This window comes from Camelus dromedarius, chromosome 22 (genome assembly GCF_036321535.1).
Source record: "Camelus dromedarius isolate mCamDro1 chromosome 22, mCamDro1.pat, whole genome shotgun sequence".
NCBI classification, from domain to species: domain Eukaryota; kingdom Metazoa; phylum Chordata; class Mammalia; order Artiodactyla; family Camelidae; genus Camelus; species Camelus dromedarius.
In genome coordinates this window covers 7,366,569-7,438,657 of record NC_087457.1, presented here as the reverse complement: position 1 = coordinate 7,438,657, position 72,089 = coordinate 7,366,569, and positions in this window count along the sequence as shown.

Below are 72,089 nucleotides of genomic sequence, written 5' to 3'. Positions count from 1 at the left end.
ACACCAGAGTAAAATTTCCCCTGCAACCCGTTCCCTTTGTGCTAGATGTACGAATGTCTCTCCACGTGCTCAGTTCTGAGAGTTAATGGTGTGAAAGCCGTGCTTCACCTAACTTGTTGTGAACACAAAGATTCTTGTCAGTTGCAAACTCCACTCCATACATATATATGGGGAGGTAAAAGCTCCAACTCTCTTTTACAGTGAAAACTGCAGGAACTTCAAAGAGGCACTAGGAAACAGACTGAGGAACCAGAGTAAAAGTTTCGCCTGCAACCCGTTGCCTTTCTGCTAGATGAACGAACGTCTCTCCACATGCTCAGTTCTGAGAGATAAGTGTGTGTGAAAGACGTCCTTCACCTAGCTTGTTGGGAACACAAAGTTTCTTTTCAGTTGCAAACTCCATTCCATACATATATATGGGGAGGTACTAGCTCCAACTCAGTTTTACAGTGAAAACTGCAGGAACTTCAAACCAGAACTAGGAAACAGCCTGAGAAACCAGAGTAAAAGTTTCTCCTGCAACCAGTTCTTTTTGTGCTAGATGTACGAATGTCTCTCCACATGCTCAGTTCTGAGAAATAATTGTGTTTGAATGCCATCCTTCACCTAGCTGGTTGGGAACACAAAGATTCTTTTCAGTTGGAAACTCCATACATATATATTGGGAGGTAGTATCTCCAACTCGGTTTTACAGTGAAAACTGCAAGAAATTCAAAACAGCACAAGGAAACTGACTGAGAAACCAGAGAAAAATTTCTCCTACAACCTTTTACCTATTTGCTAGATGAAAGCACGTCTCTGCATATGCTCAGTTCTGAGAGATAAGTGTGTGTGAAAGCCGTCCTTCACCTAGCTAGTTGGGAACACAAAGTTTCTTTTCAGTTGCAATCTCCACTCCATACATATATATGGAGAGGTACAAGCTCCAACACGGTTTTACAGTGAAAACTGCAGGAACATCAAACCGGCACTAGGAAACTTACTGAGAAACCAGAGTGAAATTTCCCCTGCAACCCGTTCCCTTTGTGCTTGATGAACGAACGTCTCTCCACATGCTCAGTTCTGAGAGATAAGTGTGTGTGAAAGCCGTCCTTCACCAAGCTTTTTGGGAACACAAAGTTTCTTTTCAGTTGCAATCTCCACTCCATATATATATATGGGGAGGTACTAGCTCCATCTCTGCTTTACAGTGAAAACTGCAGGAACTTCAAACCGGCACTAGGAAACAGACTGAGAAACCAGAGTAAAAGTTTCTCCTGCAATCCGTTCCCTTTGTGATAGATGAACGAACGTCTCTCCAAATGCCCATTTCTGAGAGATAAGTGTGTGTGAAAGCCGTCCTTCACCTACCTTGTTGGGAACACAAAGTTTCTTTTCACTTGCAAAGACCAATCCATACATATATATGGGGAGGTACGTGCTCCTACTCGGTTTTACAGTGAACACTGCAGGAACTTCAAAACGGCACTAGGAAATATACTGAGAAACCAGTGTAAAAGTTTCTCATGCAAACCATTACCTTTGTGCTTGATGAACGAACGGCTCTCCACATGCTCAGTTCTGAGAGATAAGTGCGTGTGAAAGCCGTCCTTCACCTAACTTGTTGGGAACACAAAGTTTCTTTTCAGTTGCCAACTCCACTCCATACATATATATGGGGAGGTACTAGTTCCTACTCGGTTTTACAGTGAAATCTTCAGGAACTTCAAAGCGGCACCAGGAAACAGACTGAGAAACCAGAGTAAAAGTTTCTCCTGCAAACAGTTCCCCTTGTGCTAGATGAACGAATGTCTCTCCACATGCTCAGTTCTGAGAAATAATTCTGTGTGAATGCCATCCTTCACCTAGCTTGTTGAGAACACAAAGATTCTTGTCAGATGCAAACTCCATACATATATATTGGGAGGTAGTATCTCCAACTCGGTTTTACAGTGAAAACTGCAAGAACATCAAAACAACACAAGGAATCTGACTGAGAAACCAGAGAAAAATTTCTCCAACAACCTGTTCCCTATTTGCTAGATGAAAGCACGTCCCTGCATATGCTCAGTTCTGAGAGATAAGTGTGTGTGAAAACCGTCCTTCACCTAGCTTGTTTGGAAAACAAAGTTTCTTTTCAGTTGCAAACTCCACTCCATAAATATATATGGATAGCTACAAGCTCCAACTCCGTTTTATAGTCAAAAATGCAGGAACTTCAAACGGGCACTAGGAAACAGACTGAGAAACCAGAGTAAAATTTCTCCTACAACCCGTTCCCTTTGTGCTAGATGAACGAACGTATCTCCACATGCTCAGTTCTGAGAGATAATTGTGTGTGAAATCCATCCTTCACCTAGCTTATTGGGAACACAAAGATTCGTTTCAGTTGCAAACTCCATACGTTTATATGGGGAGGTTTTATCTCCAACTCGGTTTTACAGTGAAAACTGCAGGAACTTCAAACCGGCACTAGGAAACTTACTGAGAAACCAGAGAAAATGTTTCTCAAAGCACCCGTTCCCTTTGTGCTAAATGAACGAACGTCTCTCCACATGCTCAGTTCTGAGAGATAAGTTTGTGTGAAAGCCGCCCTTCACCTAGCTTCTTCGGAACCCATAGATTCTTTTCAGATGCAAACTCCACTCCATATATATATATGGAGAGGTACAAGTTCCAACTCGGTTTTACAGTGAAAACTGCTAGAACTTCAAAACAGCACAAGGAATCTGACTGAGAATCCAGAGAAAAATTTCTCCAACAACCTGTTCCCTATTTGCTAGATGAAAGCACGTCTCTTCATATGCTCAGTTCTGAGAGATAAGTGTGTGTGAAAACCGCCTTTCACCTAGCTTGTTTGGAAAACAAGGTTTCTTCTCAGTTGCAAACTCCACTCCATAAATATATATGGATAGCTACAAGCTCCAACTCGTTTTACAGTCAAAACTGCAGGAACTTCAAACGGGCACTAGGAAACTGACTGAGAAACCAGAGTAAAACTTTAAATTGCAACATGTTCCCTTTGTGCTAGATGAACGAAAGTCTCTCCACATGCTCAGTTCAGAGAGATAAGTGTGTGTGAAAGCCGTCCTTCAACTAGCTTGTAGGGAACACAAATTTCCTTTTCAGTTGCTATCTCCAGTCCATACATATATATGGGTAGGTACTAGCTCCAACTCGGTTAAACAGTGAAAAATGCAGGAACTTCAAACCGGGTCTAGGAAACAGAATGAGAAACCAGAGTAAAAGTTTCTCGTGCAACCAGTTCCATTTGTGCTAGATGAACGAACGTCTGTCCACATGCTCAGTTCTGAGAGATAAGTTTGTGTGAAAGCCGCCCTTCACCTAGCTTGTTGGGAACACAAAGTTTCTTTTCAGTTGCAAACTCCACTCTATACATATATAAGTGGAGGTACTAGCTCCAACTCGGTTTTACAGTGAAAACTGCTGGAACATCAAACCGACTCGAGGAAATAGACTGAGAAACCAGAGTAAAATTTCTCCTACAAACCGTTCCCTTTGTGCTACATGAACGAACGTATCTCCACATGCTCAGTTCTGAGAGATAATTGTGTGTGAAAGCCATCCTTCACCTAGCTTATTGGGAACACAAAGATTCGTTTCAGTTGCAAACTCCATACGTTTATATGGGGAGGTACTATTTCCAACTCGGTTTTACAGTGAAAACTGCAGGAACTTCAAACCGGCACTAGGAAACTTACTGAGAAACCAGAGAAAATGTTTCACAAAGCACCCGTTCCATTTGTGCTAAATGAACGAACGTCTCTCCACATGCTCAGTTCTGAGAGATAAGTTTGTGTGAAAGCCGCCCTTCACCTAGCTTCTTCGGAACTCATAGATCCTTTTCAGATGCAAACTCCACTCCATATATATATATGGAAAGGTACTAGTTCCAACTCGGTTTTACAGTGAAAACTGCAAGAACATCAAAAGAGCACAAGGAATCTGACTGAGAAACCAGAGAAAAATTTCTCCAACAACCTGTTCCCTATTTGCTAGATGAAAGCCCGTCTCTGCATATGCTCAGTTCTGAGAGATAAGTGTGTGTGAAAACCGTCCTTCACCTAGCTTGTTTGGAAAACAAAGTTTCTTTTCAGTTGCAAACTCCACTCCATAAATATATATGGATAGCTACAAGCTCCAACTCCGTTTTACAGTCAATACTGCAGGAACTTCAAACGGGCACTAGGAAACAGACTGAGAAACCAGAGTAAAACTTTAAATTGCAACCCGTTCCCTTTGTGCTAGATGAACGAACGTCTCTCCACATGCTCAGTTCAGAGAGATAAGTGTGTGTGAAAGCCTTCCTTCACCTAGCTTGTTGGGAACACAAAGTCTCTTTTCAGTCGCAAACTCCACTCCATAAATATATATGGATAGCAACAAGCTCCAACTCCGTTTTACACTCAAAACTGCAGGAACTTCAAACGGGCACTAGGAAACAGACTGAGAAACCAGAGAAAAATTTCTCCAACAACCTGTTCCCTATTTGCTAGATGAAAGCACGTCTCTGCATATGCTCAGTTCTGAGAGATAAGTGTGTGTGAAAACCGTCCTTCACCTAGCTTGTTGGGAACACAAATTTTCTTTTCAGTCGCAAACTCCACTCCATGTATATATATGGGGAGGTACAAGCTCCAAATTGGTTTTACAGTGAAAACTGCAGGAACTTCAAACCGGCACTAGGAAACAGACTGAGAAACCAGAGTAAAAGTTTAGCTGCTATCAGTTCCCTTTGTGCTAGATGAACGAACGTCTCTCCACATGCTCAGTTCAGAGAGATAAGTGTGTGTGAAAGCCGTCCTTCACCTAGCTTGTTGGGAACACAAAGTTTCTTTTCAGTCGCAAACTCCACTCCATATATATATATTGGGAGGTACTATCTCCAACTCGGTTTTACAGTGAAAACTGCAGGAACTTCTAACCGGCACTAGGAAACAGACTGTGGAACCAGAGTAAAAGTTTCTAATGTAATCTGTTCCCTTTGTGCCTGATGAAAGAACGTCTCTCCACATACTTAGTTCTGAGAGATAAGTGTGAGTGAAAGCCGTACTTCAACTAGCTTGTAGGGAACACAAAGTTTCTTTTCAGTTGCAAACTCCACTGCATACATATATATGGAGAGGTACTAGTTCCAACTCGGTTTTACAGAGAAAACTGCTGAACTTCAAACAGGCACTAGGAAACAGAGTGAGAAACCAGAGTAAAAGTTTCTCCTGCAACCCGTTCCCTTTGTGCTAGATGAACGAACGTCTCTCCACATGGTCAGTTCTGAGAGTTAAGTGTGTGTGAAAGCCGTCCTTCACCTAGCTTTTTGGGAAATCAAAGTTTACTTTCAGTTGCAAACTGCACTCCTTACATATATAACTGTAGGTACTAGCTCCAGCACGGTTTTACACTGATAACTGCAGGAACTTCAAACGGGCACTAGGAAACAGACTGAGAAACCAGAGTAAAAGTTTCTCCTGCAACCCGTTACCTTTTTGCTAGATGAACGACGTCTCTCCACATTCTCAGTTCTGAGAGATATGTGTGTGTGAAAGCCGTCCTTCACCAAGCTTGTTGTGAACACAAAGTTTCTTTTCAGTTGCTAACTCCACTCTATATATATATATGGGGAGCTACAAGCTCCAACTCTGTTTTACAGTGAAAACTGCAGGAACTTCAAACCGGCACTAGGAAACAGACTGAGACACCAGTGTAAAAGTATCCCTGCAAACCGTTCCCTTTTTCCTAGATGAACGAACGAATCTCCACATGCTCATTTCTGAGAGATAAGTGTGTGTGAAAGACTTTCTTCACCTAGCTTGTTGGGAACTCCAAGTTTCCTTTCAGTTGCAAACTCCATCCATACATATATATGGGGATGTACTAGCTCAAAACCGGTTTTACACAGAAAACTGCAGGACCTTCAAACCGGCACTAGGAAACAGACTGAGAAACCAGAGTAAAGTTTCTCCTGCAACCCGTTCCATTTGTGCTAGATGAACGATCGTCACTCCACATGCTCAGTTCTGAGAGATAAGTGTGTGTGAAAGCCGTCCTTCACCTAGCTTGTAGGGAACACAAATTTTCTTTACATTTGCAAACTCCACTCCATACATATATATGGGGATTTACTAGCTCCAACTCGGTTTTACAGTGAAAACTGTAGGATTTTCATCCGTCACTAGGAAACAGACTGAGAAACCACAGTAAAAGTTTCTCCTGCAACACGTTCCCTTTGTGCTAGATGAACGAACGTATCTCCACATGCTGAGTTCTGAGAGATAAGTGTGTGTGAAAGTCGTCCTTCAACTAGCTTGTAGGGAACACAAATTTCCTTTTCAGTTGCAATCTCCAGTCCATACATATATATGGGTAGGTACTAGCTCCAACTCGGTTTAACAGTGAAAAATGCAGGAACTTCAAACCGGGTCTAGGAAACAGAATGAGAAACCAGAGTAAAAGTTTCTCGTGCAACCAGTTCCATTTGTGCTAGATGAACGAACGTCTGTCCACATGCTCAGTTCTGAGAGTTAAGTGTGTGTGAAAGCCGTCCTTCACATAGCTTGTTGGGAACACAAAGTTTCTTTTCAGTTGCAAACTCCACTCTATACATATATAAGTGGAGGTACTAGCTCCAACTCGGTTTTACAGTGAAAACTGCTGGAACATCAAACCGACTGTAGGAAATAGACTGAGAAACCAGAGTAAAATTTCTCCTACAAACCGTTCCCTTTGTGCTACATGAACGAACGTATCTCCACATGCTCAGTTCTGAGAGATAATTGTGTGTGAAAGCCATCCTTCACCTAGCTTATTGGGAACACAAAGATTCGTTTCAGTTGCAAACTCCATACGTTTATATGGGGAGGTACTATTTCCAACTCGGTTTTACAGTGAAAACTGCAGGAACTTCAAACCGGCACTAGGAAACTTACTGAGAAACCAGAGAAAATGTTTCACAAAGCACCCGTTCCCTTTGTGCTAAATGAACGAACGTCTCTCCACATGCTCAGTTCTGAGAGATAAGTTTGTGTGAAAGCCGCCCTTCACCTAGCTTCTTCGGAACACATAGATCCTTTTCAGATGCAAACTCCACTCCATATATATATATGGAAAGGTACTAGTTCCAACTCGGTTTTACAGTGAAAACTGCAAGAACATCAAAAGAGCACAAGGAATCTGACTGAGAAACCAGAGAAAAATTTCTCCAACAACCTGTTCCCTATTTGCTAGATGAAAGCCCGTCTCTGCATATGCTCAGTTCTGAGAGATAAGTGTGTGTGAAAACCGTCCTTCACCTAGCTTGTTTGGAAAACAAAGTTTCTTTTCATTTGCAAACTCCACTCCATAAATATATATGGATAGCTACAAGCTCCAACTCCGATTTACAGTCAATACTGCAGGAACTTCAAACGGGCACTAGGAAACAGACTGAGAAACCAGAGTAAAACTTTAAATTGCAACCAGTTCCCTTTGTGCTACATGAACGAACGTCTCTCCACATGCTCAGTTCAGAGAGATAAGTGTGTGTGAAAGCCTTCCTTCACCTAGCTTGTTGGGAACACAAAGTCTCTTTTCAGTCGCAAACTCCACTCCATAAATATATATGGATAGCTACAAGCTCCAACTCCGTTTTACACTCAAAACTGCAGGAACATCAAACGGGCACTAGGAAACAGACTGAGAAACCAGAGAAAAATTTCTCCAACAACCTGTTCCCTATTTGCTAGATGAAAGCACGTCTCTCCATATGCTCAGTTCTGAGAGATAAGTGTGTGTGAAAACCGTCCTTCACCTAGCTTGTTGGGAACACAAATTTTCTTTTCAGTCGCAAACTCCACTCCATGTATATATATGGGGAGGTACAAGCTCCAAATTGGTTTTACAGTGAAAACTGCAGGAACATCAAACCGGCACTAGGAAACAGACTGAGAAACCAGAGTAAAAGTTTAGCTGCTATCAGTTCCCTTTGTGCTAGATGAACGAACGTCTCTCCACATGCTCAGTTCTGAGAGATAAGTGTGTGTGAAAGCCGTACTTCACCTAGCTTGTTGGGAACACAAAGTTTCTTTTCAGTTGCAAACCCCACTCCATACATATATATGGTGAGGTACTAGCTCCAACTCGGTTTTACAGTGAAAATTTTAGGACCTTGAAAACCGGCACTAAGAAGCAGACTGAGAAACCAGAGTAAAAGTTTCTCCTGCAACCAGTTAAATTTGTGCTAGATGAACGAATGTCTCTCCACATGCTCATTTCTGAGAAATAATTGTGTGTGAATGCCATCCTTCACCTAGATTGTTGGGAACACAAAGATTATTTTCAGTTGCAAACTCCATACATATATATTGGGAGGAAGTATCTCCAACTCGGCTTTGCAGTGAAAACTGCAAGAACTTCAAAAAAACACAAGGAAACAGACTGAGAAACCAGAGAAAAATTTCTCCTACGACCTGTTCCCTATTTGCTAGATGAAAGCACGTCTCTGAATATACTCAGTTCTGAGAAATAAGTGTGTGTCAAATCAGTCTTTCACCTAGCTTGTTGGGAACACAAAGTTTCTATTCACTTGCAAACTCCACTCCATACATATATACGGTGAGGTACTAGCACCAACTCGGTTTTACAGTGAAAATTTCAGGACCTTCAAACCGGCACTAGGAAACAGACTGAGAAACCAGAGTAAAAGTTTATCCTGCAAACAGTTCCCTTTGTGCTAGATGAACGAACGTCTCTCCACATGCTCAGTTCTGAGAGATAAGTGTGTTTGAATGCCTTCCTTCACCTAGCTTGTAGGGAACACAAAGTTTCTTTTCAGTTGCAAACTCCACTCCATACATATTTATGGGGTGGTAATAGCTCCAACTCGTTATTACAGTGAAAACTGCAGGAACTTCATCTGGCACTAGGAAACAGACAGAGAAACCATAGTAAACGTTTCTCGTGAAACCCGTTCCCTTTGTGCTAGATGAACGAACGTCTCTCCACATGCTCAGTTCTGAGAGTTAAGTGTGTGTGAAAGCCGTCCTTCACCTAGCTTGTTGGGAACACAAAGATTCATTTCAGTTGCAAACTCCATACATATATATGGGGAGGTACTATCTCCAACTCGGTTTTACAGTGAAAACTGCAGGAACTTCAAACCATCACTAGGAAACCTACTGAGAAACCCGAGAAAAAGTTTCTCAAAGCAATCGTTCTCTTTGTGCTAGATGAACGAACGTCTTTCCACATGGTCAGTTCTGAGAGTTAAGTGTGTGTGAAAGCCGTCCTTCACCTAGCTTTTTAGGAACTCAAAGTTTCCTTTCAGTTGCAAACTCCATCCATACATATATATCTGGAGGTACTAGCTCCAACTCGGTTTTACAGTGAAAACTGCAGGAACTTCTAACCAGAACTAGGAAACAGACTGAGGAACCAGAGTAACAGTTTCTACTGGAATCCGTTCCCTTTGTGCTAGATGAACGAACGTCTCTCCACATGCTCAGTTCTGAGAGATAAGTGTGAGTGAAAGCCGTCCTTCACCTAGCTTGTTGAAAACAAAAACTTTCTTTTCAGTTGCAAACTCCACTCCATACATATATATGGGGAGATACCAGCTCCAACTCGGTTTTACACAGAATACTGCTGAACTTCAAACAGGCACTAGGAAACAGACTGAGAAACCAGAGTAAATGTTTCACCTGCAACCCGTTCCCTTTGTGCTAGATGAACGAACGTCTTTCCACATGGTCAGTTCTGAGAGTTAAGTGTGTGTGAAAGCCGTCCTTCACCTAGCTTTTTAGGAACTCAAAGTTTCCTTTAAGTTGCAAACTCCATCCATACATATATATCTGGAGGTACTAGCTCCAACTCGGTTTTACAGTGAAAACTGCAGGAAATACAAACGGGCACTAGGAAACAGACTGAGAATTAAGAGTAAAAGTTTCTCCTGCAACCCGTTCCCTTTGTGTTACATGAACTAACGTCTCTCCACATGCTCAGTTCTGAGAGATATGTGTGTGTGAAAGCCGTCCTTCACGTAGCTTGTAGGGAACACAAAGTTTTTATTCAGTTGCAAACTCCACTCTATACATATATATGGGTTGGTACTAGCTCCAAATCGGTACTAAAGTGAAAAAGCAGGAAATTCATCCGGCAGTAGGAAACAGACTGAGAAACCAGAGTAAAAGTTTCCCCTGCAACCCGTTCCCTTTGTGCTAGATGAACGAACGTCTCTCCACATGCTCAGTTCTGAGAGATATGTGTGTGTGAAAGCCGTCCTTCACCTAGCTTGTTGGGAACACAAAGATTCATTTCAGTTGCAAACTCCATACATATATATGGGGAGGTACTAGCTCCAACTCGGTTTTACAGTGAAAACTGCTGGAACTTCAAGCCGACTCTAGGAAATAGACTGAGAACCAGAGTAAAAGTTTCTCCTAAAACCCGTTCCATTTATGCTAGATGAACGAATGTCTCTCCACATGCTCATTTCTGAGAGATAATGTGTGTGAAAGCCATCCTTCACCTAGCTTATTGGGAACAAAAAGATTCATTTCAGTTGCAAACTCCATACATATATATGGGGAGGTACTAGCTCCAACTCGGTTTTACAGTGAAAACTGCAGGAACTTCAAACCGGCACTAGGAAACAGACTGAGAAATCAGAGTAATAGTGCCTCGTGAAACCGGTTCCCTTTGTGCTAGATGACCGAATGTCTCTCCACTTGCTCAGTTCTGAGAGATAAGTTTGCGTGAAAGCCTTCCTTCACCTAGCTTGTTGGGAACACAAAGATTCTTTTCAGTTGGAAACTCCACTCCATACATATATAAGGGGAGATACTAGCTCAAACTCGGTTTTACAGTGAAGGCTGCAGGAACTTCAAACCGGCATTAGGAAACAGTCTGAGGAACCAGAGTAAAAGTTTCTCCTGCAAACCGTTCCCTTTGTGCTAGATGAATGAAAGATCTCCACATGCTCAGTTCTGAGAGACAAGTGTGTGTGAAAGCCGTCCTTCACCTAGCTTGTTGGGAACACAAAGTTTCTTTTCAGTTGCAAAGTCCAATCCATACATATATATGGGGAAGTACAAGCTCCAACTCGGTTTAACAGTGAAAACTGCAGGAATTGCAAACCGGCACTAGGAAATTGAATGAGAAACCAGAGTAAAAGTGTCCCGTGCAAGCCGTTACCTTTGTGCTAGATGAATGAACGTCTCTCCACATGCTCAGTTCTGAGAGATAAGTGTGTTTGAAAGCCGTCCTTCATCTAGCTTGTTGGGAACACAGTTTCTTTTCAGTTGCAAACCCCACTCCATACATATATAAGGGGAGGTACTAGGTCCAACTCGGTTTTACAGTGAAAACTGCTGAATTTCAAACAGGAACTAGGAAACAGACTGAGAAATCAGAGTAAAAGTTTCTCCTGCAACACGTTCCCCTTGCGCTAGATGAACGAACGTCTCTCCACATACTCAGTTCTGAGAGATAAGTGTGTGTGAAAGCCGTCCTTCACCTAGCTTGTTGTGAACACAAAGTTTCTTTTCAGTTGCTAACTCCAATCTATATATATATACGGGGAGGTACTAGCTCCAACTCTGTTTTACAGTGAAAAGTGCAGGAACTTCAAACCATCACTAGGAAGCATACTGAGAAACCAGAGTAAAAGTTTCTCAAAGCAACCGTTCCCTTTGTGCTAGATTAAAGAATGTCTCACCACATGCTCAGTTCTGAGAGATAAGTTTGTGGGAAAGCCGTCCTACACCTAGCTTGTTGGGAACACAAAGATTCTTTTCAGTTGGAAACTCCACTCAATACATTTATATGGGGAGATACTAGCTCAAACTCGGTTTTACAGTGAAGACTGCACAAACTTCAAACCAGCACTAGGAAACAGTCTGAAGAACCAGATAAAAAGTTTCTCCTGCAACCCGTTCCCTTTGTGCTAGATGAATGAAAGATCTCCACATGCTCAGTTCTGAGAGATAAGTGTGTGTGGAAGCCGTCCTTCACCTAGTTTGTTGGGAACACAAATATTCTTTTCAGTTGCAAACTCCATACATATGTATTGGGAGGTACGATCTCCAACTCGGTTTTAAAGTGAAAACTGCAGGAACTTCAAACGTGCACTAGGGAACAGACTGAAAAATCAGAGTAAAATTTCTCCTTCAACCCGTTCCCTTTGGGCTAGATGAACGAACGTCTCTCCACATACTCAGTTCTGAGAGATAAGTGTGTGTGAAAGCCGTCCTTCACCTAGCTTGTTGTGAACACAAAGTTTCTTTTCAGTTGCTAAATCCACACTATATATATATATGGGGAGGTACAAGCTCCAACTCTGTTTTACAGTGAAAACTGCAGGAACTTCAAACCGGCACTAGGAAACAGAATGAGAAACCAGAGTAATAGTTTATCGTGAAACCCGTTCCATTTGTGCTAGATGAACGAACGTCTCTCCACATGCTCAGTTCTGAGAGTTAAGTGTGTGTGAAAGCCGTCCTTCACTTAGCTGGTTGGGAACACAAAGTTTCTTTTCAGTGGCAAACTCCACTCCATACATATATATGGGGAGGTACTAGTTCCAACTCGGTTTTACAGTGAAAACTGCTGGAACATCAAGCCGACTCTAGGAAATAGACTGAGAACCAGAGTAAAAGTTTCTCCAAGCAACCGTTCCATTTGTGCTAGATGAACGAACGTCTCTCCACATGCTCAGTTCTGAGAAATAAGTGTGTGTGAAAGCCGTCCTTCACCGAGCTTGTTGGGAACACAAAGTTTCTTTTCAGTTGCTAACTCCACTCTCTATATATTTATGTGGAGGTACAAGCTCCAACTCTGTTTTACAGTGAAAACTGCAGGAACTTCAAACCGGCACTAGGAAACAGACTGAGAGACCAGAGTAAAAGTTTCCCTGCAAACCGTTCCCTTTTTGCTAGATGAACGAACGTCTCTCCACATGCTCAGTTCTGAGAGATATGTGTGTGTGAAAGCCGTCCTTCACCTAGCTTGTTGGGAACACAAAGATACTTTTCAGTTGCAAACTCCATACATATATATGGGGAGGTACTAGCTCCAACTCGGTTTTACAGTGAAAACTGCAGGAACTTCAAACCGGCACTAGGAAACAGACTGAGAAATCAGAGTAATAGTGCCTCGTGAAACCGGTTCCCTTTGTGCTAGATGACCGAATGTCTCTCCACATGCTCAGTTCTGAGAGATAAGTTTGCGTGAAAGCCTTCCTTCACCTTGCTTGTTGGGAACACAAAGATTCTTTTCAGTTGGAAACTCCACTCCATACATATATAATGGGAGATACTAGCTCAAACTCGGTTTTACAGTGAAGGCTGCAGGAACTTCAAACCGGCATTAGGAAACAGTCTGAGGAACCAGAGTAAAAGTTTCTCCTGCAAACCGTTCCCTTTGTGCTAGATGAATGAAAGATCTCCACATGCTCAGTTCTGAGAGACAAGTGTGTGTGAAAGCCGTCCTTCACCTAGCTTGTTGGGAACACAAAGTTTCTTTTGAGTTGCAAAGTCCAATCCATACATATATATGGGGAAGTACAAGCTCCAACTCGGTTTAACAGTGAAAACTGCAGGAATTGCAAACCGGCACTAGGAAATAGAATGAGAAACCAGAGTAAAAGTGTCTCGTGCAAGCCGTTACCCTTGTGCTAGATGAACGAACGTCTCTCCACATGCTCAGTTCTGAGAGATAAGTGTGTTTGAAAGCCGTCCTTCATCTAGCTTGTTGGGAACACAAAGTTTCTTTTCAGTTGCAAACCCCACTCCATACATATATAAGGGGAGGTACTAGATCCAACTCGGTTTTACAGTGGAAACTGCTGAATTTCAAACAGGAACTAGGAAACAGACTGAGAAACCAGAGTAAAAGTTTCTCCTGCAACACGTTCCCCTTGCGCTAGATGAACGAACGTCTCTCCACATACTCAGTTCTGAGAGATAAGTGTGTGTTAAACCGTCCTTCACCTAGCTTGTTGGGAACACAAAGTTTCTTTTCAGTTGCTAACTCCACTCTATATATATATATGGTGAGGTACTAGCTCCAAATCTGTTTTACAGTGAAAACTGCAGGAACTTCAAACCGGCACTAGGAAACAGAGTGAGAAACCAGAGTAAAAGTTTCTCAAAGCAACCGTTCCCTTTGTGCTAGATGAACGAACGTCTCTCCACATGCTCAGTTCTGAGAGATAAGTGTGTGTGAAAGCCGTACTTCACCTAGCTTGTTGGGAACACAAAGTTTCTTTTCAGTTGCAAACCCCACTCCATACATATATATGGTGAGGTACTAGCTCCAACTCGGTTTTACAGTGAAAATTTTAGGACCTTGAAAACCGGCACTAAGAAGCAGACTGAGAAACCAGAGTAAAAGTTTCTCCTGCAACCAGTTAAATTTGTGCTAGATGAACGAATGTCTCTCCACATGCTCATTTCTGAGAAATAATTGTGTGTGAATGCCATCCTTCACCTAGATTGTTGGGAACACAAAGATTATTTTCAGTTGCAAACTCCATACATATATATTGGGAGGAAGTATCTCCAACTCGGCTTTGCAGTGAAAACTGCAAGAACTTCAAAAAAACACAAGGAAACAGACTGAGAAACCAGAGAAAAATTTCTCCTACGACCTGTTCCCTATTTGCTAGATGAAAGCACGTCTCTGAATATACTCAGTTCTGAGAAATAAGTGTGTGTCAAATCAGTCTTTCACCTAGCTTGTTGGGAACACAAAGTTTCTATTCACTTGCAAACTCCACTCCATACATATATACGGTGAGGTACTAGCACCAACTCGGTTTTACAGTGAAAATTTCAGGACCTTCAAACCGGCACTAGGAAACAGACTGAGAAACCAGAGTAAAAGTTTATCCTGCAAACAGTTCCCTTTGTGCTAGATGAACGAACGTCTCTCCACATGCTCAGTTCTGAGAGATAAGTGTGTTTGAATGCCTTCCTTCACCTAGCTTGTAGGGAACACAAAGTTTCTTTTCAGTTGCAAACTCCACTCCATACATATTTATGGGGTGGTAATAGCTCCAACTCGTTATTACAGTGAAAACTGCAGGAACTTCATCTGGCACTAGGAAACAGACAGAGAAACCATAGTAAACGTTTCTCGTGAAACCCGTTCCCTTTGTGCTAGATGAACGAACGTCTCTCCACATGCTCAGTTCTGAGAGTTAAGTGTGTGTGAAAGCCGTCCTTCACCTAGCTTGTTGGGAACACAAAGATTCATTTCAGTTGCAAACTCCATACATATATATGGGGAGGTACTATCTCCAACTCGGTTTTACAGTGAAAACTGCAGGAACTTCAAACCATCACTAGGAAACCTACTGAGAAACCCGAGAAAAAGTTTCTCAAAGCAATCGTTCTCTTTGTGCTAGATGAACGAACGTCTTTCCACATGGTCAGTTCTGAGAGTTAAGTGTGTGTGAAAGCCGTCCTTCACCTAGCTTTTTAGGAACTCAAAGTTTCCTTTCAGTTGCAAACTCCATCCATACATATATATCTGGAGGTACTAGCTCCAACTCGGTTTTACAGTGAAAACTGCAGGAACTTCTAACCAGAACTAGGAAACAGACTGAGGAACCAGAGTAACAGTTTCTACTGGAATCCGTTCCCTTTGTGCTAGATGAACGAACGTCTCTCCACATGCTCAGTTCTGAGAGATAAGTGTGAGTGAAAGCCGTCCTTCACCTAGCTTGTTGAAAACAAAAACTTTCTTTTCAGTTGCAAACTCCACTCCATACATATATATGGGGAGATACCAGCTCCAACTCGGTTTTACACAGAATACTGCTGAACTTCAAACAGGCACTAGGAAACAGACTGAGAAACCAGAGTAAATGTTTCACCTGCAACCCGTTCCCTTTGTGCTAGATGAACGAACGTCTTTCCACATGGTCAGTTCTGAGAGTTAAGTGTGTGTGAAAGCCGTCCTTCACCTAGCTTTTTAGGAACTCAAAGTTTCCTTTAAGTTGCAAACTCCATCCATACATATATATCTGGAGGTACTAGCTCCAACTCGGTTTTACAGTGAAAACTGCAGGAAATACAAACGGGCACTAGGAAACAGACTGAGAATTAAGAGTAAAAGTTTCTCCTGCAACCCGTTCCCTTTGTGTTACATGAACTAACGTCTCTCCACATGCTCAGTTCTGAGAGATATGTGTGTGTGAAAGCCGTCCTTCACGTAGCTTGTAGGGAACACAAAGTTTTTATTCAGTTGCAAACTCCACTCTATACATATATATGGGTTGGTACTAGCTCCAAATCGGTACTAAAGTGAAAAAGCAGGAAATTCATCCGGCAGTAGGAAACAGACTGAGAAACCAGAGTAAAAGTTTCCCCTGCAACCCGTTCCCTTTGTGCTAGATGAACGAACGTCTCTCCACATGCTCAGTTCTGAGAGATATGTGTGTGTGAAAGCCGTCCTTCACCTAGCTTGTTGGGAACACAAAGATTCATTTCAGTTGCAAACTCCATACATATATATGGGGAGGTACTAGCTCCAACTCGGTTTTACAGTGAAAACTGCTGGAACTTCAAGCCGACTCTAGGAAATAGACTGAGAACCAGAGTAAAAGTTTCTCCTAAAACCCGTTCCATTTATGCTAGATGAACGAATGTCTCTCCACATGCTCATTTCTGAGAGATAATGTGTGTGAAAGCCATCCTTCACCTAGCTTATTGGGAACAAAAAGATTCATTTCAGTTGCAAACTCCATACATATATATGGGGAGGTACTAGCTCCAACTCGGTTTTACAGTGAAAACTGCAGGAACTTCAAACCGGCACTAGGAAACAGACTGAGAAATCAGAGTAATAGTGCCTCGTGAAACCGGTTCCCTTTGTGCTAGATGACCGAATGTCTCTCCACTTGCTCAGTTCTGAGAGATAAGTTTGCGTGAAAGCCTTCCTTCACCTAGCTTGTTGGGAACACAAAGATTCTTTTCAGTTGGAAACTCCACTCCATACATATATAAGGGGAGATACTAGCTCAAACTCGGTTTTACAGTGAAGGCTGCAGGAACTTCAAACCGGCATTAGGAAACAGTCTGAGGAACCAGAGTAAAAGTTTCTCCTGCAAACCGTTCCCTTTGTGCTAGATGAATGAAAGATCTCCACATGCTCAGTTCTGAGAGACAAGTGTGTGTGAAAGCCGTCCTTCACCTAGCTTGTTGGGAACACAAAGTTTCTTTTCAGTTGCAAAGTCCAATCCATACATATATATGGGGAAGTACAAGCTCCAACTCGGTTTAACAGTGAAAACTGCAGGAATTGCAAACCGGCACTAGGAAATTGAATGAGAAACCAGAGTAAAAGTGTCCCGTGCAAGCCGTTACCTTTGTGCTAGATGAATGAACGTCTCTCCACATGCTCAGTTCTGAGAGATAAGTGTGTTTGAAAGCCGTCCTTCATCTAGCTTGTTGGGAACACAGTTTCTTTTCAGTTGCAAACCCCACTCCATACATATATAAGGGGAGGTACTAGGTCCAACTCGGTTTTACAGTGAAAACTGCTGAATTTCAAACAGGAACTAGGAAACAGACTGAGAAATCAGAGTAAAAGTTTCTCCTGCAACACGTTCCCCTTGCGCTAGATGAACGAACGTCTCTCCACATACTCAGTTCTGAGAGATAAGTGTGTGTGAAAGCCGTCCTTCACCTAGCTTGTTGTGAACACAAAGTTTCTTTTCAGTTGCTAACTCCAATCTATATATATATACGGGGAGGTACTAGCTCCAACTCTGTTTTACAGTGAAAAGTGCAGGAACTTCAAACCATCACTAGGAAGCATACTGAGAAACCAGAGTAAAAGTTTCTCAAAGCAACCGTTCCCTTTGTGCTAGATTAAAGAATGTCTCACCACATGCTCAGTTCTGAGAGATAAGTTTGTGGGAAAGCCGTCCTACACCTAGCTTGTTGGGAACACAAAGATTCTTTTCAGTTGGAAACTCCACTCAATACATTTATATGGGGAGATACTAGCTCAAACTCGGTTTTACAGTGAAGACTGCACAAACTTCAAACCAGCACTAGGAAACAGTCTGAAGAACCAGATAAAAAGTTTCTCCTGCAACCCGTTCCCTTTGTGCTAGATGAATGAAAGATCTCCACATGCTCAGTTCTGAGAGATAAGTGTGTGTGGAAGCCGTCCTTCACCTAGTTTGTTGGGAACACAAATATTCTTTTCAGTTGCAAACTCCATACATATGTATTGGGAGGTACGATCTCCAACTCGGTTTTAAAGTGAAAACTGCAGGAACTTCAAACGTGCACTAGGGAACAGACTGAAAAACCAGAGTAAAATTTCTCCTTCAACCCGTTCCCTTTGGGCTAGATGAACGAACGTCTCTCCACATACTCAGTTCTGAGAGATAAGTGTGTGTGAAAGCCGTCCTTCACCTAGCTTGTTGTGAACACAAAGTTTCTTTTCAGTTGCTAAATCCACACTATATATATATATGGGGAGGTACAAGCTCCAACTCTGTTTTACAGTGAAAACTGCAGGAACTTCAAACCGGCACTAGGAAACAGAATGAGAAACCAGAGTAATAGTTTATCGTGAAACCCGTTCCATTTGTGCTAGATGAACGAACGTCTCTCCACATGCTCAGTTCTGAGAGTTAAGTGTGTGTGAAAGCCGTCCTTCACTTAGCTGGTTGGGAACACAAAGTTTCTTTTCAGTGGCAAACTCCACTCCATACATATATATGGGGAGGTACTAGTTCCAACTCGGTTTTACAGTGAAAACTGCTGGAACATCAAGCCGACTCTAGGAAATAGACTGAGAACCAGAGTAAAAGTTTCTCCAAGCAACCGTTCCATTTGTGCTAGATGAACGAACGTCTCTCCACATGCTCAGTTCTGAGAAATAAGTGTGTGTGAAAGCCGTCCTTCACCGAGCTTGTTGGGAACACAAAGTTTCTTTTCAGTTGCTAACTCCACTCTCTATATATTTATGTGGAGGTACAAGCTCCAACTCTGTTTTACAGTGAAAACTGCAGGAACTTCAAACCGGCACTAGGAAACAGACTGAGAGACCAGAGTAAAAGTTTCCCTGCAAACCGTTCCCTTTTTGCTAGATGAACGAACGTCTCTCCACATGCTCAGTTCTGAGAGATATGTGTGTGTGAAAGCCGTCCTTCACCTAGCTTGTTGGGAACACAAAGATACTTTTCAGTTGCAAACTCCATACATATATATGGGGAGGTACTAGCTCCAACTCGGTTTTACAGTGAAAACTGCAGGAACTTCAAACCGGCACTAGGAAACAGACTGAGAAATCAGAGTAATAGTGCCTCGTGAAACCGGTTCCCTTTGTGCTAGATGACCGAATGTCTCTCCACATGCTCAGTTCTGAGAGATAAGTTTGCGTGAAAGCCTTCCTTCACCTTGCTTGTTGGGAACACAAAGATTCTTTTCAGTTGGAAACTCCACTCCATACATATATAATGGGAGATACTAGCTCAAACTCGGTTTTACAGTGAAGGCTGCAGGAACTTCAAACCGGCATTAGGAAACAGTCTGAGGAACCAGAGTAAAAGTTTCTCCTGCAAACCGTTCCCTTTGTGCTAGATGAATGAAAGATCTCCACATGCTCAGTTCTGAGAGACAAGTGTGTGTGAAAGCCGTCCTTCACCTAGCTTGTTGGGAACACAAAGTTTCTTTTGAGTTGCAAAGTCCAATCCATACATATATATGGGGAAGTACAAGCTCCAACTCGGTTTAACAGTGAAAACTGCAGGAATTGCAAACCGGCACTAGGAAATAGAATGAGAAACCAGAGTAAAAGTGTCTCGTGCAAGCCGTTACCCTTGTGCTAGATGAACGAACGTCTCTCCACATGCTCAGTTCTGAGAGATAAGTGTGTTTGAAAGCCGTCCTTCATCTAGCTTGTTGGGAACACAAAGATTCTTTTCAGTTGCAAACCCCACTCCATACATATATAAGGGGAGGTACTAGATCCAACTCGGTTTTACAGTGGAAACTGCTGAATTTCAAACAGGAACTAGGAAACAGACTGAGAAACCAGAGTAAAAGTTTCTCCTGCAACACGTTCCCCTTGCGCTAGATGAACGAACGTCTCTCCACATACTCAGTTCTGAGAGATAAGTGTGTGTTAAACCGTCCTTCACCTAGCTTGTTGGGAACACAAAGTTTCTTTTCAGTTGCTAACTCCACTCTATATATATATATGGTGAGGTACTAGCTCCAAATCTGTTTTACAGTGAAAACTGCAGGAACTTCAAACCGGCACTAGGAAACAGAGTGAGAAACCAGAGTAAAAGTTTCTCAAAGCAACCGTTCCCTTTGTGCTAGATTAACGAACGTCTCACCACATGCTCAGTTCTGAGAGATAAGTTTGTGTGAAAGCCGTCCTACACCTAGCTTGTTGGGAACACAAAGATTTTTTTCAGTTGGAAACTAAACTCAATACATTTATATGGGGAGATACTAGCTGAAACTCGGTTTTACAGTGAAGACTGCACAAACTTCAAACCGGCACTAGGAAACAGTCTGAAGAACCAGATAAAAAGTTTCTCCTGCAACCCGTTCCCTTTGTGCTAGATGAATGAAAGATCTCCACATGCTCAGTTCTGAGAGATAAGTGTGTGTGAAAGCCGTCCTTCACCTAGTTTGTTGGGAACACAAATATTCTTTTCAGTTGCAAACTCCATACATATGTATTGGGAGGTACGATCTCCAACTCGGTTTTACAGTGAAAACTGCAGGAACTTCAAACGTTCACTAGGAAACAGACTGAGAAACCAGAGTAAAATTTCTCCTGCAACCCGTTCCCTTTGCGCTAGATGAACGAACGTCTCTCAACATACTCAGTTCTGAGAGATAAGTTTGTGTGAAAGCCGTCCTTCAACTAGCTTGTTCGGAACACAAATATTCTTTTCAGTTGCAAACTCCACTCCATACATATATATGGGGAGGTACTAGCTCCCACTCGGTTTTACAGTGATAATTGCAGGAACTTCAAAACGGCACTATTAAACAGACTGAGAAAACAGAGTAAAGCTTTCTCCTGCAACCCGTTCCCTTTGTGCTAGATGAACGAACTTCTCTCCACATGCTCAATTCTGAGAGATAAGTGTGTGTGAAAGCCGTCCTTCACCTAGCTTGTTGGGAACACAAACATTCTTTTCAGTTGCAAACTCCATACATATATATTGGGATGTATTATCTCCAACTCGATTTTACTGTGAAAACTGCAGGATCTTCAAACAGGCACAAGGAAACTGACTGAGAAACCAGAGAAAAATTTCCCCTACAACCTGTTCCCTAATTGCTAGATGAAAGCACGTCCCGGCATAGGCCCTGTTCTGAGAGAAAATTGTGTGTGAAAGCCGTCCTTCACATAGCTTGTTGGAAACAAAAAATATCTTTTCAGTTGCAAACCCCACTCCATACAAACATATGAGTAGGTACTAGATCCCTCTCGATTTTACAGTGAAAAATGCAGGAACTTCAAACCGTCACTAGGAAACAGAGTGAGAAACCAGAGTAAAATTTCCCCTGCAACAAGTTCCTTATTTGATAGATGAACGAACTTCTCTCCACATGCTCAGTTGTGAGAGAAAAGTGTGTGTGAAAGCCGTCCTTCACATAGCTTGTTGGAAACACAAAGTTTCTTTTCAGTTGCCAACTCCATACATATATATTGGGAGGTAAGATCTCCAACTCAGTTTTACAGTGAAAACTGCAGGAACTTCAAACCGGCACAAGGAAACTTACTGAGAAACCAAAGTAAAATTATTACTTACAAGCCGTTCCCTTTGTGCTAGACGAACGAACGTCTCTCCACATGCTCAGTTCTGAGAGATAAGTGTGTGTGAAAGCCATCCTTCACCTAGCTTGTAGGAAACACAAAGTTTCTTTTAAGTTGCACACTCCACTCCATACATATATATGGTGAGGTACTAGCTCCAACTCGGTTTTACAGTGAAAACTACAGGAACTTCTAACCGGCACTAGGAAACAGACTGAGAACCCAGAGTAAAAGTTTCTCCTACAACCTGTTACCTTAGTGCTAGATGAACGAACGTCTCTCCACATGCTCAGTTCTGAGAGATAATTGGGTGTGAAAGTCGTCCTTCATCTAGCTTGTTGGGAACACAAAATATATTTACATTTGCAAACACCACTCCATACATACATATGGGTAGGTACAAGATCCCGCTCGGTTTTACAGTGAAAAATGAAGGAACTTCAAAGCGGCACTAGGAAACTTACTGAGAAACCCGAGAAAAAGGTTCTCCAAGCACCCGTTCCCTTTGTGCTAGATGAACGAACGTCTCTCCACATGCTCAGTTCTGAGAAATAAGTGTGTGTGAAAGCCGTCCTTCACCGAGCTTGTTGTGAACACAAAGTTTCTTTTCAGTTGCTAACTCCACTCTCTATATATATATGCGGAGGTACAAGCTCCAACTCTGTTTTACAGTGAAAACTGCAGGAACTTCAAACCGGCACTAGGAAACAGACTGAGAGACCAGAGTAAAAGTTTCCCTGCAAACCGTTCCCTTTTTGCTAGATGAACGAACGTCTCTCCACATGCTCAGTTCTGAGAGATATGTGTGTGTGAAAGCCGTCCTTCACCTAGCTTGTTGGGAACACAAAGATACTTTTCAGTTGCAAACTCCATACATATATATGGGGAGGTACTAGCTCCAACTCGATTTTACAGTGAAAACTGCAGGAACTTCAAACCGGCACTAGGAAACAGACTGAGAAATCAGAGTAATAGTGCCTCGTGAAACCGGTTCCCTTTGTGCTAGATGACCGAATGTCTCTCCACATGCTCAGTTCTGAGAGATAAGTTTGCGTGAAAGCCTTCCTTCACCTAGCTTGTTGGGAACACAAAGATTCTTTTCAGTTGGAAACTCCACTCCATACATATATATGGGGAGATACTAGCTCAAACTCGGTTTTACAGTGAAGGCTGCAGGAACTTCAAACCGGCATTAGGAAACAGTCTGAGGAACCAGAGTAAAAGTTTCTCCTGCAAACCGTTCCCTTTGTGCTAGATGAATGAAAGATCTCCACATGCTCAGTTCTGAGAGACAAGTGTGTGTGAAAGCCGTCCTTCACCTAGCTTGTTGGGAACACAAAGTTTCTTTTCAGTTGCAAGGTCCAATCCATACATATATATGGGGAAGTACAAACTCCAACTCGGTTTAACAGTGAAAACTGCAGGAATTGCAAACCGGCACTAGGAAATAGAATGAGAAACCAGAGTAAAAGTGTCTCCTGCAAGCCGTTACATTTGTGCTAGATGAACGAACGTCTCTCCACATGCTCAGTTCTGAGAGGTAAGTGTGTTTGAAAGCCGTCCTTCATCTAGCTTGTTGGGAACACAAAGTTTCTTTTCAGTTGCAAACTCCACTCCATACATATATAAGGGGAGGTACTAGATCCAACTCGGTTTTACAGTGAAAACTGCTGAATTTCAAACAGGAACTAGGAAACAGACTGAGAAACCAGAGTAAAAGTTCCTCCTGCAACACGTTCCCCTTGCGCTAGATGAACGAACGTCTCTCCACAGACTCAGTTCTGAGAGATAAGTGTGTGTGAAAGCCGTCCTTCACCTAGCTTGTTGTGAACACAAAGTTTCTTTTCAGTTGCTAACTCCACTCTATATATATATATGGGGAGGTACTAGCTCCAACTCTGTTTTACAGTGAAAACTGCAGGAACTTCAAACCGGCACTAGGAAACATACTGAGAAACCATAGTAAAAGTTTCTCAAAGCAACCGTTCCCTTTGTGCTAGATTAACGAACGTCTCACCACATGCTCAGTTCTGAGAGATGTTTGTGTGAAAGCCGTCCTACACCTAGCTTGTTGGGAACACAAAGATTCTTTTCAGTTGGAAACTCCACTCAATACATTTATATGGGGAGATACTAGCTCAAACTCGGTTTTACAGTGAAGACTGCACAAACTTCAAACCGGCACTAGGAAACAGTCTGAAGAACCAGATAAAAAGTTTTTACTGCAACCCGTTCCCTTTGTGCTAGATGAATGAAAGATCTCCACATGCTCAGTTCTGAGAGATAAGTGTGTGTGAAAGCCGTCCTTCACCTAGTTTGTTGGGAACACAAATATTCTTTTCAGTTGCAAACTCCATACATATGTATTGGGAGGTACGATCTCCAACTCGGTTTTACAGTGAAAACTGCAGGAACTTCAAACGTGCACTAGGAAACAGACTGAGAAACCAGAGTAAAGTTTCTCCTGCAACCCGTTCCCTTTGCGCTAGATGAATGAACGTCTCTCCACATACTCAGTTCTGAGAGATAATTGTGTGTGAAAGCCGTCCTTCACCTAGCTTGTTGTGAAAACAAAGTTTCTTTTCAGTTGCTAACTCCACTCAATATATATATATGGGGAGGTACAAGCTCCAACACTGTTTTACAGTGAAAACTGCAGGAAATTCAAACTGGCACTAGGAAACAGACTGAGACAGCAGAGTAAATGTTTCTCCTGCAAACCGTTCCATTTTTCTAGATGAACGAACGTCTCTCCACATGCCCAGTTCTGAGAGATAAGTTCGTGTGAAAGCCGCCCTTCAACTAGCTTCTTCGGAACACATAGATTCTTTTCAGATGCAAACTCCACTCCATATATATATATGGAGAGGTACTAGTTCCAACTCGGTTTTACAGTGAAAACTGCAAGAACTTCAAAACAGCACAAGGAATCTGACTGAGAAACCAGAGAAAAATTTCTCCAACAACCTGTTCCCTATTTGCTAGATGAAAGCACGTCTCTGCATATGCTCAGTTCTGAGAGATAAGTGTGTATGAAAACCGTCCTTCACCTAGCTTGTTTGGAAAACAAAGTTTCTTTTCAGTTGCAAACTCCACTCCATAAATATATATGGATAGCTACAAGCTCCAACTCCGTTTTACAGTCAAAACTGCAGGAAGTTCAAACGGGATAGGAAACAGACTGAGAAACCAGAGTAAAACTTTAAATTGCAACCCGTTCCCTTTGTGCTAGATGAACGAACGTCTCTCCACATGCTCAGTTCAGAGAGATAAGTGTGTGTGAAAGCCGTCCTTCACCTAGCTTCTTGGGAACACAAAGTTTCTTTTCAGTCGCAAACTCCACTCCATGTATATATATGGGGAGGTACAAGCTCCAAATTGGTTTTACAGTGAAAACTGCAGGAACTTCAAACCGGCACTAGGAAACAGACTGAGAAACCAGAGTAAAATTTTAGCTGCTATCCGTTACCTTTGTGCTAGATGAACGAACGTCTCTCCACATGCTCAGTTCTGAGAGATAAGTGTGTGTGAAAGCCGTCCTTCACTTAGCTTGTTGGGAACACAAATTTTCTTTTCAGTTGTAAACTCCAATCGATACATATATATGGGGAGGTACTAGCTCCAACTCGGTTTTACAGTGAAAACTGCAGGAAATTCAAACCGGCACTAGGAAACAGACTTAGAAACCAGAGTAAAAGTTTCTCGTGCAACCCGTTCCATTTGTGCTAAATGTACGAAATTCTCTCCACATGCTCAGTTCTGAGAGATAAGTGTGTGTGAAAGCCGTCCTTCACCTAGCTTGTTGGGAACACAAACATTCTTTTCAGTTGCAAACTCCATACATATATATTGGGATGTATTATCTCCAACTCGATTTTACTGTGAAAACTGCAGGATCTTCAAACAGGCACAAGGAAACTGACTGAGAAACCAGAGAAAAATTTCCCCTACAACCTGTTCCCTAATTGCTAGATGAAAGCACGTCCCGGCATAGGCCCTGTTCTGAGAGAAAATTGTGTGTGAAAGCCGTCCTTCACATAGCTTGTTGGAAACAAAAAATATCTTTTCAGTTGCAAACCCCACTCCATACAAACATATGAGTAGGTACTAGATCCCTCTCGATTTTACAGTGAAAAATGCAGGAACTTCAAACCGTCACTAGGAAACAGAGTGAGAAACCAGAGTAAAATTTCCCCTGCAACAAGTTCCTTATTTGATAGATGAACGAACTTCTCTCCACATGCTCAGTTGTGAGAGAAAAGTGTGTGTGAAAGCCGTCCTTCACATAGCTTGTTGGAAACACAAAGTTTCTTTTCAGTTGCCAACTCCATACATATATATTGGGAGGTAAGATCTCCAACTCAGTTTTACAGTGAAAACTGCAGGAACTTCAAACCGGCACAAGGAAACTTACTGAGAAACCAAAGTAAAATTATTACTTACAAGCCGTTCCCTTTGTTCTAGACGAACGAACGTCTCTCCACATGCTCAGTTCTGAGAGATAAGTGTGTGTGAAAGCCATCCTTCACCTAGCTTGTAGGAAACACAAAGTTTCTTTTAAGTTGCACACTCCACTCCATACATATATATGGTGAGGTACTAGCTCCAACTCGGTTTTACAGTGAAAACTACAGGAACTTCTAACCGGCACTAGGAAACAGACTGAGAACCCAGAGTAAAAGTTTCTCCTACAACCTGTTACCTTAGTGCTAGATGAACGAACGTCTCTCCACATGCTCAGTTCTGAGAGATAATTGGGTGTGAAAGTCGTCCTTCATCTAGCTTGTTGGGAACACAAAATATATTTACATTTGCAAACACCACTCCATACATACATATGGGTAGGTACAAGATCCCGCTCGGTTTTACAGTGAAAAATGAAGGAACTTCAAAGCGGCACTAGGAAACTTACTGAGAAACCCGAGAAAAAGGTTCTCCAAGCACCCGTTCCCTTTGTGCTAGATGAACGAACGTCTCTCCACATGCTCAGTTCTGAGAAATAAGTGTGTGTGAAAGCCGTCCTTCACCGAGCTTGTTGTGAACACAAAGTTTCTTTTCAGTTGCTAACTCCACTCTCTATATATATATGCGGAGGTACAAGCTCCAACTCTGTTTTACAGTGAAAACTGCAGGAACTTCAAACCGGCACTAGGAAACAGACTGAGAGACCAGAGTAAAAGTTTCCCTGCAAACCGTTCCCTTTTTGCTAGATGAACGAACGTCTCTCCACATGCTCAGTTCTGAGAGATATGTGTGTGTGAAAGCCGTCCTTCACCTAGCTTGTTGGGAACACAAAGATACTTTTCAGTTGCAAACTCCATACATATATATGGGGAGGTACTAGCTCCAACTCGATTTTACAGTGAAAACTGCAGGAACTTCAAACCGGCACTAGGAAACAGACTGAGAAATCAGAGTAATAGTGCCTCGTGAAACCGGTTCCCTTTGTGCTAGATGACCGAATGTCTCTCCACATGCTCAGTTCTGAGAGATAAGTTTGCGTGAAAGCCTTCCTTCACCTAGCTTGTTGGGAACACAAAGATTCTTTTCAGTTGGAAACTCCACTCCATACATATATATGGGGAGATACTAGCTCAAACTCGGTTTTACAGTGAAGGCTGCAGGAACTTCAAACCGGCATTAGGAAACAGTCTGAGGAACCAGAGTAAAAGTTTCTCCTGCAAACCGTTCCCTTTGTGCTAGATGAATGAAAGATCTCCACATGCTCAGTTCTGAGAGACAAGTGTGTGTGAAAGCCGTCCTTCACCTAGCTTGTTGGGAACACAAAGTTTCTTTTCAGTTGCAAGGTCCAATCCATACATATATATGGGGAAGTACAAACTCCAACTCGGTTTAACAGTGAAAACTGCAGGAATTGCAAACCGGCACTAGGAAATAGAATGAGAAACCAGAGTAAAAGTGTCTCCTGCAAGCCGTTACATTTGTGCTAGATGAACGAACGTCTCTCCACATGCTCATTTCTGAGAGGTAAGTGTGTTTGAAAGCCGTCCTTCATCTAGCTTGTTGGGAACACAAAGTTTCTTTTCAGTTGCAAACTCCACTCCATACATATATAAGGGGAGGTACTAGATCCAACTCGGTTTTACAGTGAAAACTGCTGAATTTCAAACAGGAACTAGGAAACAGACTGAGAAACCAGAGTAAAAGTTCCTCCTGCAACACGTTCCCCTTGCGCTAGATGAACGAACGTCTCTCCACAGACTCAGTTCTGAGAGATAAGTGTGTGTGAAAGCCGTCCTTCACCTAGCTTGTTGTGAACACAAAGTTTCTTTTCAGTTGCTAACTCCACTCTATATATATATATGGGGAGGTACTAGCTCCAACTCTGTTTTACAGTGAAAACTGCAGGAACTTCAAACCGGCACTAGGAAACATACTGAGAAACCAGAGTAAAAGTTTCTCAAAGCAACCGTTCCCTTTGTGCTAGATTAACGAACGTCTCACCACATGCTCAGTTCTGAGAGATGTTTGTGTGAAAGCCGTCCTACACCTAGCTTGTTGGGAACACAAAGATTCTTTTCAGTTGGAAACTCCACTCAATACATTTATATGGGGAGATACTAGCTCAAACTCGGTTTTACAGTGAAGACTGCACAAACTTCAAACCGGCACTAGGAAACAGTCTGAAGAACCAGATAAAAAGTTTTTACTGCAACCCGTTCCCTTTGTGCTAGATGAATGAAAGATCTCCACATGCTCAGTTCTGAGAGATAAGTGTGTGTGAAAGCCGTCCTTCACCTAGTTTGTTGGGAACACAAATATTCTTTTCAGTTGCAAACTCCATACATATGTATTGGGAGGTACGATCTCCAACTCGGTTTTACAGTGAAAACTGCAGGAACTTCAAACGTGCACAAGGAAACAGACTGAGAAACCAGAGTAAAGTTTCTCCTGCAACCCGTTCCCTTTGCGCTAGATGAATGAACGTCTCTCCACATACTCAGTTCTGAGAGATAATTGTGTGTGAAAGCCGTCCTTCACCTAGCTTGTTGTGAAAACAAAGTTTCTTTTCAGTTGCTAACTCCACTCAATATATATATATGGGGAGGTACAAGCTCCAACACTGTTTTACAGTGAAAACTGCAGGAAATTCAAACTGGCACTAGGAAACAGACTGAGACAGCAGAGTAAATGTTTCTCCTGCAAACCGTTCCATTTTTCTAGATGAACGAACGTCTCTCCACATGCCCAGTTCTGAGAGATAAGTTCGTGTGAAAGCCGCCCTTCAACTAGCTTCTTCGGAACACATAGATTCTTTTCAGATGCAAACTCCACTCCATATATATATATGGAGAGGTACTAGTTCCAACTCGGTTTTACAGTGAAAACTGCAAGAACTTCAAAACAGCACAAGGAATCTGACTGAGAAACCAGAGAAAAATTTCTCCAACAACCTGTTCCCTATTTGCTAGATGAAAGCACGTCTCTGCATATGCTCAGTTCTGAGAGATAAGTGTGTATGAAAACCGTCCTTCACCTAGCTTGTTTGGAAAACAAAGTTTCTTTTCAGTTGCAAACTCCACTCCATAAATATATATGGATAGCTACAAGCTCCAACTCCGTTTTACAGTCAAAACTGCAGGAAGTTCAAACGGGATAGGAAACAGACTGAGAAACCAGAGTAAAACTTTAAATTGCAACCCGTTCCCTTTGTGCTAGATGAACGAACGTCTCTCCACATGCTCAGTTCAGAGAGATAAGTGTGTGTGAAAGCCGTCCTTCACCTAGCTTCTTGGGAACACAAAGTTTCTTTTCAGTCGCAAACTCCACTCCATGTATATATATGGGGAGGTACAAGCTCCAAATTGGTTTTACAGTGAAAACTGCAGGAACTTCAAACCGGCACTAGGAAACAGACTGAGAAACCAGAGTAAAATTTTAGCTGCTATCCGTTACCTTTGTGCTAGATGAACGAACGTCTCTCCACATGCTCAGTTCTGAGAGATAAGTGTGTGTGAAAGCCGTCCTTCACTTAGCTTGTTGGGAACACAAATTTTCTTTTCAGTTGTAAACTCCAATCGATACATATATATGGGGAGGTACTAGCTCCAACTCGGTTTTACAGTGAAAACTGCAGGAAATTCAAACCGGCACTAGGAAACAGACTTAGAAACCAGAGTAAAAGTTTCTCGTGCAACCCGTTCCATTTGTGCTAAATGTACGAAATTCTCTCCACATGCTCAGTTCTGAGAGATAAGTTTTTGTGAAAGCCGTCCTTCACCTAGCTTGTTGGGTACACAAAGTTTCTTTTCAGTTGCAAACTCCACTCCATAAATATATATGGATAGCTACAAGCTCCAACTCCGTTTTACAGTCAAAACTGCAGGAAGTTCAAACGGGATAGGAAACAGACTGAGAAACCAGAGTAAAACTTTAAATTGCAACCCGTTCCCTTTGTGCTAGATGAACGAACGTCTCTCCACATGCTCAGTTCAGAGAGATAAGTGTGTGTGAAAGCCGTCCTTCACCTAGCTTCTTGGGAACACAAAGTTTCTTTTCAGTCGCAAACTCCACTCCATGTATATATATGGGGAGGTACAAGCTCCAAATTAATTTTACAGTGAAAACTGCAGGAACTTCAAACCGGCACTAGGAAACAGACTGAGAAACCAGAGTAAAATTTTAGCTGCTATCCGTTACCTTTGTGCTAGATGAACGAACGTCTCTCCACATGCTCAGTTCTGAGAGATAAGTGTGTGTGAAAGCCGTCCTTCACTTAGCTTGTTGGGAACACAAATTTTCTTTTCAGTTGTAAACTCCAATCGATACATATATATGGGGAGGTACTAGCTCCAACTCGGTTTTACAGTGAAAACTGCAGGAAATTCAAACCGGCACTAGGAAACAGACTTAGAAACCAGAGTAAAAGTTTCTCGTGCAACCCGTTCCATTTGTGCTAAATGTACGAAATTCTCTCCACATGCTCAGTTCTGAGAGATAAGTTCGTGTGAAAGCCGCCCTTCAACTAGCTTCTTCGGAACACATAGATTCTTTTCAGATGCAAACTCCACTCCATATATATATATGGAGAGGTACTAGTTCCAACTCGGTTTTACAGTGAAAACTGCAAGAACTTCAAAACAGCACAAGGAATCTGACTGAGAAACCAGAGAAAAATTTCTCCAACAACCTGTTCCCTATTTGCTAGATGAAAGCACGTCTCTGCATATGCTCAGTTCTGAGAGATAAGTGTGTATGAAAACCGTCCTTCACCTAGCTTGTTTGGAAAACAAAGTTTCTTTTCAGTTGCAAACTCCACTCCATAAATATATATGGATAGCTACAAGCTCCAACTACGTTTTACAGTCAAAACTGCAGGAACTTCAAACGTGCACTAGGAAACAGACTGAGAAACCAGAGTAAAACTTTAAATTGCAACCCGTTCCCTTTGTGCTAGATGAACGAACGTCTCTCCACATGCTCAGTTCAGAGAGATAAGTGTGTGTGAAAGCCGTCCTTCACCTAGCTTCTTGGGAACACAAAGTTTCTTTTCAGTCGCAAACTCCACTCCATGTATATATATGGGGAGGTACAAGCTCCAAATTAGTTTTACAGTGAAAACTGCAGGAACTTCAAACCGGCACTAGGAAACAGACTGAGAAACCAGAGTAAAATTTTAGCTGCTATCCGTTACCTTTGTGCTAGATGAACGAACGTCTCTCCACATGCTCTGTTCTGAGAGATAAGTGTGTGTGAAAGCCGTCCTTCACTTAGCTTGTTGGGAACACAAATTTTCTTTTCAGTTGTAAACTCCAATCCATACATATATATGGGGAGGTACTAGCTCCAACTCGGTTTTACAGTGAAAACTGCAGGAAATTCAAACCGGCACTAGGAAACAGACTTAGAAACCAGAGTAAAAGTTTCTCGTGCAACCCGTTCCATTTGTGCTAAATGTACGAAATTCTCTCCACATGCTCAGTTCTGAGAGATAAGTTTTTGTGAAAGCCGTCCTTCACCTAGCTTGTTGGGTACACAAAGTTTCTTTTCAGTTGCAAACTCCACTCCATACATATATATGGGGAGGTAAAAGTTCCAACTCGGTTTTACAGTGAAAACTGCATAACTTCAAACGGGCACTAGGAAACAGACTGAGAAACCAGAATAAAAGTTTCTACTGCAACCAGTTCCATTTGTGTTACATGAACGAACGTCTCTCCACATTCTCATTTCTGAGAGATAAATGTGTGTGAAAGCCATACTTCACCTAGCTTGTTGTGAACACAAAGTTTCTTTTCAGTTGCTAAATCCACTCTATATATATATATGAGGATGTACAAGCTCCAAGTCGGTTTTACAGTGAAAACTGAAGGAACTGCAAACCGGCACTAGGAAACAGATTGAGAAACCAGAGTAAAAGTTTCCGTGCAAACCGTTCCCTTTTTGCTTCATGAACGAGCGTCTCTCCACATGCTCAGTTCTGAGAGATAAGTGTGTGTGAAAGCCGACCTTCACCTAGCTTGTTGGGAACACAAAGTTTCTTTTCAGTTGCAAACTCCACTCCATACATATATATGGTGTGGTACTAGCTCCAACTCTGTTGTACAGTGAAAACGTTAGGACCTTGAAAACCGGCAGTAAGAAGCAGACTGAGAAAAAAGAGTAAAAGTTTCTCCTGCAACCAGTTAAATTTGTGCTAGATGAACGAATGTCTCTCCACATGCCCATTTCTGAGAAATAATTGTGTGTGAATGCCATCCTTCACCTAGATTTTTGGGAACACAAAGTTTCTTTTCAGTTGCAAACTCCACTCCATACATATTTATGGGGTGGTACTAGCTCCAACTCGTTATTACAGTGAAAACTGCAGGAACTTCATCTGGCACTAGGAAACAGACAGAGAAACCATAGTAAACGTTTCTCGTGAAAACCGTTCCCTTTGTGCTAGATGAACGAACGTCTCTCCACATGCTCAGTTCTGAGAGTTAAGTGTGTGTGACAGCCGTCCTTCACCTAGCTTGTTGGGAACACAAAGATTCATTTCAGTTGCAAACTCCATACACATATATGGGGAGGTATTATCTCCAACTCGGTTTTACAGTGAAAACTGCAGGAACTTCAAACCGGCACTAGGAAATTACTGAGAAACCCGAGAAAAAGTTTCTCAAAGCAACCGTTCCCTTTGTGCTAGATGAACGAACGTCTCTCCATATGCTCAGTTCTGAGAGGTAAGTTTGTGTGAAAGCCGTCCTTCAACTAGCTTGTTCGGAACACAAAGATTCTTTTCAGTTGCAAACTCCACTCCATACATATATATGGGGAGGTAATAGCCCCAAGTCTTTTTTACAGTGAAAACTGCAGGAACTTCTAACCGGAACTAGGAAGTAGACTGAGAAACCAGAGTAACAGTTTCTAATGCAATCCGTTCCCTTTGTGCTAGATGAACGAACGTCTCTCCACATGCTCAGTTCTGAGAGATAAGTGTGAGTGAAAGCCGTCCTTCACATAGCTTGTTGAAAACAAAAACTTTCTTTTCAGTTGCAAACCCCACTCCATACATATATATGGGGAGATACTAGTTCCAACTCGGTTTTACACAGAATACTGCTGAACTTCAAACAGGCACTAGGAAACAGACTGAGAAACCAGATTAAAAGTTTCTCCTGCAACCCGTTACCTTAGTGCTAGATGAACGAACGTCTCTCCACATGCTCAGTTCTAAGAGATAAGTTTGTGTGAAAGCCGTCCTTCACCTAGCTTGTTGTGAACACAAAGTTTCTTTTCAGTTGCTAAATCCACACTATATATATATATGGGGAGGTACAAGCTCCAACTCTGTTTTACAGTGAAAACTGCAGGAACTTCAAACCGGCACTAGGAAACAGACTGAGACACCAGAGTAGAAGTTTCCCTGCAAACCGTTCCCTTTTTGCTAGATGAACGAACGTCTCTCCACATGCTCAGTTCTGAGAGATAAGTGTGTGTGAGAGCCTTTCTTCACCTAGCTTGTTGGGAACTCCAAGTTTCCTTTCAGTTGCAAACTCCATCCATACATATATATCGGGATGTACAAGCTCCAAATCGGTTTAACAGTGGAAACTGCAGAAACTTCAAACCGGCACTAGGAAACAGAATGAGAAACCAGAGTAAAAGTTTATCGTGAAACCCGTTCCCTTTGTGCTAGATGAACGAACGTCTCTCCACATGCTCAGTTCTGAGAGTTAAGTGTGTGTGAAAGCCGTCCTTCACTTAGCTTGTTGGGAACACAAAGTTTCTTTTCTGTGGCAAACTCCACTCCATACATATATATGGGGAGGTACTAGTTCCAACTCGGTTTTACAGTGAAAACTGCTGGAACTTCAAGCCGACTCTAGGAAATAGACTGAGAACCAGAGTAAAAGTTTCTCCTAAAACCCGTTCCATTTGTGCTAGATGAACGAATGTCTCTCCACATGCTCATTTCTGAGAGATAATGTGTGTGAAAGCCATCCTTCACCTAGCTTATTGGGAACAAAAAGATTCATTTCAGTTGCAAACTCCATACATATATATGGGGAGGTACTAGCTCCAACTCGGTTTTACAGTGAAAACTGCAGGAACTTCACAGCGGCACTAGGAAACGTACTGAGAAACCCGAGAAAAAGTTTCTACAAGCACCCGTTCCCTTTGTTCTAGATGAACGAACGTCTCTCCACATGCTCAGTTCTGAGAGTTAAGTGTGTGTGAAAGCCGTCCTTCACTTAGCTTGTTGGGAACACAAAGTTTCTTTTCTGTGGCAAACTCCACTCCATACATATATATGGGGAGGTACTAGCTCCACCTCGATTTTACAGTGAAAACTGCAGGAACTTCAAACCGGCACATGGAAACTGACTGAGAAAACAGAGAAAAATTTCCCCTACAATCTGTTCCCTATTTGCTAGATGAAAACACGTCCCTGTATAGGCTCTGTTCTGAGAGTAAAGTGTGTATGAAAGCCGTCCTTCACATAGCTTTTTGGAAACACAAAGTTTCTTTTCAGTTGCAAACTCCACTCCATACATATATATGGGGAGGTACTAGATCCAACTCCATTTTACAGTGAAAACTGCAAGAATTTCAAACGGGCACTAGGAAACAGAGTGAGAATCCCGAGTAAAATTTCCCCTGCAAACCGTTCCCTTTGTGCTAGATGAACGAACGTCTCTCCACATGCTCAGTTCTGAGAAATAAGTGTGTGTGAAAGCCGTCCTTCACCTAGCTTGTTGTGAACGCAAAGTTTCTTTTCAGTTGCTAACTTCACTCTCTCTATATATATGGGGAGGTACAAGCTCCAACTCTGTTTTACAGTGAAAATTGCAGGAACTTCAAACCGGCACTAGGAAACAGACTGAGAGACCAGAGTAAAAGTTTCCCTGCAAACCGTTCCCTTTGTGCTAGATGACCGAATGTCTCTCCACATGCTCAGTTCTGAGAGATAAGTTTGCGTGAAAGCCTTCCTTCACCTAGCTTGTTGGGAACACAAAGATTCTTTTCAGTTGGAAACTCCACTCCATACATATATATGGGGAGATACTAGCTCAAACTCGGTTTTACAGTGAAGGCTGCAGGAACTTCAAACCGGCATTAGGAAACAGTCTGAGGAACCAGAGTAAAAGTTTCTCCGGCAAACCGTTCCCTTTGTGCTAGATGAATGAAAGATCTCCACATGCTCAGTTCTGAGAGACAAGTGTGTGTGAAAGCCGTCCTTCACCTAGCTTGTTGGGAACACAAAGTTTCTTTTCAGTTGCAAAGTCCAATCCATACATATATATGGGGAAGTACAAGCTCCAACTGGGTTTAACAGTGAAAACTGCAGGAATTGCAAACCGGCACTAGGAAATAGAATGAGAAACCAGAGTAAAAGTGTCTCGTGCAAGCCGTTACCTTTGTGCTAGATGAACGAACGTCTCTCCACATGCTCAGTTCTGAGAGATAAGTGTGTTTGAAAGCCGTCCTTCATCTAGCTTGTTGGGAACACAAAGTTTCTTTTCAGTTGCAAACCCCACTCCATACATATATAAGGGGAGGTACTAGATCCAACTCGGTTTTACAGTGAAAACTGCTGAATTTCAAACAGGAACTAGGAAACAGACTGAGAAACCAGAGTAAAAGTTTCTCCTGCAACACGTTCCCCTTGCGCTAGATGAACGAACGTCTCTCCACATACTCAGTTCTGAGAGATAAGTGTGTGTGAAGCCGTCCTTCACCTAGCTTGTTGTGAACACAAAGTTTCTTTTCAGTTGCTAACTCCACTCTATATATATATATGGGGAGGTACTAGCTCCAACTCTGTTTTACAGTGAAAACTGCAGGAACTTCAAACCGGCACTAGGAAACATACTGAGAAACCAGAGTAAAAGTTTCTCAAAGCAACCGTTCCCTTTGTGCTAGATGAACGAACGTCTCACCACATGCTCAGTTCTGAGAGATAAGTTTGTGTGAAAGCCGTCCTACACCTAGCTTGTTGGGAACACAAAGATTCTTTTCAGTTGGAAACTCCACTCAATACATTTATATGGGGAGATACTAGCTCAAACTCGGTTTTACAGTGAAGACTGCACAAACTTCAAACCGGCACTAGGAAACAGTCTGAAGAACCAGATAAAAAGTTTCTCCTGCAACCCGTTCCCTTTGTGCTAGATGAATGAAATTCTCCACATGCTCAGTTCTGAGAGATAAGTGTGTGTGAAAGCCGTCCTTCACCTAGTTTGTTGGGAACACAAATATTCTTTTCAGTTGCAAACTCCATACATATGTATTGGGAGGTACGATTTCCAACTCGGTTTTACAGTGAAAACTGCAGGAACTTCAAACGTGCACTAGGAAACAGACTGAGAAACCAGAGTAAAATTTCTCCTGCAACCCGTTCCCTTTGCGCTAGATGAACGAACGTCTCTCCACATACTCAGTTCTGAGAGATAAGTGTGTGTGAAAGCCGTCCTTCACCTAGCTTGTTGTGAAAACAAAGTTTCTTTTCAGTTGCTAACTCCACTCTATATATATATATAGGGAGGTACAAGCTCCAACTCTGTTTTACAGTGAAAACTGCAGGAAATTCAAACCGGCACTAGGAAACAGACTGAGACAGCAGAGTAAATGTTTCTCCTGCAAACCGTTCCCTTTTTCTAGATGAACGAACGTCTCTCCACATGCTCAGTTCTGAGAGATAAGTTTGTGTGAAAGCCGCCCTTCAACTAGCTTCTTCGGAACACATAGATTCTTTTCAGATGCAAACTCCACTCCATATATATATATGGAGAGGTACTAGTTCCAACTCGGTTTTACAGTGAAAACTGCAAGAACTTCAAAACAGCACAAGGAATCTGACTGAGAATCCAGAGAAAAATTTCTCCAACAACCTGTTCCCTATTTGCTAGATGAAAGCACGTCTCTGCATATGCTCAGTTCTGAGAGATAAGTGTGTGTGAAAACCGTCCTTCACCTAGCTTGTTTGGAAAACAAAGTTTCTTTTCAGTTGCAAACTCCACTCCATAAATATATATGGATAGCTACAAGCTCCAACTCCGTTTTACAGTCAAAACTGCAGGAACTTCAAACGGGTTAGGAAACAGACTGAGAAACCAGAGTAAAACTTTAAATTGCAACCCGTTCCCTTTGTGCTAGATGAACGAACGTCTCTCCACATGCTCAATTCAGAGAGATAAGTGTGTGTGAAAGCCGTCCTTCACCTAGCTTCTTGGGAACACAAAGTTTCTTTTCAGTCGCAAACTCCACTCCATGTATATATATGGGGAGGTACAAGCTCCAAATTGGTTTTACAGTGAAAACTGCAGGAACTTCAAACCGGCACTAGGAAACAGACTGAGAAACCAGAGTAAAATTTTAGCTGCTATCCGTTACCTTTGTGCTAGATGAACGAACGTCTCTCCACATGCTCAGTTCTGAGAGATAAGTGTGTGTGAAAGCCGTCCTTCACTTAGCTTGTTGGGAACACAAATTTTCTTTTCAGTTGTAAACTCCAATCCATACATATATATGGGGAGGTACAAGCTCCAACTCGGTTTTACAGTGAAAACTGCAGGAAATTCAAACCAGCACTAGGAAACAGACTTAGAAACCAGAGTAAAAGTTTCTCGTGCAACCCGTTCCATTTGTGCTAAATGTACGAAATTCTCTCCACATGCTCAGTTCTGAGAGATAAGTTTATGTGAAAGCCGTCCTTCACCTAGCTTGTTGGGTACACAAAGTTTCTTTTCAGTTGCAAACTCCACTCCATACATATATATGGGGAGGTAAAATTTCCAACTCGGTTTTACAGTGAAAACTGCAGGAACTTCAAACGGGCCCTAGGAAACAGACTGAGAAACCAGAATAAAAGTTGCTCCTGCAACCCGTTCCATTTGTGTTACATGAACGAACGTCTCTCCACATTCTCAGTTCTGAGAGATAAATGTGTGTGAAAGCCATACTTCACCTAGCTTGTTGTGAACACAAAGTTTCTTTTCAGTTGCTAAATCCACTCTATATATATATATGAGGATGTAAAAGCTCCAAGTCGGTTTTACAGAGAAAACTGAAGGAACTGAAAACCGGCACTAGGAAACATATTGAGAAACCAGAGTAAAAGTTTCCGTGCAAACCGTTCCCTTTTTGCTTGATGAACGAGCGTCTCTCCACATGCTCAGTTCTGAGAGATAAGTGTGTGTGAAAGCCGACCTTCACCTAGCTTGTTGGGAACACAAAGTTTCTTTTCAGTTGCAAACTCCACTCCATACATATTTATGGCGTGGTACTAGCTCCAACTCGTTATTACAGTGAAAACTGCAGGAACTTCATCTGGCACTAGGAAACAGACTGAGAAACCATAGTAAACGTTTCTCGTGAAAACCGTTCCCTTTGTGCTAGATGAACGAACGTCTCTCCACTTGCTCAGTTCTGAGAGTTAAGTGTGTGTGACAGCCGTCCTTCACCTAGCTTGTTGGGAACACAAAGATTCATTTCAGTTGCAAACTCCATACACATATATGGGGAGGTAGTATCTCCAACTCGGTTTTACAGTGAAAACTGCAGGAACTTCAAACCGGCACTAGGAAATTACTGAGAAATCCGAGAAAAAGTTTCTCAAAGCAACCGTTCCCTTTGTGCTAGATGAACGAACGTCTCTCCATATGCTCAGTTCTGAGAGGTAAGTTTGTGTGAAAGCCGTCCTTCAACTAGCTTGTTCGGAACACAAAGATTCTTTTCAGTTGCAAACTCCACTCCATACATATATATGGGGATGTAATAGCTCCAAGTCTTTTTTACAGTGAAAACTGCAGGAACTTCTAACCGGAACTAGGAAGTAGACTGAGAAACCAGAGTAACAGTTTCTAATGCAATCCGTTCCCTTTGTGCTAGATGAACGAACGTCTCTCCACATGCTCAGTTCTGAGAGATAAGTGTGAGTGAAAGCCGTCCTTCACCTAGCTTGTTGTGAACACAAAGTTTCTTTTCAGTTGCTAACACCACACTATACATATATATGGGGAGGTACAAGCTCCAACGCTGTTTTACAGTGAAAACTGCAGGAACTTCAAACCGGCACTAGGAAACAGACTGAGACACCAGAGTAAAAGTTTCCCTGCAAACCGTTCACTTTTTGCTAGATGAACGAACGTCTCTCCACATGCTCAGTTCTGAGAGATAAGTGTGTGTGAGAGCCTTTCTTCACCTAGCTTGTTGGGAACTCCAAGTTTCCTTTCAGTTGCAAACTCCATCCATACATATATATGGGGATGTACAAGCTCCAAATCGGTTTAACAGTGGAAACTGCAGAAACTTCAAACCGGCACTAGGAAACAGAATGAGAAACCAGAGTAAAAGTTTATCGTGAAACCCGTTCCCTTTGTGCTAGATGAACGAACGTCTCTCCACATGCTCAGTTCTGAGAGTTAAGTGTGTGTGAAAGCCGTCCTTCACTTAGCTTGTTGGGAACACAAAGTTTCTTTTCATTTGCAAACTCCACTCCATGCATATATATGGGGATGTACTAGCTCCAACTCGGTTTTACAGTGAAATCTGCAGGAACTTCAAACCGGCACTAGGAAACAGACTGACAAACCAGAGTAAAATTTCCCCTGTAACCTGTTCCCTATGTGCTAGATGAAAGAACGTCTCTGGGTATGCTCAGTTCTGAGTGACAAATGTGTGTGAAAGCCATACTTCACCTAGCTTGTTGGGAACACAAAGATTATTTTCAGTTGCAAACTCCATACATATATATGGGGAGGTACTATCTCCAACTCTGTTTTAGAGTGAAAACTGCTGAACTTCAAAAGGGCCCTAGGAAACAGACTGAGAAAACAGAGTAAAAGTTTTTCTTGCAACCCGTTACATTTGTGCTAGATGAACGAAATTCGCTCCACTTGCTCAGGACTGAGAGATAAGTTTTTGTCAAAGCCGTCCTTCACTTAGCTTCTTGGGAACACAAAGTTTCTTTTCAATTGCAAACTCCACTCCATACATATATATGGGATGGTAAAAGCTCCAACTCGGTTTTACAGTGAAAACTGCAGGAACATCAAACGGGCCCTAGGAAACAGACTGAGAAACCAGAGAAAATGTTTCTCCTGCAACCCGTTCCCTTTGCGCTAGATGAACGAACGTCTCTCCACATACTCAGTTCTGAGAGATAAGTGTGTGTGAAAGCCGTCCTTTACCTAGCTTGTTGTGAAAACAAAGTTTCTTTTCAGTTGCTAACTCCACTCAATATATATATATGGGGAGGTACAAGCTCCAACACTGTTTTACAGTGAAAACTGCAGGAAATTCAAACCGGCACTAGGAAACAGACTGAGACACCAGAGTTAAAGTTTCTCCTGCAAACCGTTCCCTTTTTCTAGATGAACGAACGTCTCTCAACATGCTCAGTTCTGAGAGATAAGTGTGTGTGAAAGCCTTTCTTCACCTAGCTTGTTGGGAACTCCAAGTTTCCTTTCAGTTGCAAACTCCATCCATACATATGTATGGGGATGTACAAGCTCCAAATCGGTTTAACAGTGGAAACTGCAGAAACTTCAAACCGGCACTATTAAACAGAATAAGAAACCAGAGTAAAAGTTTATCGTGAAACCCGTTCCCTTTGTGCTAGATGAACGAACGTCTCTCCACATGCTCAGTTCTGAGAGTTAAGTGTGTGTGAAAGCCGTCCTTCACTTAGCCTGTTGGGAACACAAAGTTTCTTTTCAGTTGCAAACTCCACTCCATACATATATATGGGGAGGTACTAGTTCCAACTCGGTTTTACAGTGAAAACTGCTGGAACTTCAAGCCGACTCTAGGAAATAGACTGAGAACAAGAGTAAAAGTTTCTCCTAAAACCCGTTCAATTTGTGCTAGATGATCGAATGTCTCTCCACATGCTCATTTCTGAGAGATAATGTGTGTGAAAGCCATCCTTAACCTAGCTTATTGGGAACAAAAAGATTCATTTCAGTTGCAAACTCCATACATATATATGGGGAGGTACTAGCTCCAACTCGGTTTTACATTGAAAACTGCAGGAAGTTCAAACCGGCACTAGGAAACTTACTGAGAAACCCGAGAAAAAGTTTCTCCAAGCACCCGTTCCCTTTGTACTAGATGAACGAACGACTCTCCACATGCTCAGTTCTGAGAAATAAGTGTGTGTGAAAGCCGTCCTTCACCTAGCTTGTTGTGAACACAAAGTTTCTTTTCAGTTGCTAACTCCACTCTATATATATATATGGTGAGGTACAAGCTCCAACTCTGTTTTACAGTGAAAACTGCAGGAACTTCAAACCGGCACTAGGAAACAGACTGAGAGACCAGAGTAAAAGTTTCCCTGCAAACCGTTCCCTTTTTGCTAGATGAACGAACGTCTCTCCACATGCTCAGTTCTGAGAGATAAGTGGTGTGAAAGCCGTCCTTCACCTAGCTTGTAGGGAACACAAAGTTTCGTTTCAGTTGCAAACTCTACTCCATACATATATAAGGGGAGGTAATAGCTCCAACTCGGTATTACAGTGAAAACTGCAGGAAATTCAAACCGGCACTAGGAAACAGAATGAGAAACCAGAGTAAAAGTTTCTCCTGCAACCCGTTATATTTGTGCTAGATGAACGAACTTCGCTGCACATGTTCAGGTCTGAGAGAAAAGTTTTTGTGGAAGCCGTCCTTCACATAGTTTGTTGGGAACACAAAGTTTCTTTTCAAATGCAAACTCCACTCTATACATATATATGGGATGGTAAAAGCTCCAACTCGGTTTTACTGTGAAAACTGCAGGAACTTCATCTGGCACTAGGAAACAGACTGAGAAACCATAGTAAACGTTTCTCGTGAAAACCGTTCCCTTTGTGCTAGATGAACGAACGTCTCTCCACTTGCTCAGTTCTGAGAGTTAAGTGTGTGTGACAGCCGTCCTTCACCTAGCTTGTTGGGAACACAAAGATTCATTTCAGTTGCAAACTCCATACACATATATTGGGAGGTAGTATCTCCAACTCGGTTTTACAGTGAAAACTGCAGGAACTTCAAACCGGCACTAGGAAATTACTGAGAAACTCGAGAAAAAGTTTCTCAAAGCAACCGTTCCCTTTGTGCTAGATGAACGAACGTCTCTCCATATGCTCAGTTCTGAGAGGTAAGTTTGTGTGAAAGCCGTCCTTCAACTAGCTTGTTCGGAACACAAAGATTCTTTTCAGTTGCAAACTCCACTCCATACATATATATGGGGAGGTAATAGCTCCAAGTCTTTTTTACAGTGAAAACTGCAGGAACTTCTAACCGGAACTAGGAAGTAGACTGAGAAACCAGAGTAACAGTTTCTAATGCAATCCGTTCCCTTTGTGCTAGATGAACGAACGTCTCTCCACATGCTCAGTTCTGAGAGATAAGTGTGAGTGAAAGCTGTCCTTCACCTAGCTTGTTGTGAACACAAAGTTTCTTTTCAATTGCTAACTCCACACTATACATATATATGGGGAGGTACAAGCTCCAACGCTGTTTTACAGTGAAAACTGCAGGAACTTCAAACCGGCACTAGGAAACAGACTGAGACACCAGAGTAAAAGTTTCCCTGCAAACCGTTCACTTTTTGCTAGATGAACGAACGTCTCTCCACATGCTCAGTTCTGAGAGATAAGTGTGTGTGAGAGCCTTTCTTCACCTAGCTTGTTGGGAACTCCAAGTTTCCTTTCAGTTGCAAACTCCATCCATACATATATATGGGGATGTACAAGCTCCAAATCGGTTTAACAGTGGAAACTGCAGAAACTTCAAACCGGCACTAGGAAACAGAATGAGAAACCAGAGTAAAAGTTTATCGTGAAACCCGTTCCCTTTGTGCTAGATGAACGAACGTCTCTCCACATGCTCAGTTCTGAGAGTTAAGTGTGTGTGAAAGCCGTCCTTCACTTAGCTTGTTGGGAACACAAAGTTTCTTTTCATTTGCAAACTCCACTCCATGCATATATATGGGGATGTACTAGCTCCAACTCGGTTTTACAGTGAAATCTGCAGGAACTTCAAACCGGCACTAGGAAACAGACTGACAAACCAGAGTAAAATTTCCCCTGTAACCTGTTCCCTATGTGCTAGATGAAAGAACGTCTCTGGGTATGCTCAGTTCTGAGTGACAAATGTGTGTGAAAGCCATACTTCACCTAGCTTGTTGGGAACACAAAGATTATTTTCAGTTGCAAACTCCATACATATATATGGGGAGGTACTATCTCCAACTCTGTTTTAGAGTGAAAACTGCTGAACTTCAAAAGGGCCCTAGGAAACAGACTGAGAAAACAGAGTAAAAGTTTTTCTTGCAACCCGTTACATTTGTGCTAGATGAACGAAATTCGCTCCACTTGCTCAGGACTGAGAGATAAGTTTTTGTCAAAGCCGTCCTTTACTTAGCTTCTTGGGAACACAAAGTTTCTTTTCAATTGCAAACTCCACTCCATACATATATATGGGATGGTAAAAGCTCCAACTCGGTTTTACAGTGAAAACTGCAGGAACATCAAACGGGCCCTAGGAAACAGACTGAGAAACCAGAGAAAATGTTTCTCCTGCAACCCGTTCCCTTTGCGCTAGATGAACGAACGTCTCTCCACATACTCAGTTCTGAGAGATAAGTGTGTGTGAAAGCCGCCCTTTACCTAGCTTGTTGTGAAAACAAAGTTTCTTTTCAGTTGCTAACTCCACTCAATATATATATATGGGGAGGTACAAGCTCCAACACTGTTTTACAGTGAAAACTGCAGGAAATTCAAACCGGCACTAGGAAACAGACTGAGACACCAGAGTTAAAGTTTCTCCTGCAAACCGTTCCCTTTTTCTAGATGAACGAACGTCTCTCAACATGCTCAGTTCTGAGAGATAAGTGTGTGTGAAAGCCTTTCTTCACCTAGCTTGTTGGGAACTCCAAGTTTCCTTTCAGTTGCAAACTCCATCCATACATATGTATGGGGATGTACAAGCTCCAAATCGGTTTAACAGTGGAAACTGCAGAAACTTCAAACCGGCACTATTAAACAGAATAAGAAACCAGAGTAAAAGTTTATCGTGAAACCCGTTCCCTTTGTGCTAGATGAACGAACGTCTCTCCACATGCTCAGTTCTGAGAGTTAAGTGTGTGTGAAAGCCGTTCTTCACTTAGCCTGTTGGGAACACAAAGTTTCTTTTCAGTTGCAAACTCCACTCCATACATGTATATGGGGAGGTACTAGTTCCAACTCGGTTTTACAGTGAAAACTGCTGGAACTTCAAGCCGACTCTAGGAAATAGACTGAGAACAAGAGTAAAAGTTTCTCCTAAAACCCGTTCAATTTGTGCTAGATGATCGAATGTCTCTCCACATGCTCATTTCTGAGAGATAATGTGTGTGAAAGCCATCCTTAACCTAGCTTATTGGGAACAAAAAGATTCATTTCAGTTGCAAACTCCATACATATATATGGGGAGGTACTAGCTCCAACTCGGTTTTACATTGAAAACTGCAGGAAGTTCAAACCGGCACTAGGAAACTTACTGAGAAACCCGAGAAAAAGTTTCTCCAAGCACCCGTTCCCTTTGTACTAGATGAACGAACGACTCTCCACATGCTCAGTTCTGAGAAATAAGTGTGTGTGAAAGCCGTCCTTCACCTAGCTTGTTGTGAACACAAAGTTTCTTTTCAGTTGCTAACTCCACTCTATATATATATATGGTGAGGTACAAGCTCCAACTCTGTTTTACAGTGAAAACTGCAGGAACTTCAAACCGGCACTAGGAAACAGACTGAGAGACCAGAGTAAAAGTTTCCCTGCAAACCGTTCCCTTTTTGCTAGATGAACGAACGTCTCTCCACATGCTCAGTTCTGAGAGATAAGTGGTGTGAAAGCCGTCCTTCACCTAGCTTGTAGGGAACACAAAGTTTCGTTTCAGTTGCAAACTCTACTCCATACATATATAAGGGGAGGTAATAGCTCCAACTCGGTATTACAGTGAAAACTGCAGGAAATTCAAACCGGCACTAGGAAACAGAATGAGAAACCAGAGTAAAAGTTTCTCCTGCAACCCGTTATATTTGTGCTAGATGAACGAACTTCGCTGCACATGTTCAGGTCTGAGAGAAAAGTTTTTGTGGAAGCCGTCCTTCACATAGTTTGTTGGGAACACAAAGTTTCTTTTCAAATGCAAACTCCACTCTATACATATATATGGGATGGTAAAAGCTCCAACTCGGTTTTACAGTGAAAACTGCAGGAACTTCAAACCGGCACTAGGAAACACACTGAGACTCCAGAGTAAAAGTTTCCCTGCAAACCGTTCCCTTTTTGCTAGATGAACGAACGTCTCTCCACATGCTCACTTCTGAGAGATAAGTGTGTGTGAGAGCCTTTCTTCACCTAGCTTGTTGGGAACTCCAAGTTTCCTTTCAGTTGCAAACTCCATCCATACATATATATGGGGATGTACAAGCTCCAAATCGGTTTAACAGTGGAAACTGCAGAAACTTCAAACCGGCACTAGGAAACAGAATGAGAAACCAGAGTAAAAGTTTATCGTGAAACCCGTTCCCTTTGTGCTAGATGAACGAACGTCTCTCCACATGCTCAGTTCTGAGAGTTAAGTGTGTGTGAAAGCCGTCCTTCACTTAGCTTGTTGGGAACACAAAGTTTCTTTTCATTTGCAAACTCCACTCCATGCATATATATGGGGATGTACTAGCTCCAACTCGGTTTTACAGTGAAATCTGCAGGAACTTCAAACCGGCACTAGGAAACAGACTGACAAACCAGAGTAAAATTTCCCCTGTAACCTGTTCCCTATGTGCTAGATGAAAGAACGTCTCTGGGTATGCTCAGTTCTGAGTGACAAATGTGTGTGAAAGCCATACTTCACCTAGCTTGTTGGGAACACAAAGGTTATTTTCAGTTGCAAACTCCATACATATATATGGGGAGGTACTATCTCCAACTCTGTTTTAGAGTGAAAACTGCTGAACTTCAAAAGGGCCCTAGGAAACAGACTGAGAAAACAGAGTAAAAGTTTTTCTTGCAACCCGTTACATTTGTGCTAGATGAACGAAATTCGCTCCACTTGCTCAGGACTGAGAGATAAGTTTTTGTCAAAGCCGTCCTTCACTTAGCTTCTTGGGAACACAAAGTTTCTTTTCAATTGCAAACTCCACTCCATACATATATATGGGATGGTAAAAGCTCCAACTCGGTTTTACAGTGAAAACTGCAGGAACATCAAACGGGCCCTAGGAAACAGACTGAGAAACCAGAGAAAATGTTTCTCCTGCAACCCGTTCCCTTTGCGCTAGATGAACGAACGTCTCTCCACATACTCAGTTCTGAGAGATAAGTGTGTGTGAAAGCCGCCCTTTACCTAGCTTGTTGTGAAAACAAAGTTTCTTTTCAGTTGCTAACTCCACTCAATATATATATATGGGGAGGTACAAGCTCCAACACTGTTTTACAGTGAAAACTGCAGGAAATTCAAACCGGCACTAGGAAACAGACTGAGACACCAGAGTTAAAGTTTCTCCTGCAAACCGTTCCCTTTTTCTAGATGAACGAACGTCTCTCAACATGCTCAGTTCTGAGAGATAAGTGTGTGTGAAAGCCTTTCTTCACCTAGCTTGTTGGGAACTCCAAGTTTCCTTTCAGTTGCAAACTCCATCCATACATATGTATGGGGATGTTCAAGCTCCAAATCGGTTTAACAGTGGAAACTGCAGAAACTTCAAACCGGCACTATTAAACAGAATAAGAAACCAGAGTAAAAGTTTATCGTGAAACCCGTTCCCTTTGTGCTAGATGAACGAACGTCTCTCCACATGCTCAGTTCTGAGAGTTAAGTGTGTGTGAAAGCCGTCCTTCACTTAGCCTGTTGGGAACACAAAGTTTCTTTTCAGTTGCAAACTCCACTCCATACATATATATGGGGAGGTACTAGTTCCAACTCGGTTTTACAGTGAAAACTGCTGGAACTTCAAGCCGACTCTAGGAAATAGACTGAGAACAAGAGTAAAAGTTTCTCCTAAAACCCGTTCAATTTGTGCTAGATGATCGAATGTCTCTCCACATGCTCATTTCTGAGAGATAATGTGTGTGAAAGCCATCCTTAACCAAGCTTATTGGGAACAAAAAGATTCATTTCAGTTGCAAACTCCATACATATATATGGGGAGGTACTAGCTCCAACTCGGTTTTACAATGAAAACTGCAGGAAGTTCAAACCGGCACTAGGAAACTTACTGAGAAACCCGAGAAAAAGTTTCTCCAAGCACCCGTTCCCTTTGTACTAGATGAACGAACGACTCTCCACATGCTCAGTTCTGAGAAATAAGTGTGTGTGAAAGCCGTCCTTCACCTAGCTTGTTGTGAACACAAAGTTTCTTTTCAGTTGCTAACTCCACTCTATATATATATATGGTGAGGTACAAGCTCCAACTCTGTTTTACAGTGAAAACTGCAGGAACTTCAAACCGGCACTAGGAAACAGACTGAGAGACCAGAGTAAAAGTTTCCCTGCAAACCGTTCCCTTTTTGCTAGATGAACGAACGTCTCTCCACATGCTCAGTTCTGAGAGATAAGTGGTGTGAAAGCCGTCCTTCACCTAGCTTGTAGGGAACACAAAGTTTCGTTTCAGTTGCAAACTCTACTCCATACATATATAAGGGGAGGTAATAGCTCCAACTCGGTATTACAGTGAAAACTGCAGGAAATTCAAACCGGCACTAGGAAACAGAATGAGAAACCAGAGTAAAAGTTTCTCCTGCAACCCGTTATATTTGTGCTAGATGAACGAACTTCGCTGCACATGTTCAGGTCTGAGAGAAAAGTTTTTGTGGAAGCCGTCCTTCACATAGCTTGTTGGGAACACAAAGTTTCTTTTCAAATGCAAACTCCACTCTATACATATATATGGGATGGCAAAAGCTCCAACTCGGTTTTACAGTGAAAACTGCAGGAACTTCAAACCGGCACTAGGAAACACACTGAGACTCCAGAGTAAAAGTTTCCCTGCAAACCGTTCCCTTTTTGCTAGATGAACGAACGTCTCTCCACATGCTCACTTCTGAGAGATAAGTGTGTGTGAGAGCCTTTCTTCACCTAGCTTGTTGGGAACTCCAAGTTTCCTTTCAGTTGCAAACTCCATCCATACATATATATGGGGATGTACAAGCTCCAAATCGGTTTAACAGTGGAAACTGCAGAAACTTCAAACCGGCACTAGGAAACAGAATGAGAAACCAGAGTAAAAGTTTATCGTGAAACCCGTTCCCTTTGTGCTAGATGAACGAACGTCTCTCCACATGCTCAGTTCTGAGAGTTAAGTGTGTGTGAAAGCCGTCCTTCACTTAGCTTGTTGGGAACACAAAGTTTCTTTTCATTTGCAAACTCCACTCCATGCATATATATGGGGATGTACTAGCTCCAACTCGGTTTTACAGTGAAATCTGCAGGAACTTCAAACCGGCACTAGGAAACAGACTGACAAACCAGAGTAAAATTTCCCCTGTAACCTGTTCCCTATGTGCTAGATGAAAGAACGTCTCTGGGTATGCTCAGTTCTGAGTGACAAATGTGTGTGAAAGCCATACTTCACCTAGCTTGTTGGGAACACAAAGATTATTTTCAGTTGCAAACTCCATACATATATATGGGGAGGTACTATCTCCAACTCTGTTTTAGAGTGAAAACTGCTGAACTTCAAAAGGGCCCTAGGAAACAGACTGAGAAAACAGAGTAAAAGTTTTTCTTGCAACCCGTTACATTTGTGCTAGATGAACGAAATTCGCTCCACTTGCTCAGGACTGAGAGATAAGTTTTTGTCAAAGCCGTCCTTCACTTAGCTTCTTGGGAACACAAAGTTTCTTTTCAATTGCAAACTCCACTCCATACATATATATGGGATGGTAAAAGCTCCAACTCGGTTTTACAGTGAAAACTGCAGGAACATCAAACGGGCCCTAGGAAACAGACTGAGAAACCAGAGAAAATGTTTCCCCTGCAACCCGTTCCCTTTGCGCTAGATGAACGAACGTCTCTCCACATACTCAGTTCTGAGAGATAAGTGTGTGTGAAAGCCGTCCTTTACCTAGCTTGTTGTGAAAACAAAGTTTCTTTTCAGTTGCTAACTCCACTCAATATATATATATGGGGAGGTACAAGCTCCAACACTGTTTTACAGTGAAAACTGCAGGAAATTCAAACCGGCACTAGGAAACAGACTGAGACACCAGAGTTAAATTTTCTCCTGCAAACCGTTCCCATTTTCTAGATGAACGAACGTCTCTCAACATGCTCAGTTCTGAGAGATAAGTGTGTGTGAAAGCCTTTCTTCACCTAGCTTGTTGGGAACTCCAAGTTTCCTTTCAGTTGCAAACTCCATCCATACATATGTATGGGGATATACAAGCTCCAAATCGGTTTAACAGTGGAAACTGCAGAAACTTCAAACCGGCACTATTAAACAGAATAAGAAACCAGAGTAAAAGTTTATCGTGAAACCCGTTCCCTTTGTGCTAGATGAACGAACGTCTCTCCACATGCTCAGTTCTGAGAGTTAAGTGTGTGTGAAAGCCGTCCTTCACTTAGCCTGTTGGGAACACAAAGTTTCTTTTCAGTTGCAAACTCCACTCCATACATATATATGGGGAGGTACTAGTTCCAACTCGGTTTTACAGTGAAAACTGCTGGAACTTCAAGCCGACTCTAGGAAATAGACTGAGAACAAGAGTAAAAGTTTCTCCTAAAACCCGTTCAATTTGTGCTAGATGAACGAATGTCTCTCCACATGCTCATTTCTGAGAGATAATGTGTGTGAAAGCCATCCTTAACCTAGCTTATTGGGAACAAAAAGATTCATTTCAGTTGCAAACTCCATACATATATATGGGGAGGTACTAGCTCCAACTCGGTTTTACATTGAAAACTGCAGGAAGTTCAAACCGGCACTAGGAAACTTACTGAGAAACCCGAGAAAAAGTTTCTCCAAGCACCCGTTCCCTTTGTACTAGATGAACGAACGACTCTCCACATGCTCAGTTCTGAGAAATAAGTGTGTGTGAAAGCCGTCCTTCACCTAGCTTGTTGTGAACACAAAGTTTCTTTTCAGTTGCTAACTCCACTCTATATATATATATGGTGAGGTACAAGCTCCAACTCTGTTTTACAGTGAAAACTGCAGGAACTTCAAACCGGCACTAGGAAACAGACTGAGAGACCAGAGTAAAAGTTTCCCTGCAAACCGTTCCCTTTTTGCTAGATGAACGAACGTCTCTCCACATGCTCAGTTCTGAGAGATAAGTGGTGTGAAAGCCGTCCTTCACCTAGCTTGTAGGGGACACAAAGTTTCGTTTCAGTTGCAAACTCTACTCCATACATATATAAGGGGAGGTAATAGCTCCAACTCGGTATTACAGTGAAAACTGCAGGAAATTCAAACCGGCACTAGGAAACAGAATGAGAAACCAGAGTAAAAGTTTCTCCTGCAACCCGTTATATTTGTGCTAGATGAACGAACTTCGCTGCACATGTTCAGGTCTGAGAGAAAAGTTTTTGTGGAAGCCGTCCTTCACATAGCTTGTTGGGAACACAAAGTTTCTTTTCAAATGCAAACTCCACTCTATACATATATATGGGATGGTAAAAGCTCCAACTCGGTTTTACAGTGAAAACTGCAGGAACTTCAAACCGGCACTAGGAAACACACTGAGACTCCAGAGTAAAAGTTTCCCTGCAAACCGTTCCCTTTTTGCTAGATGAACGAACGTCTCTCCACATGCTCACTTCTGAGAGATAAGTGTGTGTGAGAGCCTTTCTTCACCTAGCTTGTTGGGAACTCCAAGTTTCCTTTCAGTTGCAAACTCCATCCATACATATATATGGGGATGTACAAGCTCCAAATCGGTTTAACAGTGGAAACTGCAGAAACTTCAAACCGGCACTAGGAAACAGAATGAGAAACCAGAGTAAAAGTTTATCCTGAAACCCGTTCCCTTTGTGCTAGATGAAAGAACGTCTCTGGGTATGCTCAGTTCTGAGTGACAAATGTGTGTGAAAGCCATACTTCACCTAGCTTGTTGGGAACACAAAGATTATTTTCAGTTGCAAACTCCATACATATATATGGGGAGGTACTATCTCCAACTCTGTTTTAGAGTGAAAACTGCTGAACTTCAAAAGGGCCCTAGGAAACAGACTGAGAAAACAGAGTAAAAGTTTTTCTTGCAACCCGTTACATTTGTGCTAGATGAACGAAATTCGCTCCACTTGCTCAGGACTGAGAGATAAGTTTTTGTCAAAGCCGTCCTTCACTTAGCTTCTTGGGAACACAAAGTTTCTTTTCAATTGCAAACTCCACTCCATACATATATATGGGATGGTAAAAGCTCCAACTCGGTTTTACAGTGAAAACTGCAGGAACATCAAACGGGCCCTAGGAAACAGACTGAGAAACCAGAGAAAATGTTTCTCCTGCAACCCGTTCCCTTTGCGCTAGATGAACGAACGTCTCTCCACATACTCAGTTCTGAGAGATAAGTGTGTGTGAAAGCCGTCCTTTACCTAGCTTGTTGTGAAAACAAAGTTTCTTTTCAGTTGCTAACTCCACTCAATATATATATATGGGGAGGTACAAGCTCCAACACTGTTTTACAGTGAAAACTGCAGGAAATTCAAACCGGCACTAGGAAACAGACTGAGACACCAGAGTTAAAGTTTCTCCTGCAAACCGTTCCCTTTTTCTAGATGAACGAACGTCTCTCAACATGCTCAGTTCTGAGAGATAAGTGTGTGTGAAAGCCTTTCTTCACCTAGCTTGTTGGGAACTCCAAGTTTCCTTTCAGTTGCAAACTCCATCCATACATATGTATGGGGATGTACAAGCTCCAAATCGGTTTAACAGTGGAAACTGCAGAAACTTCAAACCGGCACTATTAAACAGAATAAGAAACCAGAGTAAAAGTTTATCGTGAAACCCGTTCCCTTTGTGCTAGATGAACGAACGTCTCTCCACATGCTCAGTTCTGAGAGTTAAGTGTGTGTGAAAGCCGTCCTTCACTTAGCCTGTTGGGAACACAAAGTTTCTTTTCAGTTGCAAACTCCACTCCATACATATATATGGGGAGGTACTAGTTCCAACTCGGTTTTACAGTGAAAACTGCTGGAACTTCAAGCCGACTCTAGGAAATAGACTGAGAACAAGAGTAAAAGTTTCTCCTAAAACCCGTTCAATTTGTGCTAGATGAACGAATGTCTCTCCACATGCTCATTTCTGAGAGATAATGTGTGTGAAAGCCATCCTTAACCTAGCTTATTGGGAACAAAAAGATTCATTTCAGTTGCAAACTCCATACATATATATGGGGAGGTACTAGCTCCAACTCGGTTTTACATTGAAAACTGCAGGAAGTTCAAACCGGCACTAGGAAACTTACTGAGAAACCCGAGAAAAAGTTTCTCCAAGCACCCGTTCCCTTTGTACTAGATGAACGAACGACTCTCCACATGCTCAGTTCTGAGAAATAAGTGTGTGTGAAAGCCGTCCTTCACCTAGCTTGTTGTGAACACAAAGTTTCTTTTCAGTTGCTAACTCCACTCTATATATATATATGGTGAGGTACAAGCTCCAACTCTGTTTTACAGTGAAAACTGCAGGAACTTCAAACCGGCACTAGGAAACAGACTGAGAGACCAGAGTAAAAGTTTCCCTGCAAACCGTTCCCTTTTTGCTAGATGAACGAACGTCTCTCCACATGCTCAGTTCTGAGAGATAAGTGGTGTGAAAGCCGTCCTTCACCTAGCTTGTAGGGAACACAAAGTTTCGTTTCAGTTGCAAACTCTACTCCATACATATATAAGGGGAGGTAATAGCTCCAACTCGGTATTACAGTGAAAACTGCAGGAAATTCAAACCGGCACTAGGAAACAGAATGAGAAACCAGAGTAAAAGTTTCTCCTGCAACCCGTTATATTTGTGCTAGATGAACGAACTTCGCTGCACATGTTCAGGTCTGAGAGAAAAGTTTTTGTGGAAGCCGTCCTTCACATAGCTTGTTGGGAACACAAAGTTTCTTTTCAAATGCAAACTCCACTCTATACATATATATGGGATGGTAAAAGCTCCAACTCGGTTTTACAGTGAAAACTGCAGGAACTTCAAACCGGCACTAGGAAACACACTGAGACTCCAGAGTAAAAGTTTCCCTGCAAACCGTTCCCTTTTTGCTAGATGAACGAACGTCTCTCCACATGCTCACTTCTGAGAGATAAGTGTGTGTGAGAGCCTTTCTTCACCTAGCTTGTTGGGAACTCCAAGTTTCCTTTCAGTTGCAAACTCCATCCATACATATATATGGGGATGTACAAGCTCCAAATCGGTTTAACAGTGGAAACTGCAGAAACTTCAAACCGGCACTAGGAAACAGAATGAGAAACCAGAGTAAAAGTTTATCGTGAAACCCGTTCCCTTTGTGCTAGATGAACGAACGTCTCTCCACATGCTCAGTTCTGAGAGTTAAGTGTGTGTGAAAGCCGTCCTTCACTTAGCTTGTTGGGAACACAAAGTTTCTTTTCATTTGCAAACTCCACTCCATGCATATATATGGGGATGTACTAGCTCCAACTCGGTTTTACAGTGAAATCTGCAGGAACTTCAAACCGGCACTAGGAAACAGACTGACAAACCAGAGTAAAATTTCCCCTGTAACCTGTTCCCTATGTGCTAGATGAAAGAACGTCTCTGGGTATGCTCAGTTCTGAGTGACAAATGTGTGTGAAAGCCATACTTCACCTAGCTTGTTGGGAACACAAAGATTATTTTCAGTTGCAAACTCCATACATATATATGGGGAGGTACTATCTCCAACTCTGTTTTAGAGTGAAAACTGCTGAACTTCAAAAGGGCCCTAGGAAACAGACTGAGAAAACAGAGTAAAAGTTTTTCTTGCAACCCGTTACATTTGTGCTAGATGAACGAAATTCGCTCCACTTGCTCAGGACTGAGAGATAAGTTTTTGTCAAAGCCGTCCTTCACTTAGCTTCTTGGGAACACAAAGTTTCTTTTCAATTGCAAACTCCACTCCATACATATATATGGGATGGTAAAAGCTCCAACTCGGTTTTACAGTGAAAACTGCAGGAACATCAAACGGGCCCTAGGAAACAGACTGAGAAACCAGAGAAAATGTTTCCCCTGCAACCCGTTCCCTTTGCGCTAGATGAACGAACGTCTCTCCACATACTCAGTTCTGAGAGATAAGTGTGTGTGAAAGCCGTCCTTTACCTAGCTTGTTGTGAAAACAAAGTTTCTTTTCAGTTGCTAACTCCACTCAATATATATATATGGGGAGGTACAAGCTCCAACACTGTTTTACAGTGAAAACTGCAGGAAATTCAAACCGGCACTAGGAAACAGACTGAGACACCAGAGTTAAAGTTTCTCCTGCAAACCGTTCCCTTTTTCTAGATGAACGAACGTCTCTCAACATGCTCAGTTCTGAGAGATAAGTGTGTGTGAAAGCCTTTCTTCACCTAGCTTGTTGGGAACTCCAAGTTTCCTTTCAGTTGCAAACTCCATCCATACATATGTATGGGGATGTACAAGCTCCAAATCGGTTTAACAGTGGAAACTGCAGAAACTTCAAACCGGCACTATTAAACAGAATAAGAAACCAGAGTAAAAGTTTATCGTGAAACCCGTTCCCTTTGTGCTAGATGAACGAACGTCTCTCCACATGCTCATTTCTGAGAGATAATGTGTGTGAAAGCCATCCTTAACCTAGCTTATTGGGAACAAAAAGATTCATTTCAGTTGCAAACTCCATACATATATATGGGGAGGTACTAGCTCCAACTCGGTTTTACATTGAAAACTGCAGGAAGTTCAAACCGGCACTAGGAAACTTACTGAGAAACCCGAGAAAAAGTTTCTCCAAGCACCCGTTCCCTTTGTACTAGATGAACGAACGACTCTCCACATGCTCAGTTCTGAGAAATAAGTGTGTGTGAAAGCCGTCCTTCACCTAGCTTGTTGTGAACACAAAGTTTCTTTTCAGTTGCTAACTCCACTCTATATATATATATGGTGAGGTACAATCTCCAACTCTGTTTTACAGTGAAAACTGCAGGAACTTCAAACCGGCACTAGGAAACAGACTGAGAGACCAGAGTAAAAGTTTCCCTGCAAACCGTTCCCTTTTTGCTAGATGAACGAACGTCTCTCCACATGCTCAGTTCTGAGAGATAAGTGGTGTGAAAGCCGTCCTTCACCTAGCTTGTAGGGAACACAAAGTTTCGTTTCAGTTGCAAACTCTACTCCATACATATATAAGGGGAGGTAATAGCTCCAACTCGGTATTACAGTGAAAACTGCAGGAAATTCAAACCGGCACTAGGAAACAGAATGAGAAACCAGAGTAAAAGTTTCTCCTGCAACCCGTTATATTTGTGCTAGATGAACGAACTTCGCTGCACATGTTCAGGTCTGAGAGAAAAGTTTTTGTGGAAGCCGTCCTTCACATAGCTTGTTGGGAACACAAAGTTTCTTTTCAAATGCAAACTCCACTCTATACATATATATGGGATGGTAAAAGCTCCAACTCGGTTTTACAGTGAAAACTGCAGGAACTTCAAACCGGCACTAGGAAACACACTGAGACTCCAGAGTAAAAGTTTCCCTGCAAACCGTTCCCTTTTTGCTAGATGAACGAACGTCTCTCCACATGCTCACTTCTGAGAGATAAGTGTGTGTGAGAGCCTTTCTTCACCTAGCTTGTTGGGAACTCCAAGTTTCCTTTCAGTTGCAAACTCCATCCATACATATATATGGGGATGTACAAGCTCCAAATCGGTTTAACAGTGGAAACTGCAGAAACTTCAAACCGGCACTAGGAAACAGAATGAGAAACCAGAGTAAAAGTTTATCGTGAAACCCGTTCCCTTTGTGCTAGATGAACGAACGTCTCTCCACATGCTCAGTTCTGAGAGTTAAGTGTGTGTGAAAGCCGTCCTTCACTTAGCTTGTTGGGAACACAAAGTTTCTTCTCATTTGCAAACTCCACTCCATGCATATATATGGGGATGTACTAGCTCCAACTCGGTTTTACAGTGAAATCTGCAGGAACTTCAAACCGGCACTAGGAAACAGACTGACAAACCAGAGTAAAATTTCCCCTGTATCCTGTTCCCTATGTGCTAGATGAAAGAACGTCTCTGGGTATGCTCAGTTCTGAGTGACAAATGTGTGTGAAAGCCATACTTCACCTAGCTTGTTGGGAACACAAAGATTATTTTCAGTTGCAAACTCCATACATATATATGGGGAGGTACTATCTCCAACTCTGTTTTAGAGTGAAAACTGCTGAACTTCAAAAGGGCCCTAGGAAACAGACTGAGAAAACAGAGTAAAAGTTTTTCTTGCAACCCGTTACATTTGTGCTAGATGAACGAAATTCGCTCCACTTGCTCAGGACTGAGAGATAAGTTTTTGTCAAAGCCGTCCTTCACTTAGCTTCTTGGGAACACAAAGTTTCTTTTCAATTGCAAACTCCACTCCATACATATATATGGGATGGTAAAAGCTCCAACTCGGTTTTACAGTGAAAACTGCAGGAACATCAAACGGGCCCTAGGAAACAGACTGAGAAACCAGAGAAAATGTTTCCCCTGCAACCCGTTCCCTTTGCGCTAGATGAACGAACGTCTCTCCACATACTCAGTTCTGAGAGATAAGTGTGTGTGAAAGCCGTCCTTTACCTAGCTTGTTGTGAAAACAAAGTTTCTTTTCAGTTGCTAACTCCACTCAATATATATATATGGGGAGGTACAAGCTCCAACACTGTTTTACAGTGAAAACTGCAGGAAATTCAAACCGGCACTAGGAAACAGACTGAGACACCAGAGTTAAAGTTTCTCCTGCAAACCGTTCCCATTTTCTAGATGAACGAACGTCTCTCAACATGCTCAGTTCTGAGAGATAAGTGTGTGTGAAAGCCTTTCTTCACCTAGCTTGTTGGGAACTCCAAGTTTCCTTTCAGTTGCAAACTCCATCCATACATATGTATTGGGATGTAAAAGCTCCAAATCGGTTTAACAGTGGAAACTGCAGAAACTTCAAACCGGCACTATTAAACAGAATAAGAAACCAGAGTAAAAGTTTATCGTGAAACCCGTTCCCTTTGTGCTAGATGAACGAACGTCTCTCCACATGCTCAGTTCTGAGAGTTAAGTGTGTGTGAAAGCCGTCCTTCACTTAGCCTGTTGGGAACACAAAGTTTCTTTTCAGTTGCAAACTCCACTCCATACATATATATGGGGAGGTACTAGTTCCAACTCGGTTTTACAGTGAAAACTGCTGGAACTTCAAGCCGACTCTAGGAAATAGACTGAGAACAAGAGTAAAAGTTTCTCCTAAAACCCGTTCAATTTGTGCTAGATGAACGAATGTCTCTCCACATGCTCATTTCTGAGAGATAATGTGTGTGAAAGCCATCCTTAACCTAGCTTATTGGGAACAAAAAGATTCATTTCAGTTGCAAACTCCATACATATATATGGGGAGGTACTAGCTCCAACTCGGTTTTACATTGAAAACTGCAGGAAGTTCAAACCGGCACTAGGAAACTTACTGAGAAACCCGAGAAAAAGTTTCTCCAAGCACCCGTTCCCTTTGTACTAGATGAACGAACGACTCTCCACATGCTCAGTTCTGAGAAATAAGTGTGTGTGAAAGCCGTCCTTCACCTAGCTTGTTGTGAACACAAAGTTTCTTTTCAGTTGCTAACTCCACTCTATATATATATATGGTGAGGTACAAGCTCCAACTCTGTTTTACAGTGAAAACTGCAGGAACTTCAAACCGGCACTAGGAAACAGACTGAGAGACCAGAGTAAAAGTTTCCCTGCAAACCGTTCCCTTTTTGCTAGATGAACGAACGTCTCTCCACATGCTCAGTTCTGAGAGATAAGTGGTGTGAAAGCCGTCCTTCACCTAGCTTGTAGGGGACACAAAGTTTCGTTTCAGTTGCAAACTCTACTCCATACATATATAAGGGGAGGTAATAGCTCCAACTCGGTATTACAGTGAAAACTGCAGGAAATTCAAACCGGCACTAGGAAACAGAATGAGAAACCAGAGTAAAAGTTTCTCCTGCAACCCGTTATATTTGTGCTAGATGAACGAACTTCGCTGCACATGTTCAGGTCTGAGAGAAAAGTTTTTGTGGAAGCCGTCCTTCACATAGCTTGTTGGGAACACAAAGTTTCTTTTCAAATGCAAACTCCACTCTATACATATATATGGGATGGTAAAAGCTCCAACTCGGTTTTACAGTGAAAACTGCAGGAACTTCAAACCGGCACTAGGAAACACACTGAGACTCCAGAGTAAAAGTTTCCCTGCAAACCGTTCCCTTTTTGCTAGATGAACGAACGTCTCTCCACATGCTCACTTCTGAGAGATAAGTGTGTGTGAGAGCCTTTCTTCACCTAGCTTGTTGGGAACTCCAAGTTTCCTTTCAGTTGCAAACTCCATCCATACATATATATGGGGATGTACAAGCTCCAAATCGGTTTAACAGTGGAAACTGCAGAAACTTCAAACCGGCACTAGGAAACAGAATGAGAAACCAGAGTAAAAGTTTATCGTGAAACCCGTTCCCTTTGTGCTAGATGAAAGAACGTCTCTGGGTATGCTCAGTTCTGAGTGACAAATGTGTGTGAAAGCCATACTTCACCTAGCTTGTTGGGAACACAAAGATTATTTTCAGTTGCAAACTCCATACATATATATGGGGAGGTACTATCTCCAACTCTGTTTTAGAGTGAAAACTGCTGAACTTCAAAAGGGCCCTAGGAAACAGACTGAGAAAACAGAGTAAAAGTTTTTCTTGCAACCCGTTACATTTGTGCTAGATGAACGAAATTCGCTCCACTTGCTCAGGACTGAGAGATAAGTTTTTGTCAAAGCCGTCCTTCACTTAGCTTCTTGGGAACACAAAGTTTCTTTTCAATTGCAAACTCCACTCCATACATATATATGGGATGGTAAAAGCTCCAACTCGGTTTTACAGTGAAAACTGCAGGAACATCAAACGGGCCCTAGGAAACAGACTGAGAAACCAGAGAAAATGTTTCCCCTGCAACCCGTTCCCTTTGCGCTAGATGAACGAACGTCTCTCCACATACTCAGTTCTGAGAGATAAGTGTGTGTGAAAGCCGTCCTTTACCTAGCTTGTTGTGAAAACAAAGTTTCTTTTCAGTTGCTAACTCCACTCAATATATATATATGGGGAGGTACAAGCTCCAACACTGTTTTACAGTGAAAACTGCAGGAAATTCAAACCGGCACTAGGAAACAGACTGAGACACCAGAGTTAAAGTTTCTCCTGCAAACCGTTCCCTTTTTCTAGATGAACGAACGTCTCTCAACATGCTCAGTTCTGAGAGATAAGTGTGTGTGAAAGCCTTTCTTCACCTAGCTTGTTGGGAACTCCAAGTTTCCTTTCAGTTGCAAACTCCATCCATACATATGTATGGGGATGTACAAGCTCCAAATCGGTTTAACAGTGGAAACTGCAGAAACTTCAAACCGGCACTATTAAACAGAATAAGAAACCAGAGTAAAAGTTTATCGTGAAACCCGTTCCCTTTGTGCTAGATGAACGAACGTCTCTCCACATGCTCAGTTCTGAGAGTTAAGTGTGTGTGAAAGCCGTCCTTCACTTAGCCTGTTGGGAACACAAAGTTTCTTTTCAGTTGCAAACTCCACTCCATACATATATATGGGGAGGTACTAGTTCCAACTCGGTTTTACAGTGAAAACTGCTGGAACTTCAAGCCGACTCTAGGATATAGACTGAGAACAAGAGTAAAAGTTTCTCCTAAAACCCGTTCAATTTGTGCTAGATGAACGAATGTCTCTCCACATGCTCATTTCTGAGAGATAATGTGTGTGAAAGCCATCCTTAACCTAGCTTATTGGGAACAAAAAGATTCATTTCAGTTGCAAACTCCATACATATATATGGGGAGGTACTAGCTCCAACTCGGTTTTACAGTGAAAACTGCAGGAAATTCAAACCGGCACTAGGAAACAGACTGAGACACCAGAGTTAAAGTTTCTCCTGCAAACCGTTCCCTTTTTCTAGATGAACGAACGTCTCTCAACATGCTCAGTTCTGAGAGATAAGTGGTGTGAAAGCCGTCCTTCACCTAGCTTGTAGGGAACACAAAGTTTCGTTTCAGTTGCAAACTCTACTCCATACATATATAAGGGGAGGTAATAGCTCCAACTCGGTATTACAGTGAAAACTGCAGGAAATTCAAACCGGCACTAGGAAACAGAATGAGAAACCAGAGTAAAAGTTTCTCCTGCAACCCGTTATATTTGTGCTAGATGAACGAACTTCGCTGCACATGTTCAGGTCTGAGAGAAAAGTTTTTGTGGAAGCCGTCCTTCACATAGCTTGTTGGGAACACAAAGTTTCTTTTCAAATGCAAACTCCACTCTATACATATATATGGGATGGTAAAAGCTCCAACTCGGTTTTACAGTGAAAACTGCAGGAACTTCAAACCGGCACTAGGAAACACACTGAGACTCCAGAGTAAAAGTTTCCCTGCAAACCGTTCCCTTTTTGCTAGATGAACGAACGTCTCTCCACATGCTCACTTCTGAGAGATAAGTGTGTGTGAGAGCCTTTCTTCACCTAGCTTGTTGGGAACTCCAAGTTTCCTTTCAGTTGCAAACTCCATCCATACATATATATGGGGATGTACAAGCTCCAAATCGGTTTAACAGTGGAAACTGCAGAAACTTCAAACCGGCACTAGGAAACAGAATGAGAAACCAGAGTAAAAGTTTATCGTGAAACCCGTTCCCTTTGTGCTAGATGAAAGAACGTCTCTGGGTATGCTCAGTTCTGAGTGACAAATGTGTGTGAAAGCCATACTTCACCTAGCTTGTTGGGAACACAAAGATTATTTTCAGTTGCAAACTCCATACATATATATGGGGAGGTACTATCTCCAACTCTGTTTTAGAGTGAAAACTGCTGAACTTCAAAAGGGCCCTAGGAAACAGACTGAGAAAACAGAGTAAAAGTTTTTCTTGCAACCCGTTACATTTGTGCTAGATGAACGAAATTCGCTCCACTTGCTCAGGACTGAGAGATAAGTTTTTGTCAAAGCCGTCCTTCACTTAGCTTCTTGGGAACACAAAGTTTCTTTTCAATTGCAAACTCCACTCCATACATATATATGGGATGGTAAAAGCTCCAACTCGGTTTTACAGTGAAAACTGCAGGAACATCAAACGGGCCCTAGGAAACAGACTGAGAAACCAGAGAAAATGTTTCTCCTGCAACCCGTTCCCTTTGCGCTAGATGAACGAACGTCTCTCCACATACTCAGTTCTGAGAGATAAGTGTGTGTGAAAGCCGTCCTTTACCTAGCTTGTTGTGAAAACAAAGTTTCTTTTCAGTTGCTAACTCCACTCAATATATATATATGGGGAGGTACAAGCTCCAACACTGTTTTACAGTGAAAACTGCAGGAAATTCAAACCGGCACTAGGAAACAGACTGAGACACCAGAGTTAAAGTTTCTCCTGCAAACCGTTCCCTTTTTCTAGATGAACGAACGTCTCTCAACATGCTCAGTTCTGAGAGATAAGTGTGTGTGAAAGCCTTTCTTCACCTAGCTTGTTGGGAACTCCAAGTTTCCTTTCAGTTGCAAACTCCATCCATACATATGTATGGGGATGTACAAGCTCCAAATCGGTTTAACAGTGGAAACTGCAGAAACTTCAAACCGGCACTATTAAACAGAATAAGAAACCAGAGTAAAAGTTTATCGTGAAACCCGTTCCCTTTGTGCTAGATGAACGAACGTCTCTCCACATGCTCAGTTCTGAGAGTTAAGTGTGTGTGAAAGCCGTCCTTCACTTAGCCTGTTGGGAACACAAAGTTTCTTTTCAGTTGCAAACTCCACTCCATACATATATATGGGGAGGTACTAGTTCCAACTCGGTTTTACAGTGAAAACTGCTGGAACTTCAAGCCGACTCTAGGAAATAGACTGAGAACAAGAGTAAAAGTTTCTCCTAAAACCCGTTCAATTTGTGCTAGATGAACGAATGTCTCTCCACATGCTCATTTCTGAGAGATAATGTGTGTGAAAGCCATCCTTAACCTAGCTTATTGGGAACAAAAAGATTCATTTCAGTTGCAAACTCCATACATATATATGGGGAGGTACTAGCTCCAACTCGGTTTTACAGTGAAAACTGCAGGAAATTCAAACCGGCACTAGGAAACAGACTGAGACACCAGAGTTAAAGTTTCTCCTGCAAACCGTTCCCTTTTTCTAGATGAACGAACGTCTCTCAACATGCTCAGTTCTGAGAGATAAGTGGTGTGAAAGCCGTCCTTCACCTAGCTTGTAGGGAACACAAAGTTTCGTTTCAGTTGCAAACTCTACTCCATACATATATAAGGGGAGGTAATAGCTCCAACTCGGTATTACAGTGAAAACTGCAGGAAATTCAAACCGGCACTAGGAAACAGAATGAGAAACCAGAGTAAAAGTTTCTCCTGCAACCCGTTATATTTGTGCTAGATGAACGAACTTCGCTGCACATGTTCAGGTCTGAGAGAAAAGTTTTTGTGGAAGCCGTCCTTCACATAGCTTGTTGGGAACACAAAGTTTCTTTTCAAATGCAAACTCCACTCTATACATATATATGGGATGGTAAAAGCTCCAACTCGGTTTTACAGTGAAAACTGCAGGAACTTCAAACCGGCACTAGGAAACACACTGAGACTCCAGAGTAAAAGTTTCCCTGCAAACCGTTCCCTTTTTGCTAGATGAACGAACGTCTCTCCACATGCTCACTTCTGAGAGATAAGTGTGTGTGAGAGCCTTTCTTCACCTAGCTTGTTGGGAACTCCAAGTTTCCTTTCAGTTGCAAACTCCATCCATACATATATATGGGGATGTACAAGCTCCAAATCGGTTTAACAGTGGAAACTGCAGAAACTTCAAACCGGCACTAGGAAACAGAATGAGAAACCAGAGTAAAAGTTTATCGTGAAACCCGTTCCCTTTGTGCTAGATGAACGAACGTCTCTCCACATGCTCAGTTCTGAGAGTTAAGTGTGTGTGAAAGCCGTCCTTCACTTAGCTTGTTGGGAACACAAAGTTTCTTTTCATTTGCAAACTCCACTCCATGCATATATATGGGGATGTACTAGCTCCAACTCGGTTTTACAGTGAAATCTGCAGGAACTTCAAACCGGCACTAGGAAACAGACTGACAAACCAGAGTAAAATTTCCCCTGTAACCTGTTCCCTATGTGCTAGATGAAAGAACGTCTCTGGGTATGCTCAGTTCTGAGTGACAAATGTGTGTGAAAGCCATACTTCACCTAGCTTGTTGGGAACACAAAGATTATTTTCAGTTGCAAACTCCATACATATATATGGGGAGGTACTATCTCCAACTCTGTTTTAGAGTGAAAACTGCTGAACTTCAAAAGGGCCCTAGGAAACAGACTGAGAAAACAGAGTAAAAGTTTTTCTTGCAACCCGTTACATTTGTGCTAGATGAACGAAATTCGCTCCACTTGCTCAGGACTGAGAGATAAGTTTTTGTCAAAGCCGTCCTTCACTTAGCTTCTTGGGAACACAAAGTTTCTTTTCAATTGCAAACTCCACTCCATACATATATATGGGATGGTAAAAGCTCCAACTCGGTTTTACAGTGAAAACTGCAGGAACATCAAACGGGCCCTAGGAAACAGACTGAGAAACCAGAGAAAATGTTTCCCCTGCAACCCGTTCCCTTTGCGCTAGATGAACGAACGTCTCTCCACATACTCAGTTCTGAGAGATAAGTGTGTGTGAAAGCCGTCCTTTACCTAGCTTGTTGTGAAAACAAAGTTTCTTTTCAGTTGCTAACTCCACTCAATATATATATATGGGGAGGTACAAGCTCCAACACTGTTTTACAGTGAAAACTGCAGGAAATTCAAACCGGCACTAGGAAACAGACTGAGACACCAGAGTTAAAGTTTCTCCTGCAAACCGTTCCCATTTTCTAGATGAACGAACGTCTCTCAACATGCTCAGTTCTGAGAGATAAGTGTGTGTGAAAGCCTTTCTTCACCTAGCTTGTTGGGAACTCCAAGTTTCCTTTCAGTTGCAAACTCCATCCATACATATGTATGGGGATGTACAAGCTCCAAATCGGTTTAACAGTGGAAACTGCAGAAACTTCAAACCGGCACTATTAAACAGAATAAGAAACCAGAGTAAAAGTTTATCGTGAAACCCGTTCCCTTTGTGCTAGATGAACGAACGTCTCTCCACATGCTCAGTTCTGAGAGTTAAGTGTGTGTGAAAGCCGTCCTTCACTTAGCCTGTTGGGAACACAAAGTTTCTTTTCAGTTGCAAACTCCACTCCATACATATATATGGGGAGGTACTAGTTCCAACTCGGTTTTACAGTGAAAACTGCTGGAACTTCAAGCCGACTCTAGGAAATAGACTGAGAACAAGAGTAAAAGTTTCTCCTAAAACCCGTTCAATTTGTGCTAGATGAACGAATGTCTCTCCACATGCTCATTTCTGAGAGATAATGTGTGTGAAAGCCATCCTTAACCTAGCTTATTGGGAACAAAAAGATTCATTTCAGTTGCAAACTCCATACATATATATGGGGAGGTACTAGCTCCAACTCGGTTTTACATTGAAAACTGCAGGAAGTTCAAACCGGCACTAGGAAACTTACTGAGAAACCCGAGAAAAAGTTTCTCCAAGCACCCGTTCCCTTTGTACTAGATGAACGAACGACTCTCCACATGCTCAGTTCTGAGAAATAAGTGTGTGTGAAAGCCGTCCTTCACCTAGCTTGTTGTGAACACAAAGTTTCTTTTCAGTTGCTAACTCCACTCTATATATATATATGGTGAGGTACAAGCTCCAACTCTGTTTTACAGTGAAAACTGCAGGAACTTCAAACCGGCACTAGGAAACAGACTGAGAGACCAGAGTAAAAGTTTCCCTGCAAACCGTTCCCTTTTTGCTAGATGAACGAACGTCTCTCCACATGCTCAGTTCTGAGAGATAAGTGGTGTGAAAGCCGTCCTTCACCTAGCTTGTAGGGGACACAAAGTTTCGTTTCAGTTGCAAACTCTACTCCATACATATATAAGGGGAGGTAATAGCTCCAACTCGGTATTACAGTGAAAACTGCAGGAAATTCAAACCGGCACTAGGAAACAGAATGAGAAACCAGAGTAAAAGTTTCTCCTGCAACCCGTTATATTTGTGCTAGATGAACGAACTTCGCTGCACATGTTCAGGTCTGAGAGATAAGTGTGTGTGAAAGCCGTCCTTTACCTAGCTTGTTGTGAAAACAAAGTTTCTTTTCAGTTGCTAACTCCACTCAATATATATATATGGGGAGGTACAAGCTCCAACACTGTTTTACAGTGAAAACTGCAGGAAATTCAAACCGGCACTAGGAAACAGACTGAGACACCAGAGTTAAAGTTTCTCCTGCAAACCGTTCCCCTTTTCTAGATGAACGAACGTCTCTCAACATGCTCAGTTCTGAGAGATAAGTGTGTGTGAAAGCCTTTCTTCACCTAGCTTGTTGGGAACTCCAAGTTTCCTTTCAGTTGCAAACTCCATCCATACATATGTATGGGGATGTACAAGCTCCAAATCGGTTTAACAGTGGAAACTGCAGAAACTTCAAACCGGCACTATTAAACAGAATAAGAAACCAGAGTAAAAGTTTATCGTGAAACCCGTTCCCTTTGTGCTAGATGAACGAACGTCTCTCCACATGCTCAGTTCTGAGAGTTAAGTGTGTGTGAAAGCCGTCCTTCACTTAGCCTGTTGGGAACACAAAGTTTCTTTTCAGTTGCAAACTCCACTCCATACATATATATGGGGAGGTACTAGTTCCAACTCGGTTTTACAGTGAAAACTGCTGGAACTTCAAGCCGACTCTAGGAAATAGACTGAGAACAAGAGTAAAAGTTTCTCCTAAAACCCGTTCAATTTGTGCTAGATGAACGAATGTCTCTCCACATGCTCATTTCTGAGAGATAATGTGTGTGAAAGCCATCCTTAACCTAGCTTATTGGGAACAAAAAGATTCATTTCAGTTGCAAACTCCATACATATATATGGGGAGGTACTAGCTCCAACTCGGTTTTACATTGAAAACTGCAGGAAGTTCAAACCGGCACTAGGAAACTTACTGAGAAACCCGAGAAAAAGTTTCTCCAAGCACCCGTTCCCTTTGTACTAGATGAACGAACGACTCTCCACATGCTCAGTTCTGAGAAATAAGTGTGTGTGAAAGCCGTCCTTCACCTAGCTTGTTGTGAACACAAAGTTTCTTTTCAGTTGCTAACTCCACTCTATATATATATATGGTGAGGTACAAGCTCCAACTCTGTTTTACAGTGAAAACTGCAGGAACTTCAAACCGGCACTAGGAAACAGACTGAGAGACCAGAGTAAAAGTTTCCCTGCAAACCGTTCCCTTTTTGCTAGATGAACGAACGTCTCTCCACATGCTCAGTTCTGAGAGATAAGTGGTGTGAAAGCCGTCCTTCACCAAGCTTGTAGGGAACACAAAGTTTCGTTTCAGTTGCAAACTCTACTCCATACATATATAAGGGGAGGTAATAGCTCCAACTCGGTATTACAGTGAAAACTGCAGGAAATTCAAACCGGCACTAGGAAACAGAATGAGAAACCAGAGTAAAAGTTTCTCCTGCAACCCGTTATATTTGTGCTTGATGAACGAACTTCGCTGCACATGTTCAGGTCTGAGAGAAAAGTTTTTGTGGAAGCCGTCCTTCACATAGCTTGTTGGGAACACAAAGTTTCTTTTCAAATGCAAACTCCACTCTATACATATATATGGGATGGTAAAAGCTCCAACTCGGTTTTACAGTGAAAACTGCAGGAACTTCAAACCGGCACTAGGAAACACACTGAGACTCCAGAGTAAAAGTTTCCCTGCAAACCGTTCCCTTTTTGCTAGATGAACGAACGTCTCTCCACATGCTCACTTCTGAGAGATAAGTGTGTTTGAGAGCCTTTCTTCACCTAGCTTCTTGGGAACTCCAAGTTTCCTTTCAGTTGCAAACTCCATCCATACATATATATGGGGATGTACAAGCTCCAAATCGGTTTAACAGTGGAAACTGCAGAAACTTCAAACCGGCACTAGGAAACAGAATGAGAAACCAGAGTAAAAGTTTATCGTGAAACCCGTTCCCTTTGTGCTACATGAACGAACGTCTCTCCACATGCTCAGTTCTGAGAGATATGTGTGTGTGAAATCCGTCCTTCACCTAGCTTGTTGGCAACACAAAGATTCTTTTCAGTTGCAAACTCCATACATATATATGGGGAGGTACTAGCTCCAACACGGTTTTACAGTGAAAACTGCAGGAACTTCAAACCGGCACTAGGAAACAGTCTGAAGAACCAGATTAAAAGTTTCTCCTGCAACCCGTTCCCTTTGTGCTAGATGAATGAAAGATCTCCACATGCTCAGTTCTGAGAGATAAGTGTGTGTGAAAGCTGTCCTTCACCTATTTTGTAGGGAACACAAATATTCTTTTCAGTTGAAAACTCCATACATATGTATTGGGAGGTAAAATCTCCAACTCGGTTTTACAGTGAATACAGCAGGATCTTCAAACCGGCACAAGGAAACTGACTGAGAAAACAGAGAAAAATTTCCCCTACAATCTGTTCCCTATTTGCTAGATGAAAACACGTCCCTGTATAGGCTCTGTTCTGAGAGAAAAGTGTGTATGAAAGCCGTCCTTCACATAGCTTGTTGGAAACACAAAGTTTCTTTTCAGTTGCAAACTCCACTCCATACATATATATGGGGAGGTACAAGCTCCAACTCGGTTTAACAGTGAAAACTGCAGGAATTGCAAACCGGCACTAGGAAATAGAATGAGAAACCAGAGTAAAAGTGTCTCGTGCAAGCCGTTACTTTTTGTGCTAGATGAACGAACGTCTCTCCACATGCTCAGTTCTGAGAGATAAGTGTGTTTGAAAGCCGTCCTTCATCTAGCTTGTTGGGAACACAAAGTTTCTTTTTAGTTGCAAACGCCACTCCATACATATATAAGGGGAGGTACTAGATCCAACTCGGTTTTACAGTGAAAACTGCTGAATTTCAAACAGGCACTAGGAAACAGACTGAGAAACCAGAGTAAAAGTTTCTCCTGCAACACGTTCCATTTGCGCTAGATGAACGAACGTCTCTCCACATACTCAGTTCTGAGAGATAAGTGTGTGTGAAAGCCGTCCTTTACCTAGCTTGTTGTGAAAACAAAGTTTCTTTTCAGTTGCTAACTCCACTCTATATATATATATGTGGAGGTACTAGCTCCAAAACTGTTTTACAGTGAAAACTGCCGGAACTTCAAACCGGCACTAGGAAACAGAGTGAGAAACCAGAGTAAAAGTTTCTCAAAGCAACCGTTCCCTTTGTGCTAGATTAACGAACGTCTCACCACATGCTCAGTTCTGAGAGCTAAGTTTGTGTGACAGCCGTCCTACACCTAGCTTGTTGGGAACACAAATATTCTTTTCAGTTGGAAACTCCACTCAATACATTTATAAGGGGAGATACTAGCTCAAACTCGGTTTTACAGTGAAGACTGCACAAACTTCAAACCGGCACTAGGAAACAGTCTGAAGAACCAGATTAAAAGTTTCTCCTGCAACCCGTTCCATTTGCGCTAGATGAACGAACGTCTCTCCACATACTCAGTTCTGAGAGATAAGTGTGTGTGAAAGCCGTCCTTCACCTAGCTTGTTGTGAAAACAAAGTTTCTTTTCAGTTGCTAACTCCACTCAATATATATATATGGGGAGGTACAAGCTCCAACACTGTTTTACAGTGAAAACTGCAGGAAATTCAAACCGGCACTAGGAAACAGACTGAGACAGCAGAGTAAATGTTTCTCCTGCAAACCGTTCCCTTTTTCTAGATGAACGAACGTCTCTCCACATGCTCAGTTCTGAGAGATAAGTTTGTGTGAAAGCCGCCCTTCAACTAGCTTCTTCGGAACACATAGATTCTTTTCAGATGCAAACTCCACTCCATATATATATATGGAGAGGTACTAGTTCCAACTCGGTTTTACAGTGAAAACTGCAAGAACTTCAAAACAGCACAAGGAATCTGACTGAGAAACCAGAGAAAAATTTCTCCAACAACCTGTTCCCTATTTGCTAGATGAAAGCACGTCTCTGCATATGCTCAGTTCTGAGAGATAAGTGTGTGTGAAAACCGTCCTTCACCTAGCTTGTTTGGAAAAAAAAGTTTCTTTTCAGTTGCAAACTCCACTCCATAATTATATATGGATAGCTACAAGCCACAACTCCGTTTTACAGTCAAAACTGCAGGAACTTCAAACGGGCACTAGGAAACAGACTGAGAAAACAAACTAAAAATTTAAATTGCCACCCGTTCCCTTTGTGCTAGATGAACGAACGTCTCTCCACATGCTCAGTTCAGAGAGATAAGTTTGTGTGAAAGCCGTCCTTCACCTAGCTTGTTGGGAACACAAAGTTTCTTTTCAGTCGCAAACTCCACTCCATGTATATATATGGGGAGGTACAAGCTCCAAATTTGTTTTACAGTGAAAACTGCAGGAACTTCAAAGCGGCACTAGGAAACAGACTGAGAAACCAGAGTAAAAGTTTAGCTGCTATCCGTTCCCTTTGTGCTAGATGAACGAACGTCTCTCCACATGCTCAGTTCTGAGAGATAAGTGTGTGTGAAAGCCGTCCTTCACTTAGCTTGTTGGGAACACAAATTTTCTTTTCAGTTGCAAACTCCACTCCATACATATATGGGGAGGTAAAAGTTCCAACTCGGTTTTACATTGAAAACTGCAGGAACTTCAAACGGGCACTAGGAAACAGACTGAGAAACCAGAGTAAAAGTTTCTCCTGCAACCCGTTCCCTTTGTGTTACATGAACGAACGTCTCTCCACATTCTCAGTTCTGAGAGTTAAATGTGTTTGAAAGCCATACTTCACCTAGCTTGTTGTGAACACAAAGTTTCTTTTCAGTTGCTAACTCCACTCTATATATATATTTGGGGATGTACAAGCTCCAACTCGGTTTTACAGTGAAAACTGAAGGAACTGCAAACCGGCACTAGGAAACAGATTGAGAAACCAGAGTAAAAGTTTCCGTGCAAACCGTTCCCTTTTTGCTTGATGAACGAGCGTCTCTCCACATGCTCAGTTCTGAGAGATAAGTGTGTGTGAAAGCCGACCTTCACCTAGCTTGTTGAGAACACAAAGTTTCTTTTCAGTTGCAAACTCCACTCCATACATATATATGGTGAAGTACTAGCTCCAACTCGGTTTTACAGTGAAAACTTTAGGACCTTGAAAACCGGCACTAGGAAACATACTGAGAAACCAGAGTAAATGTTTCTCCTGCAACCAGTTAAATTTGTGCTAGATGAACGAATATCTTTCCACATGCTCATTTCTGAGAAATAATTGTGTGTGAATGCCATCCTTCACCTAGATTTTTGGGAACACAAAGATTCTTTTCAGTTGCAAACTCCATACATATATATTGGGAGGTAGTATCTCCAACTCGGTTTTACAGTGAAACCTGCAAGAACTTCAAAACAGCAAAAGGAAACAGACTGAGAAACCAGAGAAAAATTTCTCCTACAACCTGTTCCCTATTTGCTAGATGAAAGCACGTCTCTGAATATACACAGTTCTGAGAAATAAGTGTGTGTCAAATCAGTCTTTCACCTAGCTTGTTGGGAACACAAAGTTTCTTTTCACTTGCAAACTCCACTCCATACATATATATGGTGAAGTACTAGCACCAACTCGGTTTTACAGTGAAAATTTCAGGGCCTTCAAACCGGCACTAGGAAACAGAATGAGAAACCAGAGTAAATGTTTTACCTGCAACCCGTTCCCTTTGTGCTGGATGAACGAACGTCTTTCCACATGGTCAGTTCTGAGAGTTAAGTGGGTGTGAAAGCCGTCCTTCACCTAGCTTTTTAGGAACTCAAAGTTTCCTTTCAGTTGCAAACTCCATCCATACATATATATCTGGAGGTACTAGCTCCAACTCGGTTTTACAGTGAAAACTGCAGGAACTTCAAACGAGCACTAGGAAACAGACTGAGAAATAACAGTAAAAGTTTCTCCTGCAACCCGTTCCCTTTGTGCTAGATGAAGTAACGTCTCTCCACATGCTCAGTTCTGAGAGATAAGTGTGTGTGAAATCCGTCCTTCACTTAGCTTGTAGGGAACACAAAGTTTCTTTTCAGTTGCAAACTCCACTCCATACATATTTATGGGGTGGTACTAGCTCCAAATCGGTATTACAGTGAAAACTGCAGGAACTTCATCTGGCACTAGGAAACAGACTGAGAAACCATAGTAAACGTTTCTCGTGAAAACCGTTCCCTTTGTGCTAGATGAACGAACGTCTCTCCACATGCTCAGTTCTTAGAGTTAAGTGTGTGTGACTGCCGTCCTTCACCTAGCTTGTTGGGAACACAAAGATTCTTTTCAGTTGCAAACTCCATTCCATACATAAATATGGGGAGGTACTATCTCCAACTCGGTTTTACAGTGAAAACTGCAGGAACTTCAAACCGGCACTAGGAAACTTACTGAGAAACCCGAGAAAAAGTTTCTCAAACCAACCGTTCCCTTTGTGCTAGATGAACGAACGTCTCTCCACATGCTCAGTTCTGAGAGGTAAGTTTGTGTGAAAGCAGTCCTTCAACTAGCTTGTTGGGAACACAAAGATTCTTTTC